At 42.2% G+C, this 72,089-nt stretch overlaps 1 protein-coding gene across 1 annotated transcript; it reads left to right on the forward strand.

Moving 5' to 3' along the window:
- The first annotated feature begins 5,316 nt into the window (after positions 1-5,316).
- Positions 5,317-55,433, forward strand: LOC126336674 (farnesol dehydrogenase-like). The gene is made up of 7 exons (XM_050000621.1): positions 5,317-5,504; positions 21,646-21,808; positions 28,589-28,718; positions 30,722-30,727; positions 34,365-34,488; positions 52,253-52,399; positions 55,208-55,433. The coding sequence occupies exons 1-7, from the start codon at positions 5,373-5,375 to the stop codon at positions 55,244-55,246; spliced, it is 741 nt and encodes a 246-aa protein (XP_049856578.1). The 5' UTR covers positions 5,317-5,372; the 3' UTR covers positions 55,247-55,433.
- Positions 55,434-72,089: the final 16,656 nt, after the last annotated feature.

Below are 72,089 nucleotides of genomic sequence, written 5' to 3' on the forward strand. Positions count from 1 at the left end.
TTGCTTACTGAAATACTTAGTGAAAAAAGTTTTGCTTTCCCAGACCTTGAAAGGCCTAGTGAATTGAGATGGCTTGCCCTTCGAGAGCATCGAGTATCTGAATTACTAGTAAGATGGGCCAGACTGCTCAACCATGACCCAAAAAACCACATACTATTGGTAGGTTTTTCTGTTTCTTTAAAAGCACGTCAGAGATCTGTTCTCTCTTATCGCCTCTTCATCACAGTCATGGATATGGTCATAAGAGATGTGCAGCAAACCACATCCCAGACATTACTGTGTCTGATGATGTGCTATTGGCTTCTGAAGATAAGACTGACATGCAGTGTCAAGTCCAAGCCTGGAAGAACCGCCTTGCAGAAGGTACCACATATTTGCATGACTCAGATATACTCAGAACCAGTGGGACTTCCCAACAAAAGGACTTTGATGTACCTATAGTTGACAGTTGTAGTGGGCTGCGCGTAGCAGCTTCGCAGATCTGTCTCAATGTCGCTAAGGCAACGCCTCAGTGTTGTCGCAGCTTTGCAGATGGCTATTGTTTTCGTCTGCAGGCGTTAGCGACTCGCAGCTGGAAGTTGACAACAATGTTGCAAGATGTCAGGGATCTTCTTTCACCATCTTGGCTACAGACTCGACAGCAGTTCCTGTTGATGGAAGTCTGAGTGCAGAAGTCTCTAACCATCTGAGCAGCAAATGGCTGAAACTGCATTCTGTGACTGGTGTGCTCTGTGATCAGAAGATTGCAGACAGGTTCAAGTCGAAACTATACTGAACTGTAATCTGTTGAGTTGCTCCATATGGTGCTGAATTTTGGCCCTCGCCAAAAGAAGCAGAACAACCACTTGCTGTTATGGAAATAAAGATGCTCAAGTAATCATCTGTTTTACCAGAGCACGATCAAGCCACAACTGATAAAGTTCGTAAATTATATGGAGTAGCTTCATTGTTATACTAGATGAGAGAAAGCTGTCTACGATGGTACGAGCATGTTCTTAGGCCAGACACAACAAGTAGCAAAAGTTGGTTTTAGTTTGAGAGTAAATAGTAAACTGCAATTAAGACGACGTAGGCAGCGATGGTTTGACACCCTGCGAGACGATTTCGAAATTTCAGGCCTGTACCCTGATCAGGCAAAAAATCGAATGAAATGGCGACAGTGAAAACAGAGGGACAAACACTTAGAAAGAAGAAGGACCAAGGTATTTGAAGAGTAATAAATTGACTTACTATTAAGACTCCAAAGGGAAAGTACTCAATTAAGTGCAAACTAAAACAGGAATGTGGAAACAACGCAGACGAAACTCACCAAGTTTAGACGCATAAGGAAATATTACTGAGTATTATTACAAAGGCAAGAATATACATTGACCTCATCATAATAATCAATAAACATTTGGAGTCACTGTGAATGCACTTTTCTGGATTCGTATACGTGACATCTGTAAATATTCTATATTGTGTAGTTGTGCATCTTGTCAGAAACTGGAAACGGTTGGGAGAATATGCACTGACAGCCAAAGTTGTCGATACTAAAAATGAAAAGGACTGCGTTCTCTGTCCGTGATTGGCATAGCATGAGAATAATAACAACAAAAGAGACACTCCCTTAGTGATGTTTAATTTTTCACAAACCAGTTTTTGGTTTCTTGGCCATCATAACCACAGATAAAGTAACGAGCGACTTACAAAGATATTAATGAAAGGCCAATAGAGCTTTTACAAAGGAAAGCGTTACATTAAAAATGCAAACAAAATCTTTACATTTTAAAAATGAGTAATGAATCTGATTTTATAGTTGTAATCTTGTTCGATTATGTATAATTGGTTCAAATGGTTCAAATGGCACTGAGGACTATGGGACTTAACTTCTAAGGTCATCAGTCCCCTATAACTTAGAACTACTTACATCTAACTAACCTAAGGACATCACACACATCCATGCCCGAGGCAGGATTCGAATCTGCGACCGTAGCGGTCACGCGGTTCCAGACTGTAGCACCTAGAACCGCTCGGCCACTCCGGCCGACTGTATAATTGGAGCTTCTCTTCCATACCCCAGCTTCAGCGACATGGCTAGCTGGTCTACCCTAGGTGCAGCCGCAAAAGGAAGGGTCAGAGGTCAGACAAACATGTGGTTCCTGAAGAGGGGCAGCAGCGTTTTCAGTAGAGTCGGGGTCAAAGTCTGGATGACTGACTAATCTGGTCTTGTAACGTTAGCCACTGTGGCGGTGATATACTGTACTGCAAATAGCAAAACACCTTGACTAGAAGAAGGGATCGGTTGGTAGGACATGTTCTGAGACATGAAGGGATCACCAATTCAGTATTGGAGGGCGGCGTGGAGGGTAAAAATCGTAGAGGAAGAGAAAGAGATGAATACAGTAAGCTGATTCAGAAGGATGCAGGTTGCAATAGGTACTGAGAGATGAAGAAGCTTGCACAGGATAAAGTAGCATGGAGAGCTGCATCATTCCAGTCTCTGGACTGAAGACCACAACAACAACAACAACAACATCGTTAACGTTGATATGCAGCAGGATTTTGGAACATATATTGTGTTCGAACATTACGAATTACCTCGAAGAAAACGGTCTATTGAGACCAATAAAGTCATCAGAAGATCAAAACAAACTGAAAAACGATTTAGAAAAGATATCTGAATGGAGCGAAAAGTGGCAGTTGACCCTAAATAACGAAAAGTGTGAGGTCATCCATATGAGTGCTAAAAGGAACTCGTTCAACTTCGGTTACACGATAAATCAGTCTAAACTAAAAGCCGTAAATCAACTAATTACCTAGGTATTACAATTAAGAACAACTTAAATTGGAAGCAACACATATAAAATTGTGTGGGGAAGGCTGGGGAAGACTGCGTTTTATTGGCAGGACACTTAGAAAATGTAACAGACCTACTAAGGACACTGCCTAAACTACGCTTGTCCGTCCTCTTTTAGAATGCTTCTGCGCGATGTGGGATCCCTACCAGATAGGACTAACAGAGTACATCGAAAAAGTTCAAAGAAATGCAGCATGTTTTGTATTATCGCGAAATATGGGAGAGAGTGTCACTGAAATGATACAGAATTTGGACTGGACATCATTAAAAAAAAAAAAAAAGACGTTTTTCGTTGCGACGGAATCTTCTCACGAAATTCCAATCACCAACTTTCTTCTCCGAGTGCGAAAATATTTTGTTGACACCGACCTACATAGGGAGGAACGATCACCACGATAAAATAAGGGAAATCAGAGCTCGTTCGGAAAAATATAGGTGTTCATTCTTTCCGCGCTCTGTGCGAGATTGGAATAATAGAGAATTGTGAAGGTGGTTCGATGAACCCTCTGCCAGGCACTTAAAGTGATTTTCAGAGTATCCACGTAGATGTAGATGTAGATGCTAGTACTATTGAAGGCCAAAAGACCGACACATGAAAAATTTGTATTCCGTACTTCCGTTGACGTATATAGGTCAAGTGAAGAATGGGACAGAACACTAGCAAAGACGAAAAAAGTGACATACTTAACATTGAAATCCTGTAACACAGTTGAACTACGAAGGTAGTATCCTGTTCTTCATTTGACCGGTGTAGATCAACCGCAGTACAGGATACAAATCTTACGTGTCGCTAGCACTAGTATTCTATTCTTCAGTTGACCTATATACGTCAACGGACGTATAGGATACAAATTTTACTGTTGTAGGCTTTTTCACCGTCGCCAGTGCTGCTATGATAATTCTCAGGCGATACTACTAGTATCGAAGGCGAAAAACAAATTCGTATCCCATACTTCAGTTGACCTATATATGTCAACTGAAGTCTGGGATGCTTGTAGTAGCGGAGACGAAAGAAGCAACATCTGTAAATTTGTATCCCGTACTTCAGTTAACCTAGAAAGGTGAACTGAAGAATAGGATACTAACGCTAGCGAAAGCGGAAAAGTCGACATACGTTAAATTTGTATCCCATACTGCAGTTAACCTATTCAGAACAACTGAAGTTTGGGATAGAGCTCATATATGTCAACTGAGGTATTCCATGGTAACGTTGCCGCTGTGTCCGAGTGGTTCTAGGCGCTTCAGTCCAGAACCGCGCTGTTGCTACGGTCGCAGGGTCGAATCCTGCCTCGGGTTTGGAAGTGTGTGATGTCCTTAGGTTAGTTAGGTTTAAGTAGTTCTAAGCTTTAGGGGACTGATGGCCTCAGATGTTAAGTCCCATAGTGCTTAGAGCCATTTGAACCATGCTGACGTTACTTCTATCACTTTTTCCTTTCTTTTTTGCACGAGCATCCCAGTCTTCAGTTGAGCTGATAAATCCATACCTACAAACTAAAATCAAAAACAAAACGTGTCCCGAATTAAAAAATTCTTCCAAAATATCTCAAACTCACTAAAGATGGAAATAAGTACCGAATGAATTGGAACAAATGATTTAAATTAGTACAAGTGCCAAAAATCGTACGCCTTGTCTAGCCCTGTCTTTTAAAATCACTTTCATTTATCTCAATTTACAATGATGACGTCTTGCCACAGAAGACAACTGATTCATTACCTATGCCTCGGAAATAAAGACATTAGTGACCATAAGTAAACTATGACGTCGTTGCCGACTGTTGCGGCCGAGCGGTTCTAGGCGCTTCAGTCTGGAACCGCGCGACAGCTACGGTCGCAGGTTCGAATCCTGCTTCGGGCACGGATGTGTGTGGTGTCATCAGGTTAGTTAGGTTTAAGTAGTTCTAAGTTCTAGGGGACAGATGACCTCTGAAGTTAAGTCCCATAGTGTTCAGAGCAATTTGAACCATTTTTATGACGTCGTTGGTCAAAGCCGACGGGTTTTAGCCCCTTCTTCAGTTGACCCGGCTTTCCAGAAGTAAACAAAAACGATTACAAAATTTTTAGATACATGACTATTGAGGATCTACCCTGGACATGATCTATTCTTTCTAAAACTACTACAAAATTTTTAGATACATGACTATTGAGGATCTACCCTGGACATGATCTATTCTTTCTAAAACTACTTTTTCTTCATGTAACTGCTATTTTCAAAGGCAACTTCACAGCTCTTTTCATTTGTCGAGCACGGACTGGTCCGTTTTCTCGGAAATCATTACGTTCCAGCTATTATTTGTCCATGGCTGCGCAACCCAACTCACACAGACGAGGTAAGAAGGACACCGTTCCACACGGAGGCGCGGCTAATCAGCCGAGACGCTGACGGCTTCGTTTCACTGGAAGGTGAACGGAAAGCGGGCACACACACAGTGGGGGAGGCGGCGTCATTGGCACAGATACTCCACACGTAGCGCTTTACGGGAGCCACAGTGCGCTGTTGGGCACCTTGGGGTCTGGACGCCCAGTTTGCACTGCCATGGAGACGTCCGCGGGCCGCGTCGCACTGGTGACGGGCGCCAGCTCCGGCATAGGAGCCGCCGTCGTGCAGGCGTTGCTCAGGAAGGGGCTCACTGTCGTGGGCTTGGCCAGGAGGGTGGACAGAATCAAGGTAGGCTTCGCTTATTGCCATTCTGCAATCCACAGTCTACACATAGATTTCAACGCGCTTTTCTCGCCTGACCCCCTGAAAATAATCGATAAGGCAGCATTTCCTGGCTTCTAAAAAGCATTAAATCCAGTATATCAACTATGGTTATTATATAAATTACTGCCCTTTATGGTAACAAGCAAATTAGGGGTTAATTCTAGTGTCCGATACCACCCGTCGGCTTTGACCAATGACGTAATATGTGATGTTATTTTGTTTGTGCCGCAGATTACTGTCGATGAACGTTAAATGATTTCTCTGAATTTCCTCGTTACGCACATACATTACAAATTCGATGTAGATTGCTTTGTTTTCATCTCGCAATTTATTTTAGGCATCTTTTGCTAATGAAAGTAGTCGTGATTGATAAGGTCTTGATTTCTCACGCTGTTCGTTATGGATGAGTCAGCTGTTTTTACTGGGAAAATTCTGCTTCAGAAAATCAGTGAGCGTAAATCAACTATAAATTTTTTTCAGTCATTAGGCGTCATTGCTGACTTTTGTAAGTGCAGTGTCTGTGGAAATTATATGGTTTTGACGAAGGTTGCGTTATCACGAACCTCCGACGAATACATGTGGAGGTGCAGAAAAAATAACATATGGAAATCCATGCGTAGGGGGACGTGGTTCGAAAGATCGAGGCTCAATTTAGAAGTAATTGTCATGCTAACCTACTATTTTTGCTATAAATATTCTTGCAAAACTGTCATTCACGAAGCAGGGGTTTCGTGTGGCACTGTAGTCGACTGGTTCTCGTTTTGTAGAGAGGTCTGTGGGGAACGTATGAAGTATAGGGGGTCATTGAGGGAGCCAGGGGTTATAGTTGAAGTAGATGAGTCACATTTTGGAAAGAGAAATTACGAAAGGGGGCACGAGGTTGTTGGGCTTTGGGTTTTTGGAGTAGTAGTTTCTGGAGTGGATTATGCTAATGTTGTATTTAGGGTTGTACCAAATCGGACAAAGAAAGTCTTGACATCTTTAATAGAATAATATGTGGATGAAGGTTCTGTAGTCATGTCGGATGGGTTTGCTCCGTACAAGAGGTTATCATCATTTGGTCGTAAATCACAATATTCAGTTTAAAGATTATAAGATGGAGGCATGTACTAACACTATCGAGGGGTATTGAGGGACCGTGAAATCTGTTGTCGGGCGGGGAAAGAGAAGAATTTTAGTGTTGCAAGGCCATTAAGATGAATACCGTTGGAGGAAGAGTATTTCTAAAGGTCATTGTTTATTTCTTGCATTTATGAAACTAGTGAGCAAAATGTACAAGCCTCGTTTTGTTAGATAGGTGTTTGTGGGTCTGATACTTTTTTCTTGTTTTACGTTGCGTTTCTGTGTGTTACTGTATTGTGCGAGTGCCATGTTTTTGGTTACTCTGGAGGGAGGTTTTTCTGTCGTTCTAATATTTTCTGGTCACAATTGTGGGCCGAGGGGTATTGCTGTGTCTTTGCCGGAGGGTTTATGTGATTGACTCGTGGTTGCATTTTTTTTTATTATTTTAAAATTTTGCTTCTGATTGAGGGCGGGTGGTAAGGAAGAACTGATTTGGGTCGTACCTCATTCTTGCCTGGCAGTTTGTGTTTCTTATTATTTTTTTCATTAGTTATTCTGGATTTTGATTCTTTCGTTACAGTGTGACCTTCTAACATTATTAGTTCGTGTTATGTCCTTATTTCGTTCTTGTCAGCCTCGATCTTTGACTCCTTTGGAAGTTCATATGCGGTAAGTTTCTTTTTATGTAGGCATTTTTATGTTTTCCTTTTCGATGTTTCCGCTACAGTTCCCTTATTTTTACTGTCACTCCTGGTGTATTGATTTTACTGATTGTTACTTGGAGCTACTGTAGCTGGTGTGACTTTGGTGTTGTACAGTTATCAGTTGCAAGGTTTGATCGTTTTTGCGATTTATTTCTTTGCGTGTGCAGTAACGTGTGTAAAGATTTTCGTTTTTTGAAAGTCTAGACCTATTCTGCAATTCACTAACAAGATCATTTTTAAGCAAGTTTCTGATATGTTATAAGATTTTTGCGCAACAAACAGTAATATTGGAATCTCTAACTAGAAAATGACCGCCTACATAGGTTGCTTCTAGTTACCGATTCCAGTTATTTGGCGGTTCATTATTTAGATCGTTTTTGCAGTACATGTACAAAATATAATATAATATATGACTCGTAATTGCTCTCGTGTTCTTATTTATTTCAGTCATCTTCAACTCGTTTAAATGAAATTCGCGCGTAAATAATAGTCGTGCTAAATGTATTATTTTATGGCATGCTACATTCGTTTGTTTACGAGTATGATCCGATACATCGTCCATAGCAGCATCTTTGCCTCACGTATGACGTCATTGGTGAAAGCCGACGGTTGTATCGGACACTAGAATTTATCCAAGTTAAGGCTTCCTTGAGAGGGAGGACTCAAAATGTTATAGTGGATGTAGCGTGATCGACGGATGTAGAATTAACTTCAGGTGTGCGTAGGGAAATCTATTGGGACCCTTGACGTTCATGTTGCGCATTGCTTACCAAAGACTGTCTGAAAGAACAGACGCCACTTATGACACTGAAGTCGCTACTCTCATCCAGCTGCAGTCATAGACTCAGCATATCGTGCCGTATTGTCCGGCACTACGGACTGAGCGGCCGTGTGCGTCCTGTTGCCTTTGACAGAGCAGCAGCGACTGCTTCCTCTACAGGGCTCGACGCAACCGCCGGAATAGTGCCTTGTCGACCGTGTCTCATTTTTCCTACCGCCCCCTTAAACTTGTCAATGGGCCGTGCAGTACATCGACGACACAGGCTTTTCAATTTCGTCACCTGCTCAGTTCCTCTTTGTGCCCTTCACAGCCTCTGTATACTGTACACCGTCCATCCTTTAGAGCAACGGGTCCAAGCTGCCACTTGCTCACGCTTGTGGGAGCCACTGTGGTGTTTATGTGGGTTCCTGGTCTTGTCAGTCTGACAGAAGACGACGCTGGTGATGCTGCTGCCAACGCTGCAATCCTCGAACGTCAGCCCGCTTGTTGTTACATTCTCTCCGGTGATCTCCGTGTTTCCGTCAGTTGGTGTCACTTTGGCATCACCATTGATCCTCCCTTCGTGGGGACAAGCACCGGGTTACTAAGCCTCTCCCAGCGGCTTGGACGACGTCTTCTCGGCCCTCTCGCCGCGAGGAGATCAATTTAACCAGGTTTCGTATCAGGCACTGTCTTTTTAGACATCGCCATTTATTAAGTGGTGCTCCCCCACCACTTTGTGCACATTGCGCTCAAATTTTGACGGTCCGCCATTTCCTGACGGAATGCCCTTTATTTAACAGCTTACTGTTTCGTTTGTGGTAGCGGTCTGAGTTATCGGACGTTCTAGAGAACGATGCGCGGGCTGTTGAGCGCGTTTTACTTTTTATCCATCGTAGCAGTATGGCGCAGGCCATCTAATTTGTAGTTATGGACCTCCGTTTCGGTATGGCGTATTTCACAGACCTTTCTTCAAGTCTCTCTTTTTAACTGTCTTCTCATCCGTCGATTGGGAGTGACAAGTAGTTGTTTTAAACTCCAATCTTTGTCTTCGTGTTCTACAGTTTTGATATGGGCGCGTATGGTCCTAGTTGTTTTTGCGCCCTAAAACTAAACAAAACAACCGCAATGGGCAGGAGTTCCCTCGGGAGAACTCAAAAGTACACTCCTGGAAATTGAAATAAGAACACCGTGAATTCATTGTCCCAGGAAGGGGAAACTTTATTGACACATTCCTGGGGTCAGATACATCACATGATCACACTGATAGAACCACAGGCACATAGACACAGCCAACAGAGCATGCACAATGTCGGCACTAGTACAGTGTATATCCACCTTTCGCAGCAATGCAGGCTGCTATTCTCCCATGGAGACGATCGTAGAGATGCTGGATGTAGTCCTGTGGAACGGCTTGCCATGCCATTTCCACCTGGCGCCTCAGTTGGACCAGCGTTCGTGCTGGACGTGCAGTCCGCGTGAGACGACGCTTCATCCAGTCCCAAACATGCTCAATGGGGGACAGATCCGGAAATCTTGCTGGCCAGGGTAGTTGACTTACACCTTCTAGAGCACGTTGGGTGGCACGGGATACATGCGGACGTGCATTGTCCTGTTGGAACAGCAAGTTCCCTTGCCGGTCTAGGAATGGTAGAACGATGGGTTCGATGACGGTTTGGATGTACCGTGCACTATTCAGTGTCCCCTCGACGATCACCAGAGGTGTACGGCCAGTGTATGAGATCGCTCCCCACAGCATGATACCGGGTGTTGGCCCTGTGTGCCTCGGTCGTATGCAGTCCTTATTGTGGCGCTCACCTGCACGGCGCCAAACACGCATACGACCATCATTGGCACCAAGGCAGAAGCGACTCTCATCGCTGAAGACGATACGTCTCCATTCGTCCCTCCATTCACGCCTGTCGCGACACCACTGGAGGCGGGCTGCATGATGTTGGGGCGTGAGCGGAAGACGGCCTAACGGTGTGCGGGACCGTAGCCCAGCTTCATGGAGACGGTTGCGAATGGTCCTCGCCGATACCCCAGGAGCAACAGTGTCCCTAATTTGCTGGGAAGTGGCAGTGCGGTTCCCTACGGCACTGAGTAGGATCCTACGGTCTTGGCGTGCATCCGTGCGTCGCTGCGGTCCGGTCCCAGGTCGACGGGCACGTGCACCTTCCGCCGACCACTGGCGACAACATCGATGTATTGTGGAGACCTCACGCCCCACGTGTTGAGCAATTCGGCGGTACGTCCACCTGGCCTCCCGCATGCCCGCTATACGCCCTCGCTCAAAGTCCGTCAACTGCACATACAGTTCACGTCCACGCTGTCGCGGCATGCTACCAGTGTTAAAGACTGCGATGGAGCTCCGTATGCCACGGCAAACTGGCTGACACTGACGGCGGCGCTGCACAAATGCTGCGCAGCTAGCGCCATTCGACGGCCAACACCGCGGTTCGTGGTGTGTCCGTTGTGCCGTGCGTGTGATCATTGCTTGTACAGCCCTCTCGCAGTGTCCGGAGCAAGTATGGTGGGTCTGACACACCGGTGTCAATGTGTTCTTTTTTCCATTTCCAGGAGTGTATATTAGGTGCGCCACCTGACAATGAAGTTACAGTTACGACAAAGTAATCACTGATAAATGAGCAGTTCTTGTACGTATACTATTTAAGAACATTGCTGAGAGGCCAGGTTTTTTTTTTTTTCGAATCGTCTTAACTCAAAACATGTGGGGATGACGTTGAAAACACTTCAAAATGCACAACCTAGCATATGAAGTAGCAGCCAAGAGCCCCTTACTTTAATGAATTAATGTCATTCATATGATGTGAAGTGTGATGTTCTCCATAGAGGAACTAAACAAAGAAAACTAACATTACTTGACATTCAAAACCATTAACAAACTCCAAGAAAGGAATCCAGACCTGGTCCTTAACGAGTAAACACAGTTCCATAACTCACCCATGTTAGAGTCGCAGCAGCCAGTTATTGTTTTTCTCACCACTAGGTAATAACCTTGTTATAACTGTTCCACACCCACATTCCACAAACTTCTTTGTCGTCAATTCCACACCCCTCCCACCCCCTACCTCCCCTCCTCTCTGTTTCTGTCTGTTCATCACATTTACAAGTTTGTCCACATGACGTAGTAGCCTGTGTCCATTACTCACTTGTACAACATTTTTGGCTTGTACATTCACATAGTTTTAATATTTGAATATACTATAATATACGATTTATTTGTTCAGATTTTCTTTGGGTATTACATTATGCTTGTGTTTAGTATCTGTATAGTCATACAATGCTACATATCTTTGTACAACACTGTTTGGTCAGCTATGAATTTTAGTTAAAGTTGTGTGGACTTTAGTATTAAGTTATCTGACGATGGCCTACGAAGCCTAAAGCCGTTCATAAAACCGTTAAATAAATAACTGTGGAACAATAATACTGTGCATTAAAACTGTTAATAACAGTGTCCAACTGCATCAGAAAATACCATGTATTTTCTAAAGATAGTATGGGGAAAACTAGTTGCAACGTACATGTAGTACACCCCACAATTAAAAAGAAAAAAAACACGGGCAAACGGATTGTCACCTTGTTACTACAGGTCGAATACCAAATCTGCCAGTAGTTCGGTGCACAAGCTAGATAATACTTTACAAACATTATGAAACCAAACGATAGTATTAAAATGTATGTATCTGCATCAGTTCAACTAGCTTATCCATCATACAGAAACAACCAACGTCAAGGTTTGAATAAACCGTCTCTGTAGGGTACAGGGGATCCGTTTCAGTGGGTCTTACAATTTTTGTCAGATGCTTATCAGTAATCTATATATACCTTAATGAACAATGGTTCACCCTGAATGAAATCAGAACACAAGCGAGGCCACACAAAGTAATGCGTAGACGAGTCTATTTTCGTAGGAATATACATTCAACAAACCGTGCAGACATGAGCGTTATCCGAAACCCTTTTATCACTGCTGATATCCGAAAGCACGAAAAATATGATCGAACGGATACATTTCATAGGCATAGTTTACATACTTGGATTGTAACCATTCAGATTATCAAGAAACTAGTGTTTCTAAGCTATCATGATCAGGCTTACTGTCGAAATGGGATATTACAGCAAAAATAAAAAGCACAAAACTAATTTTGCTGGTCTATGAATGTTGGAACACACGTCTTTAGTAGCAACAATCGATTCTTTAGTTTTATGACCAGTTTATCTCTTCAGTGAAGGCATTTAGAACGAGAATTCACACAAATCTCTATGGTAAAATTTACAGTCTTTCACAAACTTATATAGCTTTAAAATTAATTGACATTTATACCACACACACTCTTTCACTCATAAGACTGAATAGTCCGATGCTTGGTTCTTGATAAATGGACACAAATTTCCCCTGGTCTGACTGTGCTTGACTAACGAGGTGACTGGAGTTAGGAATCTGATAATCTGGACTGACCCAACAAACCTGAGTAGCAACTTCCTCATTAGTTTGTGCCTCCCCGTTACTCACCCAGTACTAGTCATCCAGTTTGAAGCTTGTCGGCCGCCTCCCTCTGTTATATTTGCAGATTTCTCTATCGTGGTTTATCTTCAAATTACCTCTTGCTCAATTCCAATATTCGCGAATCTGCGCTGCATCGATTTTCCAGGGAAAAGTTGATTGAGAAACCATAAATTTGCTAACAATAAATTGGCTTACAGCAGCCATAAGGATAGCGGGAGTTTACTTGTGGGTAATGTATTGAGGTAGTAAAGGCGAAATCCAACCTATGAAGGGATTGGTTCCAAAGGAATGATCTTGGTCGTGGTAGGTATAAGGACGGAGCGGAAATTGCGCTTAATCCTCTCTGTGAACACAAAAGCAGTATGTGCAGTAGCACTTTCAACTCAGAAACCTCAAGATATGTGTCTTGTGCTATGACATCATCAGAGCCTATGCACTGACAGTGACCAAAGGTACCAAACAAGGACTGCAGAGTATGAATGGTCCCTTGCATGATAGCACTACCCGTCGGAAACAACCAACAAAAGCGGGCAAAGGCATATATACACACAAATATGATCGTATTTACTTCTCCCAACCGTGGAAGCTGGTCTCTGAAATCTACCTGCAGTCTCTCTATGTGTGATAACTTCTGAAGCTAATAGTCCCTTCTGGTACTCGTTGTTGGATTACTAACTGCACAGACGTTACAAGTCTGGACCCACTTCTTGGTCTCCTTAACAATTCCATCTTAGATAAAAGTCTCCCACACATTCAGATGGGTTTTAAATAAATAATTACCTACTGTTGACTGATAGTAATACTAATTTTGAGGTCAAAACTGCTTTATTCCAACTACTCCCTCTTGCTTGGCAAGGTCTTACTTTTTCTCCTGTCTTGGTGTTCTTTTTAATTCCCCTTAATTTGATATTAGAGTATGATATACAACAGTCTCTTTAAACAACACAAGAAGATCTGTGAGTATTGCAATAATGTATTCAGGATGCTGCTGATCATTTCTTTTATATGTCTATTCACCACTTTATTCACTATCATCATCCCCAAACATGCAACTAAGACTGTCAGCAATAAATTATCAGGTGGAGATCTTGATTGCTCATCTGGCAATGTACTCTGTTCACCTCCGTCTTCTCAACACCCAATTGAGGGTCTGTTTATCCGTTTCAAGATTAATGGGCGATGCTCCAAGTATATACGAAACTTCTGTAGGGTGGAAAGCACCGCCAAAGCTTTCAATCCGTGAACTACTTCTTACACCGACAGTGCATTGGAGAGATGCCCTACTAGGTGTCACTCATGGGTGTTTCTGTAAAGTAACAGCTACTACACCCTACATAGAGGAGCCGATTTGAGCTACAAATTCCTTTAAAAAGTTAAGAGTTACCAATAGCGGTGCTGTTGTTTAAACGGTCTTAAGGCCCTCAAACAGTGGCTTGCTGGGAAGGACAATAGTCAAATTTTCGTACTTAGTTTATTTATTCATTCAACGGACTTACAGTTTGTGCAAAGCTGGGCATTAACTTCAGCCTTAGTGCCGCTCTGATCAACACTAATACTCTTGGGAGAGACTATATATCCCAAAAATGACATTTGCAACTGAGTACATTTTACCTTAGAGTATTAACTGAATCTTCCGTCGGTTCTTGTTAGAACAACATTATAAAACATGAAAAGCGCTAGTTTGGTTCTGTTCTACAGTATTAATTTAACTGTGTTAACCGGTTTTACAGTGCGTTTGTGCTTCATTCTGGATGTGTAACTTCTTTTCCAGTGTCGTTTACAAGCATTGAAACTTCTTTGGTCACAATAGTCAGTAAGTGTCTGAAGATGGCATTGTAAGCGGAAAATCGGCTAACACAATAAAATTGATATTGTAGAACAAAAGCAAACTTGCGCTTTCATTTATTATTTACCTTAGAAAGCTAAACTGTGAGCCCTTCCTGCACAAGACCTGCTCAACATGCCGAACATGCTCAGAGAAATTTTCGAAAAAGCTAACCAAGTCATCTAGATAGTGAGAGAACTTAAATTTGAAATCTGAGAAAATTGCTAACAAATAGGATAAGACCACCATTTCGGTTGAGAGCTCAAACGGAACCCAATTAAATTTATACAGATCCCAATTGGCAACAAATGCCATAATTCAAAAATGGTTTAAACGGCTCTGAGCACTATGGGACTTAACATCTGAGGTCATCAGTCCCCTAGAACTTAGAACTACTTAAACCTAACCAACCTAAAGACATCACATACATCCATGCCCGAGGCAGCATTCGAGCCTGCGACCGTAGCGGTCGCGCGGTTCGAGACTGATGTGCCTAGAACCGCTCGGCCACTCCGGCCGAAATTACGTAATTGCCTTGAAATCTTCAGACACGATAATCTGTCAATAGGCCTGGTTGAGATCCAGAGTGTTGACGTATTTAGCCTTGCAAAACCAAAGGATTGTAAACTTATTTTTAATGTTTCTTTGACAGGCCGAATTTATCCATTTTCTTTTGTAACCAAAAATATGAGTGGAGAATATGGAGAGCAGGAAAGCCTAACAGTTCTGTCCCGAAATATTTCACCAATGACCACCGTGAGTTATATCATGCTTGAAGGGAAAAGGTGGTATGGTTATTGTCTGAGCAGCTCAGTTCAGCTCAGCTCAGTCTTCTACTCACCAAATTTAGCAACTTCTAATTCATCAGTAAACAAATCCAGCAACTTCCAAGAGAGTCTCTGGCTCTACAAGTGAACCATGAATTCCCCCAACAAGTTCAATTTACCACTTGACCATCCTGTAAACCCTGAGTTTTTCGCACTAAGGAATGGTACCGATACGTTGCACAAATACTGATGGAATTTATTGAGAGACTATACTGTGTCATCATTTCTGTGGTAACATAGTGTATTAAATGACCGGTACATTGAGAGTATTGCAGGTCAATAGAACTGATGCCTTTCAAGCCACAGGTTTCAGCTTGCTTCTGTAAGTCCACTAAGAACCACGCAGGTGCTGTAACTATGCTACTAGTTTCTTGTAGCATGCCAAGTATAGGATTCTCTAGATTAACAAAAACACCTAAGCTGCCCATCAACAACTCCCCTATCAATCTGACTACAATATTCAGTTTCTCTTTGTGGGGTTAGCGTTGGTGTGTCTGTTTCGTCAGGAGAACAAATAAAGCGTCTGTCAGCTGTATCAACGTTTGCCTGAACCTCTCTCGTTACGACAATCAGATGCGAGCTTCCTCGTTTTGGGTGCTCAGAGCAGCAGTTGTTAGTCGTTCAGACTTGGTCTGTCGCTAAGACAAAGGTGCCGTATCCGGCCGCGTGCGCGATTAATGTTTAGCGTTAGTGTCAGTGTAGGGACTGTCGTCCCAGAATGACCCATTTCAGAATGCACGTTGTTATTAGACTCTCGTGGAATGATTTCATTATTCTGATTTCCTACCTCTCGTTTACAAAGGTTGTCGGATCTTAGGCCGTTGTACTTTCTCAACTTCATCCACCACTAATTAAGGGTTATTAATTAGTCAACAAATCATCGTCAAAACGGAGAGGTATTATTATCAATTAACTGCGACTAGGAAGGAGGAGGTGGTCTCACATTTTGCAACAGCTTCTGAGAACTTTGGTTCTAATTTCTCTCCTATATTTTGAGCAAACATTTAATCATTGCATTCAGAGAGAACAAAAGTTGTTCTTGTAACCTGTCTACTTGGTGACTCATTTGATTCCTCCCTTTGATGCACTGCAAATAATGCAAGCTATTCACAAAATTTAGGTCCACAAATGAATTACTTGTGCGAAAGAATTGAACAACAGACTTTATTTCACTTAATGGTTCTCACTCTTCTCATTGAGGTGCAATATTTTTTCCCAGGGCTCAAAGCCCTAATTCTAAGCTTGTATTCTACCTCATCCTTTCTCAAGTCAGTCGCTGCAGACACCTCTTGGTCAACCGCCTGAAATAACCTAATTTCAATCAGTATGTGTATTTCAAAATTAACTAGACACAATTTGATTACTAATTGATAATAACCCACATAGTCTGAAGTAACCACACTCTGCTACCGTTGTGTAGCAGAGTGACATGTGAATGGAAGGGCTGGGTTGATTATGTGTGTTATCCTTCACAATATTTATTTAAAAAAGCAGCTTTCTGCAATAATTATCAAGCGCCATGGCCCAATAAAAACATCGTAAATCAGGTGTCACTGTCAGTTACAAAAATTCAATAAATGCAGAAAGTCGAGATTCATAACCTGTTCATTCAGATATTTCTTCATATTACAATCTATTTATATTAGCATGCTTTTAACCAACTTACACTAACTTGCAGATTCACCTGATATTCTTTAATCGTTGCTGAAGTGCAGCCATGTTCAAAATATTCAAGCTACTGAATGTCAAGATATCTAAGACTATTTCTAAATATATGGACATCAAATTGAAAATAGTAAAAACAGGCTTCTTGCCCTTCTGAAGAAGACATTTAAATGTGTTGAAACCAACTGGTTAGCTGTCTTTTTCACCTGCCAACATACAGGCTCCAGTTGGCGAAAGAAGGTACAGCAATCAGCCACAGTTGGTGTTTATTGTAGCAAATTTAGATTTCAGTCAGTAAGTGACCGTCTTCAGTGCTGGATGTAATACAGTAACCAATTAGAATACAATCGCATACATGTTAATGCCAAAGTACAATGGTATAAATTTCAAGGGGATGGTACATACCAGCAAATAGAGGTAATACATTTCAACCATTATTTGGAATAGTCGTTTTAGAATTATCTAAGTCAATAGTTCAAATTCTACTCAGGTTGAAGCTGCTGTTTACAGTTATCTTACTGCTTGCCTCAGTGCATCTTGTATGTGACTATGCTGACCTCTACACATGCGTGATATTGCAGTACTGCTCTATATATATGTAGTTGGTTATTTATATTATCACAAGAATGATAGTTTTAAGGAAATACATTTTTATCGATATACAATAGAAGTGACTACAATGGTGCGTGATGTTAAAGCACTAAAAATTATTGGTAATCAAAGTGGCAGTGATGTGAGCTACTTCATGTAGGTGGCCATTGATAATTACTATTCCTAGTGTGTTAAAAAGGACATTGTGTATACACGTACCTAGAAACATTATACAGCCATTGGTTTCTGTTAAACTGAACAAATGCAGATAAAAGAGGATTATGCATATATTAAAAAGGCTATCTTACATATACTATCATGTATATCTAATGGTGCTAATGTGAACTAGTCATCCACTTAGTTATTGTAATTTCCATTAATTAGGCAACGCTACCACTGCTAAAACTAACACAAGATACAAACAGATCTTCATTTAAAGAACATTATTTCCAGTTTAATAAATAATGGAACAAAATTCAACTAAAATTGGTTAGTGATCATAGTGACAGCTAGTTGTTGGGTAATTCACGAGCTTATACGGTATAAGGTGTCCTCAAATCTGAGTTAATATAAGGGTGCAAGTCGTTATGATACTAACTGATGTTAAATATAGAAAATCATTAGATAAACCACTTAAATGAGTGTAAACTCAACTACAGAAGCTCGCAGAGCAAGTTTACTCTTAAACAGTGTTGGAGGCGGACAGCTACAAACATGTCGTTCATGCCGACTCCGTGTGTCTATGGCGTATGGGCCACATGTGTGAATATCTGAACACCACAAAGGACCTACAGCCGCCGCTTGCCACAGAAAGAGCATGTAAAATTTCTTGCAGATACGGAAGCGTTAACACCCGACTTAAGGAACACAAGATCAATTGTCGTTTAGGTAACACAGATAAATCGGTAGCAGGAGATCATACACAGTCTCAAGGGAACCGCAAATTTTTTTTCCGAAAGTGTGATTTTATCCGGATTCTATCATTACTCTACAAAATCATAAAAACAGCTTTGACAGGAAAAGGCTGGAATTAGACCAGTTGTAGGCTTTAGCGCTAAATAAAGCAAAGAGCGCAAACTATCCTACCCCCCTCCCCCCCCCCCCCCCTACAAACTCCATAACATACATTGGCGCGACTCCGCTATCTTAGGCAGCGGTCTGATAACGTCGCGAAACAACCGTTGCATGGATATGTATAAACAATTCAGCTTTCTGAAATTATGTTAAGTGTGAAACTGCTATCTGAGTCGTTGACGATGTCTCGATACGTGGGAGACGAAACATCAGGGAGAGCAATATGCCTTGGAGCACGGGTTAGTGCTCATAAAACAAAATTCTCCAAGGACACAAAGGAAGTCATACTGCTGTTTGTCCCATCACTAGCAGTTAAGAATGATTGTTTTTGCAGATTGTTGTTTGTTTGTTTTTGTTTTATTTGGCCTCCAGAGCTTGTAATCCATTCAGCTATCGAAAACCGTGGAGGTATAACAAGAGGAGATGGCGCTAGAGGCTTACGTTGGACATTTCTTTGAAGCTGGTGCCGCCAAGTTAGATGTCCCAAATTATTAGCAGCCTACTATTCACGATTGTCTATTGTTCTTAATTTGAGCCATGTACATGCAACAGTTGTTTTAAGTAGTAAATGTTATACTACTTTCGTGAATAACACAGCGTCAGGACGCTTGTCTGGTCTTAAATGCATATACAGGGTATTTCAAAAATGACCGGTATATTTGAAACGGCAATACAAACTAAACGAGCAGCGATAGAAATACACCGTTTGTTGCAATATGCTTGGGACAACAGTACATTTTCAGGCAGACAAACTTTCGAAATTACAGTAGTTACAATTGTCAACAACAGATGGCGCTGCGGTCTGGGAAACTCTATAGTACGATATTTTCCACATATCCACCATGCGGAGCAATAATATGGCGTAGTCTCTGAATGAAATTACCCGAAACCTTTGACAACGTGTCTGGCGGAATGGCTTCACATGCAGATGAGATGTACTGCTTCAGCTGTTCAATTGTTTCTGGATTCTGGCGGTACACCTGGTCTTTCAAGTGTCCCCACAGAAAGAAGTCACAGGGGTTCACGTCTGGCGAATAGGGAGGCCAATCCACGCCGCCTCCTGTATGTTTCGGATAGCCCAAAGCAATCACACGATCATCGAAATATTCATTCAGGAAATTAAAGACGTCGGCCGTGCGATGTGACCGGGCACCATCTTGCATAAACCACGAGGTGTTCGCAGTGTCGTCTAAGGCAGTTTGTACCGCCACAAATTCACGAAGAATGTCCAGATAGCGTGATGCAGTAATCGTTTCGGATCTGAAAAATGGGCCAATGATTCCTTTGGAAGAAATGGCGGCCCAGACCAGTACATTTTGAGGATTCAGGGACGATGGGACTGCAACATGGGGCTTTTCGGTTCCCCATATGCGCCAGTTCTGTTTATTGACGAAGCCGTCCAGGTAAAAATAAGCTTCATCAGTAAACCAAATGCTGCCCACATGCATATCGCCGTCATCAATCCTGTGCACTATATCGTTAGCGAATGCCTAACGTGCAGCAATGGTAGCGGCGCTGAGGGGTTGCCGCGTTTGAATTTTGTATGGATAGAGGTGTAAACTCTGGTGCATGAGACGATACGTGGACGTTGGCGTCATTTGGACCGCAGCTGCAACACGGCGAACGGAAACCCGAGGCCGCTGTTGGATCACCTGCTCCACTAGCTGCACGTTGCCGTCTGTGGTTGCCGTACGCGGTCGCCCTACCTTTCCAGCACGTTCATCCGTCACGTTCCCAGTCCGTTGAAATTTTTCAAACAGATCCTTTATTGTATCGCTTTTCGGTCCTTTGGTTACATTAAACCTCCGTTGAAAACTTCGTCTTGTTGCAACAACACTGTGTTCTAGGCGGTGGAATTCCAACACCAGAAAAATCCTCTGTTCTAAGGAATAAACCATGTTGTCCACAGCACACTTGCACGTTGTGAACAGCACACGCTTACAGCAGAAAGACGACGTACAGAATGGCGCACCCACAGACTGCGTTGTCTTCTATATCTTTCACATCACTTGCAGCGCCATCTGTTGTTGAAAATTGTAACTACTGTAATTTCGAAAGTTTGTCCGCCTGAAAATGTACTGTTGTCCCAAGCATATTGCAACAAACGGTGTATTTCTATCGCTGCTCGTTTAATTTTTATTGCCGTTTCAAATATACCGGTCATTTTTGAAACATCCTGTATGATCCAGTAATACGACACGTTCGGCCTCGTTAATGTAACTTTCGTTTTGTTATAATTTTCGAATAAGCAAGAAGATAAATACGCGATTTGAAAGCGCTGCTTTCATAATCCAGTGTCTTCCTTAATATGGACTGATGAAGCTGATGTTCGGTCTCTGACCTCTTCCCGAAAATCCTGAGAACATATTTTGCTATGTTTGGTTGGTTTCCCATCTCTCCTTCTTAAAGCGTTCATCCAGAGAACTTAACGAGCTGGGCTGTTAGGAAAGCTAAAGTACAATATGAGAAATGAAACCATTGCAGTAAAAGTAAGCAGTGCAACCAAAACTCATGTACATAAGCAATATAGATAAATGAAAATATGAGTGCTATTAAAATCTACAGACTTTTCCCTGTATTCTTAATTAAATTATTAATCACTTTATAAAGGTTAACGTCTTTAGTAACCAAAAGGGAAGCCCACAGATTTCTCTGCTGGATTGTGTTATGACCTCAACACAGTACATGCAAAACAAACATAAACTGGAAAGTCATTGTCATACCGAAACATATTTACTGATCAGGATGAATACTGAAAAATACACATGTAAATTAGTGTAGCTTTGTAAGTGTAAACAATTGGTAACACATGTTCATTTTCTTGTTATTAGGTAATTTTCATTGTGCAAGATACGTAACTAACATAAAAGAGTTTCTATTTGAAACATTTTTCATCTCATGATCCACAGTGAAAAGAAAAATACTTAAGAATCTATCAAAGTGGTGTAGCGGGCTGAAAGCTGTGCTATAACTTATGTGGGCACAGATTAGTTGCAAAACAATAGCCGTCGAGATGGCTGAAGGTCAGAGAGTATCGCAAACATTCTTTTTATTTCAAACCAGGCACTGGAATTGGAGGATGCTCCTGGCAAACTGTACGCAGTCGAAGGAGACGTGACGAAGGAGGAGAGCATTACGTCCGCCTTCAAGTGGATCAGCGACAACCTCGGCGGGGTCGACGTCCTCGTCAACAACGCAGGAGTCTATCACGATGGTGACTTAACCTGTAAGTTGACGTTTGTTTCAATTCCAGTCGCCATTCTTACGGTAGTTTAGACAAATCTTCAGTACCTTTTAGCGCCAGTTGGTCTAAGAAAAATGTTTTGGTGACAGTATCATATTAAATGAGTTGGAGAAATCACAATCGTGATCATGTTTTAATTTATCTGAACGTAACTGGTTTCGAATTTGCAGACATCATCGAATCTGTAAGAGGAAAATAAACACAGAGGTATTTCAAAATCTGTAAAGTACAAACAGGAAGCTGTTACATCTACATATTACGAAGTAAGCTAATTACCCTTCAAAAAGAAGCTACACAGAGCAATCATAGATTCAAGTGATGTGTGATACCTAAATAGCGGGTAAGAGGCACTGGTGGAAGAACAGTAACAGACGTTTAATAAGCAATTATTTAGTAACAGCCACCTCTATTAACTTCACTGACTGTAGATCAGTACCTACTTCACAAACTCGCTATCTTGTGTATCAGAGAAATTGGACAAAATGAATGAGGTTCAAAATAATGGTGGAAATGGCTCTGAGCACTATGGGACTTAACATCTGAGGTCATCAGTCCCCTAGAACTTAGAACTATTTAAGCCTAACTAACCTAAGGACATCACACACATCCATGCCCGAGGCAGGATTCGAACCTGCGACCGTAGCGGTCGCCCGGTTCCAGACCGAAGCGCCTAGAACCGCTCGGCCACACTGGCCGGCGAATGAGGTTCATTGCTCATCTAAATCAGTACGGTACACACTTGAGAACACTGTTAAAAACATGGTGACACGATTGTCACACTTCGAGCATTGCTTTAATCATACGTAATAGGTACACATGATTTATTATTGACAGTTTCGTGTTGTAAACATAGAAGAAAATAAGCAGAATAAAGAGATATCTAAAAACTTTAATCTTGCAGAAAAAAATATTTATTACTGTAAATCGTCTTGGGGTAACATAAATAAATAATTGAAGGAAAGAAAAGACTCATGTGGTAAGTATGGCTAACAATGAGAAAACATGGAAAGAAGTCGTCGTTGACTGTAATTAACGAAATGTGGGAACAAATTGTGACTAGAAACGTTTAAAAATACATAGAATTCGTCCTTCAGCAGCTGACACATATGGGCACCTCACATGATGCAGTACATGGTGCAGTCAATTTGACTTCAACAACCTCGATTAAAAGTTAGTCGTAGTAAATTCGTCATTTGATCCGGTTCAACGCAAAATTATGGTGCATTGACCTCTATCAAAGTTATACGAGGGAGTTAACTGCAGTTAAATTTGACCGTGGCTCACGCCTGATTTTCTCGAGATGAGACAGACTCTGGGCATTGCGTATCTTACCCTACACTTGAGACGAACCTAGAAGGTTTATTAATTCGTGAATCAGACTTACCGGAAGTAGAATTAAATTCTGTCTTCAGATGTTACCCATTGCCTGTTTTTCTCTAACAAGAGGATCACACCACAATCAGATTTTTGTATTTTTTGTGTTTATAGTATGTGAAGTTCAAATCTCAAATATACCTCTCCCAAAGTATTTCAAAGCAGTCCACAAAAATTCGTGGAAAAATAAGCTTCTAAGTTTTCCGACGATATTTAATATGCTAAAATAAGAGTGATTTACTTTTGACAAGCAGAGTGGCTCTATGGTAGCATCATTGCTCACTGTGTGGCGTTCTGACTTTGACTCCTGGTAGACTCAAGTTTTTGAGCAAAGGTGCATGTTCTAGGAGCATTTAAGTGGAGTGTAAAGAACAAAAAGATAGAAAAAATTTAATTTGTAGTTCTTTTGGTTATACAGTTTTTATTAACAATCTTTTATGAAAGATTGGTGATTAAGATTTTTTTTCCAGGTAAAACTGCATTTTTGTGTACAGTAGGTAGTTAGCTATATAAATAATAATGTGCAATAAAAGACTATTATATGTGTTAATTAGCATATATTTGATGAATTTTATATTTAAATGACTTAGGTAGCCAAACTGAATGGAAAACAGGAAAAAAATATTGACTGAAAGACTATACATTTTTTTCTCTTATATGCAGCTGTCAGTTCTTTTATTTTGAAGAACTGATACAGCTGTACCGACCAACTCAAGAAGTATATTCATCTCGTACTTCGAAAACTTCGGCGCCCTTCTTTTGTTTTTCATTTCGCCAAACAAACAAACGGTCTAGTAGCAAGATAAAAGCACACTTCTTGTTGATGAGAGTCAGAGTATGTGACAATGAAGTCACTCACCAGCGATCGTCTAGAAGACTTATGTACATAGCCAGCTGTGTGCACATTCATCTCTCTATTAACATATTTCCATCTCCAGATCGCCTTCCATTGCAATCCACGGAGTTAACCACATTCATGTCCATGATAGGCTGACGACAGCTTGCGAAACGGCGATTAACGTTGTTGTACCACGAAGACATTTTAAAGACAGTTTACTTTTAACTGTGATCACGGGACCTTGCTTATCTTGCTTTTTGACCAAGGTTGGTGCGCTCGGCCAAAACTGTTGCTGGTTGTGGCATTTGCGTCAAGCTTGAAACTGTTTGCTCAGCATGATACATACCAGGTGCGGCTCCTCGGAGGCTTGGACTACCCCCAGAAATAATTTTCTTCAACCGTGTTTGCTTTTTGATCTATCTATAGAAGTGGAGAAGTTACACACCATTAACCTCTTCTGAAATGGCCCGGCTCTTTCTCCAAGCGCTGATCGCAGCCGAAGGGGACGGAAATGTGCTAATAGCGAGTTGAGATTGCAGTGCACCTGCAAGTGCGGTCTTTGGCGTCTCAGGGGAGGTGTGGGGTGGGGTGGCGATGCTTGGCAACTTTGTTTTCGTGTACGGGCCTTGTGTGTGTAGGCAAACTTTGAGCCGCAGAGACAGGATCCGAATTCTCCCAATTACAAGCGTAATGTCAGATCTTCGAAAAAATCAGGATTCTGGCACTTCCTTACCTGTTCAAGAGTAGCTGCAAACGAAGTAAATATTATCTGTGCACTGGGTTCGTTATTTCGGCATGTGCTGTAGTGAATTTTGAGGCTCAAGTAATAAGTGGATAAGTGAAATAAAGAATTAAGTACTTGTTTAGCAAATCAAACTGCCTTTTCCTGCTGATAGAATTAAATAATTTCCTTGCTCTGAAAGCTTAGTTATAGTAAGTAGGTTCATCATTAATGGAAGACCAGTTGAAAGATTTTGGGACTTCATAACACCAGAAAAGTATAATACCTAGTCTTTGGCAACTTACGTCATAGAACAGATGAATCGCCATTTGGAGAATTGCCCACACAAACTGGTAGCACAAATATATGATGGTGCAGCGGTCATGAGTGGCTGATCAAGTGGGGTGTAGGCTATCGTTAAGGAAAAAATTTCCAGTACTTCATACATTCATCGCTATGCACACCAGCTGCACCTCATTACGCTTAAAGTCGGTTCGATTAATAAAAATGTGCGAATATTTTTCACTAAACCTCAGTGATTTTGCAGATGCTTTTCAATATATCCACAACGAACAGCTATTCTCGACGAAATGGTACGAAAACAACTGCCATGTTCAATGCCTAGTCAATAGAATTTCCAGTCAAGGACTGTCAATACTGTTTTCGAATATAGGAAAGATATTATCAAGTGCACGAGTAATATGAGCAAAGGGGAAACATTGTGTAATGAAACCATCCTACAGCTTGTGCTTTAGTAACGATTCTAAAGGATGATAGATACATTTTCTGGCTCCGGTTTTTTCATAAAATTATGATCTATGTGGATATTTTGTACAACCAATTGAAAAAAGGTATATTAACTCTATTTATGCACGAGATCAGCTGACAGCTTTTGAGCGTGACATTACAAAAATTAGAGGATTGACTGAAAACTCAACAGATTTCCGCGAGTATCACAAAAGAGGATGAACTGCAGATGGAAGAGTGGTGTGCAACCTACTGGGAAAGGCAGAAGAATTATGTGATGTTATAAGTTATGAGGTGAAAGGAAGATCTACACTCACTGAGCATCTAGTTGCAACCTCTCTTTTTCTACCAGAGAAATCCACCCCTCATTCTTCCAGTTTTCCACAAACTTCTTTCAGAGCTACAATTGAATGCTATTCTTTTTTGGAAGCAAAGAAACTTCGAACAGAACACTCTATTATTTATGGCAGAGAGGAGTTTAAAAGTTTGAATGGAGCTTTGAGCTTGCTGTATTACGTAACACGTTACAATCTTAGTCATACATTGAACGAATTCGTGAAACTCCCGAATGCGATAATTACGATTCCAGTGACCACATCAGAAGCAGAACGTTGTTTGTCATCACTGAAAAGCGTCGGAACCTCCATACAGGGTACTATGGACCAAGAAAGACTATTAGCTCTCTCAATGCTCTCTACTGAACGAGACCTAATTTTAGGGATTCCTGACTTCCGTCAAAGAGTGACTGAAAAATTTGTAAACATGAAGAAAAGAATAATGGAGTTCCTGTACAAGTGATCACCACTACATCGAAATGCAGAGTTACAATCGAACAGTTTTAACATCGGTTCTGCTGGAGAAAAAAAGAAAAAAAACAGTAAGACAGGAGTTCTACTTTTTGCAATTCGTCTTAATTTCTTTTATTATACAAAGTAATACTTTAATCTATGTACACTTTTCGCTGTTATTACAACTATGTTCTGCAGTGACATAAATGAGCGATCTGTTTATATCATGCATTACAAAAACTTGAGCAGTGAGCTAATTCAGTCTCCTTTTTCCACCACCTTCATTTTTGGTCGCAAGCCGCTGCTGATATATACCTATATACGAGGGTTGTAACTTTAATAGTGGTAACTATTTATTTACAGTTCGTACGAAATAGATACGTGTTTCAAAGATTTACTGACCCTCAAAGTAGTCACCAGCATTGTGTTGCCAGCAATGTGGAAGTCGTAGGTTACTCTTAGCAGTGCCAGTTATGTTGACATTTCGAGCGGCGCGGAGTATTGCCCGACGAATTTGTAGCAGTATCAGTTACATACAATGAATCTCCAGCTTCCAGAACTTTTCAGTTGTACACCAATATTGATATAAAACTTTTTATGATTTATTTATTTTGTTAAAGAATCTTCAAGATCAAGCAACTTTTCCCGCTTTTATCGGGTTCAAAATGGTTCAAATGGCTCTGAGCGCTATGGGACTTAACATCTGAGATCATCAGTCCCTAGAACTTAGAACTACTTAAGCCTAACTAACCTAAGGACATCACGCACATCCATTCCCGAGGCAGGATTCGAACCTACGACCGTAGCGGTTGCGTGGTTCCAGACTGAAGCCCCTAGAACCGCTCGGTCACAGCGGCTGGCCTTTTATCGGCTTTTCTTCCATGTCATCTTTGATTCGTTCATGCTGTGGAATCATAGTTACCTAGGTTCTAATATTGTTTGACCTTTTTCTGTATATTTCCCAATTTTAATCGTTCCCTCTGTGGTATCCTTATTTGTTCCTCTCCTTAGTATTTTTTTCGTTTTCATTTCAGCAACACGAAATCTTACAGAAATAATTTATACAGTCTAAGTAATAGTTCATTTGATACTAGTTCTAATTTTTTTTTAATTTTTTGACATGAAGACACTTCCTTTCTATGGACGAATGCTAGAATGGTTTTAGACAATGGAACTCTTGCGTAAACAGTGGTAAGGAGAGGTGGGTTACAGAGAGGTGTGGCAAGCTTTCTTAGGAAAGCTGTACCGGAGCAGAAATGATTAGCGAATAAGCTACCACACAGCCTGCATCTCGTGGTCGGGCGGTAGCGTTCTCGCTTCCCGCGCCCGGGTTCGATTCCCGGCGGGGTCAGGGATTTTCTCTGCCTCGTGATGGCTGGGTGTTGTGTGATGTCCTTAGGTTAGTTAGGTTTAAATAGTTCTAAGTTCTAGGGGTCTGATGACCATAGATGTTAAGTCCCATAGTGCTCAGAGCCATTTTTTTAAGTTACCACAGTAAACAGGAGATCTACCTAACTTGCATTTTTCCAAGGGTAGAAGCCTCATTACAAGCATTACAGCTAGATACAGAGTTCAGCTATCAATGTTAAGAAGAAAGAGGCTCTCTGAACTTAAGCACCAGTGAAGATGTCTGAGGGGCGACTAGGCAGAGTCTGTGTAGCGAAGTGGTCCCAGGCACGAGTGGGTTGGGTAGTTGTTGCCAGCCATCGTATATTGAGGTGGCAGAGGGTTCCCATAGTCCAGAGCCTCTGCAGGCATGGCTCAGTAGGCACACACCATTGGGTACTCCAGATCCTGTGCGAATCAGTGTCAGTTGGAAACTTGCAATTCCGTTGCCAACCGTGACGCCCATGGGATAATATTGATACTTGAGACCACAGCAACAGCGATTATTTCATGCATATGTGTACATAAACACTAATGCTCTCTTTCAATTACAATATTTTTTCCATTTAGGTGAAACACATCTTTTTTGTCTGATGCCACTTCCAACTTTTAAAACTTCCATTTTTTTGCCTTGTACGCCTCTCATCCAAATTTGGTAGTTTGTTTCTGTTTTCCTTGGAACTGAGAATTTCTTAATTACCGGTACCTGTTTTTTTCATTGTGCACTATAAACGCATGCTCTAGTACCTCTTATGTTGTTATTTATATTTTTATTTTTATTTATATGAATCACTTCAAATTGTTTAAGAGTCTGAGTGATTAAATCAAGCTGTAGCTTTGTGGCTAAAGTTGCAGAATAATACACGGTACAGTTTCTGGAGAAACTCCAGAGTGTTTTTTATGTGTAGTATCCGATACGGAAGCCTGGAGACGTACCCTGGAAGTGAACGTGCTGGGTCTGTGCATCTGCACAAGAGAGGCGGTGCAGGACATGCTACGCAGAGGCGTCGACGATGGATTCATCATTCATATTGGCAGGTGTGAATGTGTATCAATCTGAGATGTGTGTATCGAAGTGTCATGAATGTTTTTTTTTTCTAACAGCGCAAAGAAATGTAAGAATGCAGAGTTTCACAACAGTAATATTGAATAACACGTAGGGCTTCCAGCCACGTCAAGTGGTTGCAATGCCAAATACTCCTTGGCCATAGTCATGTGAAATGACTGCTGAGGGCCGGCCGCAGTGGCCGAGCGGTTCTAGGTGCTTCAGACCGGAACAGCGCTGCCGCTACGGTCGCAGGTTCGAATCCTGACTCGGACATGGGGTGTGTGAAATCCTTAGGTTAGTTAGGTTTAAGTCTAGGGAACTGATGACCTCAGATGTTAAGCCCCACAGTGCTTAGAGGCATTTGAGCCATTTTAGACTGCTGAGGCTGCTGGTACGTTATTATATACTCTATCTGCTAAATCTGATGTCACTAGCGCTCGCAGCATCGCCATATGCGTGCGTATATGGACTCCACTTTCGATTCGCTCCCCTTCAACCTCGCCATCGCTGGATCCCATGGCAGACCGAGCTTTAGACGGCCTTCTCTACTCTGGTTGAAACTTACCAAGACACAACTGACATTTACTAAGGAAAAATTGCCAGTCGTTATGGAACAATCGACAATTGCTACGCAACACCGACCAATGATAGTAAAAGGAAAGATAGAGGGGGCGGGACGTCTTAACAGCAGCGAAGCCTGGTAACGAACTTTCTGTAGGCTTTCGGCAGTTCATGCAGTACAGTATTTGACGAGGGTTGTTGTGGAACCGATTTCACATTCCGTGTGGCGTGCCAACTTGTCTGCAATGCATTATTTGAGTGCTTATGGCCATGGATGAGCAGCTAGACGTTTCGAAGCCAGTCAACGTGTCACTCCTGTGGCCACAGTAATGGATGTTTCCAAATGTGTCATCCCGAGATTTAAAGAAGACCCCTGGAGGTGGAAATGCTATGCGAAACCATGACGATGGTCATAGACCGGCCATCACGCTACAAGAAGACCGATACGTAGCCTTAGTGGCGATAGGCAAATCGTTGCTGAACCTGCAACCGCAACCGGCTCACGTGACTCTGTCAGAACCATTTCGAGGCTATTAAACTAGCTCGGAACCCTGTGAAATTAATTCCACTTCAACCACGCCATCATCAAGAAAGAGTTCGAGACACAAGGGTTTTACAAATATTGTCTGCGAGTGGGCATTGGTTTAATGCATTGAAACAAGTGTTCAGTTCATAGTGCTGTGGAATGTGGGCAAAAAAAACACAAATTGGCATTCATAAGAAGAAGAACAACACCAAAAATGCAACAGGAGCGTAATATGTAAGAAATTGTCCACGCAATCTGCCAATGGTGATGCCTTGCAGAGAATAAAGGCGAAACGCGTATGGCACTAAAATTGTGTTTTATTCAGTTGCTGTCAAACGGTCCATAAGTAAAAATTATCAATATACCGTAATATTACACGTAACTGCGGAAGACTGGACTACAAAAGTTGAAGATGTCATTGGGGGAAAGTTGAAAATTTGCGCCTTGATTCATAGTGTCTGCTAAACTCACCGAAACCATAAACTGCCCGTTTATGTCCGTTACTCGTGATACACTCTTACGAATAAAGCAATGCTTTTCTTCTAAAACCTCATTACTTGGTAGTGGCTCTATGGCTCTACGAAGAATAACCCCTGCTGTGGCACATCGACTTCTGTCGGGTGTCTCCGAAAGTAGAGACACCATACATACACTCCTGGAAATTGAAATAAGAACACCGTGAATTCATTGTCCCAGGAAGGGGAAACTTTATTGACACCCTGTGCTGTTAAGCTACAGGTTGCCCATGGGTTGTTGACTGAAATTATTTTAGTTTCCAGAGTTATTTTTATGACATGATTAATGGCCGATTGCAGATAGGACCAATTTTCGTTTAGGTTCTGTAAAAATATTCTTATTTTGTCAGCACGATGAGCTGCCAGTAACTTCCATCCCACAGAAAGGAAGCGTGTGGTCCTTTTCCAGTTGCTAGAGTTGCTATTCTCTGGACTTAGGTTTGCAGTTACTTAGATAATTTAGGTAATTCTAGTAGTAATTGGGAAAAACATGTCTACTAATTAAGGGAAGCTTTCCCCTAGAATAAGGAAAGCGTATTTAACGGTGAAGCCGGATAGGGTTACTTGTCCATAAATGTCGTTTTTGCGTCGTACTGTGTCAACATAGGAGGTTAGAGAAGACCCAGATCGTACCTTGAGCATAAGGGAGTGTCCACTTCCGAGGAACCCTGCAGAATTAGCTACGATTATCGGCATGGTAAATTACACTCCTGGAAATTGAAATAAGAACACCGTGAATTCATTGTCCCAGGAAGGGGAAACTTTATTGACACATTCCTGGGGTCAGATACATCACATGATCACACTGACAGAACCACAGGCACATAGACACAGCCAACAGAGCATGCACAATGTCGACACTAGTACAGTGTATATCCACCTTTCGCAGCCTTGCAGGCTGCTATTCTCCCATGGAGACGATCGTAGAGATGCTGGATGTAGTCCTGTGGAACGGCTTGCCATGCCATTTCCACCTGGCGCCTCAGTTGGACCAGCGTTCGTGCTGGACGTGCAGACCGCGTGAGACGACGCTTCATCCAGTCCCAAACATGCTCAATGGGGGACAGATCCAGAGATCTTGCTGGCCAGGGTAGTTGACTTACACCTTCTAGAGCACGTTGGGTGGCACGAGATACATGCGGACGTGCATTGTCCTGTTGGAACAGCAAGTTCCCTTGCCGGTCTAGGAACGGTAGAACGATGGGTTCGATGACGGTTTGGATGTACCGTGCACTATTCAGTGTCCCCTCGACGATCACCAGAGGTGTACGGCACAGTGTAGGAGATGGCTCCCCACAACATGATGCCGGGTGTTGGCCCTGTGTGCCTCGGTCGTATGCAGTCCTGATGGTGGCGGTCACCTGCACGGCGCCAAACACGCATACGACCATCATTGGCACCAAGGCAGAAGCGACTCTCATCGCTGAAGACTACACGTCTCCATTCATCCCTCCATTCACGCCTGTCGCAACACCACTGGAGGCGGGCTGCACGATGTTGGGGCGTGAGCGGAAGACGGCCTAACGGTGTGCGGGACCGTAACCCAGCTTCATGGAGACGGTTGCGAGTGGTCCTCGCCGATACCCCAGGAGCAACAGTGTCCCTAATTTGCTGGGAAGTGGCGGTGCGGTCCCCTACGGCACTGCGTAGGATCCTACGGTCTTGGCGTGCATCCGTGCGTCGCTGCGGTCCGGTCCCAGGTCGACGGGCACGTGCACCTTCCGCCGATCACTGGCGACAACATCGATGTACTGTGGAGACCTCACGCCCCACGTGTTGAGCAATTCGGCGGTACGTCCACCCGGCCTCCCGCATGCCCACTATACGCCCTCGCTCAAAGTCCGTCAACTGCACATACGGTTCACGTCCACGCTGTGGCGGCATGCTACCAGTGTTAAAGACTGCGATGGAGCTCCGTATGGCACGGCAAACTGGCAGACACTGACGGCGGCGGTGCACAAATGCTGCGCAGCTAGCACCATTCGACGGCTGACAGCGCGGTTCGTGGTGTGTCCGCTGTGCCGTGCGTGTGATCATTGCTTGCACAGCCCTCTCGCAGTGTCCAGAGCAAGTATGGTGGGTCTGACACACCGGTGTCAATGTGTTCTTTTTTCCATTTCAGCAAAAGTGGTCCAGAGTCATGTTCGCCGACAAATCCCGCTTCATGTGAGAAGAGATTCTGGCCGCCAGTTAGTGTGGAGAGAGAGCAGAACACGTTACACACAACAGAACGTATGACCTAGGCGTTGAGGTGAAGGCAGGTTTTATGTGCAATGGCCGAACATCACTGTATATCTTTGCGTGAGTAGTGTTCCAGCACAGCGGTATTGCAGAAGATGATTCTGGACGATGTCTGCCCGATTAGGGGTGCAGTAGATTCCGACTCTCCTTCCATGGGCGACAGTGCCCGTCCACACGGGACGGCTGAAGTATCGGACACACTGGAAAGTGATGATACTGAACGTATTGAATGGCCTGAAACCTGATGAGCGTATCTGGAATGCTCTTGGCAGACAAGTCTATCAACGAACATCTCCTCCTCGATCCGTGCAAGAACTGAAAACAGCGTTGAGAGAGGAGTGCGAAAATATCCCACAAGGACACCTCAACAGTTTGGTAGTTATCATGAATAACAGGCGCAAAACGTACATTAGTGCCCGAGGAGGGCAGATTCCTTACTGAGAGTACAAGTCGACCTTTATGTGGGAGTCGGACCTTTGTTAAATTTGAACGTTATTTTGTCTGTTACCGTGCTTTTCCAAGTGGTGAATTCTGTACTACTTCTCGTTATAGATGTACCACTCCACTTCTAGTACGTATGTACTGTGTTTCATGGTGTCCATCATTGCTTGTGATTATTCCTGTCCAGCAATGTCTCTCTTCCATAGAAATTGTCAAGCAGTGTAATTGTGTTGTCAGTGATTTTTATTTCGTTGGGTTCTTCAATTACACAGTTCCTAGGTGTTTCTTCTGATACCCTCGCAGCATGTTCTTTTATTTGACCCATATACTTGATGTGCTCTCGGAACATCTCAGCACTATTAACAGTAACATCCCGTTCAGTATGGGAGTAGAAAAAGGCGATGTAATTCCCCTCCTCGACTTCTTATCCTCGCAGATGATTTGGACGCTTTGGTCACGGCGTCTACAGACAACCTACGCACAGCAATCTGCACTTGTGCGCTATGAGCCATCATCGCCCAGCTCAGAAGGGCACGGCGTTACAAACATTGGTACATCATTCAAGAATGATATCTTATCCCGATAACCTGCCCCATAATATGAGCCACCTACACGTGGTTTTCAGGAACCACGGCTACAACGATCACCAAATAAATGAGGTTATCTCATGCAAGAATCACAATAAGACCAGTGACAATGTGCAGGAAAAGTAATTTACTGTTTCCGTTCTGAGGCACGGGTAAGATAACCCTCCTACTGAAGAAATCAGATCGATCTTCAGGCCTTATCAAACATCCGACAGTTACTGAGACCAATTAAGCTTACGGCAGGTCTCGGAATACCTGAGGCCTACAAGATAACCTGAGGGTGCCGCCAGTCTTATGTCGGACAAACAGTTCGCACCGCAGAACAACGCAGGAAGAAACATCAGAGATTTTATAGTCAACGATACCGCGAAAAATACGTTTTAGCTGAGAATACACTAGAAAACGGTTAAGAAATAAAAATTGACAAAACCTCTGCCGCGGCGCGCACTAACAGCTTCTGTAAGTCTGTAATTACAGAAGTCATTGAAACAGAGACAGCAAACTTCTGCTCAACGTGGCGTGGGATACAGCGATCACGAATTTGAATCGAACGCCAAGTTAACTATGCCCTACAAGGCAATGTCTTGAGTACCAATAGCTTTGCAGCCGGCAGCTAGAGTGCAAGTACCATCAGCCCATTAGCAGCCATTTCACTTGATAATGATCAAGGGGAGCTTGTTCGAAAGGTCGTGGCCGGAAGCCCGAGATCATTTCATTCAACCCAAAGAAAGTACGTCTGATTGTGTGTCTGTGCTTCTAGTGTAGCGGGACATTGCCAACAGACGACGGCACCTCTGCGATGTACTCTGCCAGCAAGCATGCAGTCAGGGTGCTGCTGGAAGGACTGCGGAAGGACCTCGTTGCCAAGAAGAGCAAAATTCGAGTCGGGGTAAGTGTCACGTTATTTATAGTATTCTAAGGCAGCCACAAGAAAGGTCCCAACTTGAGGTAACTTTAAAACCACCTCTCGGACACGTCAGTTCTGATCGCTACATGTGAAACTTATAAGCAAAGCGACCAATTTATAAATGAGTAATTTAGAAAAGGACAATAATATTGACATTTGGTTACAAAGTCTTTGACGACAGAGTCCTTAGATAAAAAGTTATCAGTAAACTTGCCGTGTCAAATTCGAATAAAATACCAAGCTTCCGAAGTCGTCAGTGGCTATATACCACTGTCGTGAAACTGCAGAGGCTCCCACTATTCAGCCTTTCTTTCTTTTCTTTTATTACTGCCTTTATCCAGCGTTGTGCGCAGGGTCAGCAGGGTTAAGTATGGATTTGGCATGGTTAAGTTTAAAGGGTGGCCGGATGCCCTTCCTGCCGACACACCATACCCCCCGGGACGGATTTAGTGTACCCCAGCACTCTGCATCTAGTTTTAAATAGTGAAATAGTGTGAATGTGTTTCAAATGTCTGCGAGTCGCGTAACTGAGGCGGGACGTGGGGACCAGCCCGGTATTCACCTAGGAGGATGTGGAAAACCGCCTAAAAACCACATCCAGGCTGGCCAGCACAACGGCTGTCGTCGGTAATCCGCCGGGCGGACTCGATCCGGGGCCGGCGCGCCTACCCGAGTCTCGGCTATCCTGGCGGGTACTATTCAGCCTAAAGTACGGCATCTGATTGCTGGATTACATCATGATTACATCAGGGAAATGGTACTTGCTGAGATGGCGCCATCTACGTCCACAGATTATGTTTGTGCCCTCTATCCAGCTTTGCATCGTCTTTGTTATTAGTTGTTACACTGCAGAATAGATGGATAGATAGATAGATAGATAGAGTCTTAAACAAGCAAGGAATCAGACCGGTGTTTCACCCAGCCAGGAAAATTAACGAAATGTTACAACCTGCTAAACATAATTTCGGTCTGAGAGTTCCTTAGATTTATAAAATCCCATGCTAGTGTGACAGTAATTATGTGCGGCATTTGACACGGACCGGTTGCTATCACTGTGTTGAACGTCAGTCACCAGAAGTGGTTCTTTTCTTTTTCCTTTATTCAGTTTCGATTCCCCCTGAAGGGGACGGGCTGGCAGCAGCTTAGTACGCTGCTCTTCAGCCTACAGAATTTGTTTTAAAAAGATGAAGATAATAAATAATAAAAGCAGGCGATAAAATCGGTGACTTAGATGGTAAAATGACGGAAAATCGTGGAACTTAAGACATAAAACAAAGGGACGATGATGCTAATAAAATACTTATGATGCAGACAGCTAAAATAACAGACAGACAGTTAAAACACATGGCGACACTCTGGTTTCTGTTCGCAAGAGATATAAAATTCACACCCAGCAACAGCATGATTTCTGTTCACAACGCTTTGGAAAGACGAACAACACTGAACATTCACTTGAACACTGCACTAAGAAGTTGGCCCAAATATGACATACCACAGACAAGAGCAGATGGGAGGAACCTGGACAGATGATGGGAAAGAAAAAAGGGGGGAGAGGAGAGGATAAACGAAGTGGAGGGGAGGGGAGAAAGGAGCCAATGGAGGACGAGGACCCATAAGAGGGGGTCGAGTGCTGGGCAGACGTAAAAGGGAGTGGGGACAGGAAGAGGAGGGGAATACAAAAGGACTCGAGGGGTGGGGGGGGAAGGGAGGCAGAGAGAGGTTAGGACAGGGAGAAAACACGATGGAAGGGGGGGTGGGGAGCCCGGGGAAAGGACAGAGGAAGGGAGGGGGGTTAGGATCAGAGTTGATAGGAGGGATAAATTGAGGGAGAGAGGGCATCAGCTATCATCTGGGAGAGGGAGTTGACAGAAGCCACCTTGGGAAAGGAGATGAAGGGTGTAGAGATGGAGGGTAGGGGGGACACAACAGTGAAGGCATGGCAGAGGGTGGGGATTGAGAGGACCAACCAGGGGGTGAGGGAGATCAATGTGGCAGGAGTTGTAGTTTATGCAGATACGTTCGAGGAATAGGAGCAAATGGGGGAAAGGAATGAGGTAGTAGAGGATCTGTGTGGTGGACGGGAGGCGTATACAGAAGGCGAGGCGGAGTGCATGGTGCTCGAGGATCTGTAAGGACTTATAGAATTTGGGAGGAGGGGAGGCGGATATCCAGGCGGGACTGGCATAACAGAGGATGGGATGGATTAAAGATTTGTAGGTGTGGAGGATGGTAGAGGGGTGCAACCCCTATGTCCAGCCAGAGAGGAGTTGGAGGAGTTGGAGGCATTTGTGGGCTTTGGATTGGATGGAGTGGAGATGAGGGATCCAGGTGAGGTGACAGTCAATGGTGAGGCCAAGGTAGGTGAGGGTAGGGGGAGAGGCAGACAGGATGGGCGCAGATGGTAAGGGAGAAATCCAGGAGCCAGAAGGAGCGAGTGGTACGACCTATGGTGATTGCCTGGGTCTTGGAAGGATTGATTTTCAGGAGCCACTAGTTACACTATGCGGCAAAAAGGTCAAGGTGATTCTGGAGACCAGAAGTGGTGAGTACAGCTTGTTAAATAAACGCACGATTATGTTTGAACATACGGGAATCCTAGGCCACATCTCTAACTATTGGAACTCTATGTTTAGAGAAGCAATGGACAATAAATCAGTAATAAAATTGACGTAACCTAGTAATACAAAGTGACATTCAGTAGCACTATGAATGGCAAACAGCCGCAGCAAATGCTATAACTTATACCTAAACATGACAAAGCTCAATCAGAAAAAATGTTACACTAAAGACAACAATGCAGATAAGGACAATGTCTATTCACATCTTAATGTCTATGCAATTAAAGTGGTGCACCACAACTTATTCTATTAAATAAATTACCAAGTACTTGAAAAGAAAATTATGTATGCAGTTCCTGTTACTAGTCCCTTCTTATTGTTCTTTCCTTTCCAAGTGCTCCTTCTTTTTTTAAGAATGTGGATCATAAAATTATTATTTAACCGATCTGTTGACAGAAAGTTTTCACATTAGCAAATGCATTTACTTTTATTTTATAAAATCAATGATGCAACACAGCTGGAAAACAGATATCAAATGAAATAAGCAACTATGGACAAAGCATAAAAATATCATTCAATAGTCATGTGACATTTCATAAGTTAGTCGAATTCTCTCAACTCTCGTAGAAAGACGTTTGTTACAATCAGGTGTCAGATGTAAGTATCTTTCTCAGTAATGAGCGTGTCGTATTTGCGGTGCTTTCTACAAAGGAATGTCAATAGAGAGGATAATGGCCTTTTTTTTTTACCTGTGCCTCTGAAAGGCACACACTAATGGCTTTCTTTTGTCAGGTGGTTGTCGCGCAGCTGGGTGCCCACGACGCATTACGTGAAGGTGGTCACTAAACTGTCTTAACGAAATATTTACGACACCAGTTTCCGCTACAGTGGCAGTCTCATGTAAAAAATTTCACAGGTCAAGAATTTGCGTTACACATCTGTAGAAACAAAATTCTATTAATATAACAGTGTCCAAAAATTTTTTGGCGGCGTTGTGATACATTCACGCGTATACACACATTTCATAACTCTTAAAGTACGATTCTTGGTTTCCAACATCCTTTTTCACAAACCAGAGTCCCTAACCACTACTCATTATTCCTTACCTTATTACACATATGTATATTCGTCGACACTTCTTCAATATGTCATCATAACAGATACGTAGCATAACCAAATAACTCATATAGCATCAGCTTAAGCATACTTCAGCAGCATAATTCACATCGTCGACGTAATAATAACATCATAACACCACAGTCAAATTCTCAAAATCTCCGTAGCTTCCTCCAATAATTTCAAAACCTAAAAAAAATTCTCTGCTCATGTCAAAAGTGTCATCTGCCTCAAACGTACTTTAAAAATCGTGATCCCATACCAAATATGTTATTCAAAGCTCTCATAGTATCACAATGGTTCCGAAAAAATATGAACAGTTCACAAAATACAACTTCGTAAGTGTGAAGTTATCCAATGGTGTAATTACGTAAACATCTGTCACTGATGTAGTAAAGTAAATGTTTGTCTCTCTCAGTTAAATGATCAGATAGCTGTGTACTTTATGTGTTAGAGAAATATGGTACCGATGTGTAAAGTTGTATAAACAAATACCATATTAGCTAGGGCTCCTTGTGGTTGCCAAACACATGGTACACAAAGAAAGCGTGTACCCCCCTGAGGATTAATATAATAATACCCTCAGGTGTTACAGATTACAGCAATGGAATGAAATGTATCACGGAAAACTTTCTTTGTAATTCAAATATGTTGAAAAATAAATAGTTTAATGCGTGTCCTGTAGCGCTAAATGTGCGTCTTGCTGTAAGACAATCTCTGTGGAAGTGTCGTAGTTATTGTCCTCCAAAAGCTAAGTTCTGCAGAAGTCAATGTACTTACCTCATGATAAACAAAAGTGAAATGCTTTGCGTATAGATATCATAGTTACTACGCTTATTGCCGTGATGAAGTAAGTACTGTACTGTAACGTATTGTTGTGCTACAGAAAAGGCTGTCTCATTGTAGCTATACCACAAAAGTTACTAGTAAAACATGTTTTACTTTCCAGAATTATTCAGAAAAACTGCAGATATAAAACAGATACACCGCAAAAGCAACAATGTACATCGTGTCACATATTAGTAGCTTCGTGATATAATCGTGTAGCTATTAGAGAAACCAAATGCTAAGTCATCTTTAATCTCACAGAATGAACTTCAAATAAATAATGTTTTCAAGTAAACCAAAATGTTGCATTAAAATCTCATTAGTAGTACTGGTAAATGTTCTAAGTATGTCAGCCTTATGGTCGTTACATAATCGTGCCACTAACAAGCAAGAATGTACACACACACAATGACACTGTGTCATCTGTTCACTGTAACAATTCATTCGTAATTTCTGTTTAGATAAGTTCTCTTGGTTCTTGATTGGATATTTAACTTAAATATTGCTGCATGTTAAGAGATTATAAGTCTGACAAAGCATACTAGTAATGTGAAGTGAAAAGTTATATGGCAAATACCAAGTTAAAAAGCAGATTATCTTTCAATAAACGGTTTTACATGTGAAATGTGGTGTAAACCTTTACTCTTCCTAGTACGCAGAGTTTCAACTTCAACGCAATTATCATGTGGTATACGTCGGATTCTGTAAGGTCCATTGTAAACTAGAAAGAATTTGTGACTCAAGTGTTTCTTCTTATGTGACAATGGATGAGCTTTAATGAGAACTTTTTGACCAATATATAATTTCTTTGCATTTGCTTTGCCGTGTAATTTTTTCCTTTTGTCTGCAGCAGAATTTATATTTTTAATAGCCAAATCAATTATGTCTTTGTGTCGAAGTTTACATGTATTCGGAAAAGGTACAAGCTCTCTGATTCTGTTTGGTGGTTCTTTATTCTTCAGTACAAGAACAGGTGGTAAAGCAGTGGAGTCATGAGGCATTTCATTCAGCACGTGTTGAAATAAGTGTAAATATCTGTCCCAATGCTGATGTTTTCTGTGACAATAAAGTCTGCAAAGCTTATTGATTTCTTTCATAATCCGTTCAGACGGGTTACAATGTGGTGAGTACAATGAAATAAAAACAGATTTGATTTTATGGTTACGAAGCATGCGTGACCAAACAGCAGATCTGAATTGCGGTCCGTTATCTGAAATTACTTTACTAACGTGTCCAACTTCACGTAAGAAATTTCTAACAAAGGCGTTGGATACAGACCGTCCAGTGGCTTTACGTAACGGAGTGAAAGAAACAAATTTTGAAGTAAGTTCAACAGCGACTAGAACGTACGAAAATCCATTAGATGTTCTGACAAGCGGTCCCAAGAGATCAACAGCAGCAAATTCTTTTAATTTAGAAGGAATGATAGGAAACAATGGAGCACGATGAGAGACAGTAGATGGTTTCGCCTTTTGACAAAGTTTACAAATAGACAAGACTCTTCGAATTCTCTTTTCCATATTGTTAAAATAACAAGTCGTTCGAAGAATATGATAACATTTTCGTGGACCAAAATGTGCATAGCTGAAATGAATGTACCAAATGAGCTTATTAACAAAATCGGCTGGAATGCAAAGTACCCATAGCTTGTCATCAACAGTGCATCGTTTGAACAGTATGTTGTTTCTAACCAGATAATAATGCCGAATCTGTGTGTGTGTCTTTTCATGCCATTTACTTTTGATATCTTTCCAAATCGGATCTTTATCTTGTTCATGAGCAATGTCCTTTAAAGATGTGGTGATGAAGTTTTCAAAGGCGACTTTCTGGATGTAAAGAATACTGAAATTTCTCTCGAGGTTGCTTTCTGTGTTACTTTTCTCAAGCCCAGCCGGTGCGCGTGACAGTGCGTCCGCAACAATGTTCTCCTTGCCGGGAATGTAGACTATTGTGAAGTCGAATTCTTGCAGAAACAATGCCCAACGTTTTAACCTGTCATGATTTAATTTTGAAGACATAAGAAATTGTAATGCACGATGGTCACTGTATACTTTTACGTGCTTACCGTAAAGAAAGAAACGGAATTTGTTAAATGCCCAAACGATAGCTAAAACTTCTAATTCAGTAACGGAATAATTTTTTTCAGATTTTGTTAGCACTCGGCTAGCAAAAGCAATGGTTTTCTGAACAGTAATGTCATTTTCTGTGGCTTCTTGAAATAAATGGGCACCAGGACCGACTTTAGAAGAATCTGTGCTAAGGCAAAAATCTTGTGAGAGATCTGGATGAGCTAGTATTGGCGCGTTAAGTAACGATTCTTTCAAAGAATATAATTCCAACTGTGCTTGTTCGTCCCAGTTCCAAATAGTATTTTTTCCAGTGAGAGAACAAAGTTTTGGTGTAACTAGAATTTGCATATTCAGAAAACGACGTTAAAAATTCACGAGACCTAGAAAACTGCGGACTTGTTTTTTTGTGGATGGAACTGGAATGGCTCTGATTGCTTCTAACTTTTCAGGATCCGGCTGGATGCCTTCAGAAGAAATAATATGTCCCAAAAACTTCACCTTTGTCCTACCGAATTCAGACTTTTCCAAGTTAACTGTAATTCCAGATTCTGCAAAAATACGTAACACGCTGTTGAGGATGCGATTATGTTGTTCCCATGAGGCTTCTGCTATCAGAATATCGTCCACATATAAGGTGATGTGACGTTTTAAGAACTCAGGTAATATGGAATTTAGCCCGCAAATGAATGCCGCCGAAGAAATGTTCAAGCCAAAAGGAAGTTTCCGAAACTGATAACAAACGCCGAAACAAAGGAAAGCTGTGTATTTCCTACATTCTGGATGAAGTTCGATCTGATAAAAGCTGGATCTGAGATCAATGGAAGACAACACTTTTACACCATTAAAATTTTGAAGAAGTTCTTCCAACGTTTGCGGCCTGTCTGTTTCAGGAATAATGATAGTATTGATTTGTCTCGAATCTAAGACAAGCCTGATCGATCCATTTTTCTTCTCAACAACATGTAATGGATTGTTGTATGAGCTTACTGCAGGCTCAATAATGCCGTCGTCAAGCATAGATTGTATTTCTGTTCTAACACGGTCCCTATAATGTGCTGGAATTACGTATGGTCTAACACAAAATTTAGTATGCTCACGAACACGAAATTGGTATTGAAATCCCTTGATTGTTCCTGTTTTGTGAGTAAAAACTGTGGAATGTGCTTGTAAAATCTCAAAAACGTCCTGCCTATCAGTGTTATTACAATTCTCAATTTTTTGAATTTTATTCTGGATTAACTCATTAGTTTCAAATATGCCGTCGATATCATCCCTGTCAGTACTTGCAGAGTGATTGTTAGTGTCTAGTTCCGTAGAAAATTCCGAACTGTTGTCTAACAGAAGGTAAAGCCGATTAATTTCCTCGTCATGGTTTGAGAGCCAATCTTCAAATTTCAAAGCTATTGACTTACCTTCTTTCTCTAAACTTATTTCAGCATCGTGAAAGTTTAAGATTGCTTTGTATTCATTCAAAAAGTCTACTCCCAGTATAATTTCCGTCGACAACAATGGAACAATAAGAAAGTTCATAGAGAAGCTGTGGCTTTGACAAAAGAATTCTAAGTTGGTTTGTTGGCGTACATCTACACTTTTTCCAATGACTGCACCTTGTAATTTAATCTTGCGTAACGGAAGTGTGGGACAATCTTTCGATTTGTTGCATTTACTAAAAGCTGTTTCACTAATTACTGAAATGGGACTGCCTGAGTCAAGTACTGCCGTAAATTTTACGTCATTTACTGTAATGTGAATCACAGGATATGCAATGTTGTTATGTTTTACGTCCTGTTCCTGGAGTAAGATGTCCCTAATGTCTTCCATTTTTACGTAATTACTAGCTACGGCAGCTGCGTCGTCAGTTTCATGCGTACGTTTTGTGGCTGCCAGCGGTGTGAGTCATTGCCTATTGTGTCTTTGTTGGCGCGAGTCGTTAATGGGATTTGGAGACCTAACTTCTACAAATTCACGTTGTCGAGAGGGCCCTGCTCTGTTTGAATCCCGCCAGTTCTGCTGCAATTCAGGTCTGTCGTTACGATCATATCGTGTGTCGTCATGTCGGTAGATTCCATAGTTTCTTTCTTGTCGGTCACGTGGTGGAGAATTTCTCCCTGAATCGTAACTGCGCGCTGGACCGTTGCGTCTTAAGTTATTCCGTCTCCCTTGATAATAATTATTTTGGTTTCCATATTGTCTGTTTCTCTGATTGTCTCTGTGATAGTCATTACCGCGGAGAGGTGATCTTTCCCTGTAATAATTACTACTCTGCCAACGGTTGTCATATGGGTGGTGTCTGTTTTGGTCACGATTTACGTTGTACGAATAGCCTTGCCGTGTATTATTTCTGTCATCGCGGAATTGTGACAGGTGTGACCTGTAATTGTTGTGCTCCTGTTTTCGCGTTCCGCGATTGTCAGTGTCAATTTCCAGTTCTTGTAACAGTCCCTGAAAAGCTTCAATGTCGTCTTTGCATCGTCCTGCTAAAATAATCTGTCGTAAATGTTCAGGCAGTTTGATTAAGCAAATGCGGATGAGTTCTGACGGGCTGTATGGGTTTGACAGGTACTGATTCTTTTGCAACATGTCTTCAAAATATTTCACAAGACTGGAAAATTCAGATTGTTCGAAATGTTTCATCATCATGATGCCATGTTTTACTCGGTCTTGTGTGGCTTGGGACCAATATGCTGAGAGGAAGGCATGGTAAAATTCTCCTTCACTGTGGCAATCGTGAATGACCGATCGCATTCTTACAGCTGGTTCATTCTCTAAGTAGCCACACATAAATTCTAATCTGTGTTCTAATGACCAGTTGGGAGGAAAACAATGAGAGAATTGATGGAGCCACGCTTGTGGATGAATGTCGTTGCCAGAATTCTTAAATGTTTTGAATTTACGTGCAGTAATGAACAGCTTATAGTCAAAATCATCGTGTCGGCGGGTAGCATATCGGTCATTGTTACGTCGTGTCGGCGGCTCCATCTCAAAATTCGGTGTACCTTGCCAATTTCTTTCATAATTTCAAAAGTGCCCTGTGTTATTATTTTGTGGCTGTTCCGTATTTCTATGTCCCTCTTCCCGTATTGGAGCGCGAGTGTCCTCTGAAATACGTAATTGTTGTATTACCTGTGTCAGCTGATCTTGTACTTCCCGGATTTCTCTTTGGTGTTGCGTACTAATCTGATTCAGACTTTGTTTGAATTTCCTAATTTGTTCGCACTCTTCTGTGTCATTAAAGGCTACCTTTTTTGTGTCATTCAAATTATCATCTACCTTCGTAGATAAATTAGTGAACTGATCCGAAAGTTCGGCTACTTTCTCCGTCCTCAGTGTGTTTTTCTGAACCAAGTTTCAGAGTGTCCATTTGTGTTGAAATCGAATCTACTGTGACCTTTAAGTTTTCCTGAGTTCTTGCAAGTTGCGTAACCGAATCGGTGGATGCAACTGAGTCCATTTTAGCTTGCAAGGTGTCGTGATTTTCACGAACAACAGTTTGCAATTCTTTTATGGCTGCTTCGTGATTCTGTAATGCATTTTCATGCCGCGAAAACATAGGTTGAAAATGCTCACAAATTTGTGTTTTTACGTCATTACAGATTTTTTGGCATTTCGATTCAATGTTATGTAACTCAGTAGTTAAATCTTCACGTGTTTGTTCAAGTGTGGTGTCTAACTTCCGAAGATTTTGTTCCATTGTGTCTAACTTTTGAAGATTATGTTCCATTGTGTCTAACTTTTGAAGATTCTGTCCCATTTGTTTCTGATTTTGTTCAAGCGTTGTGTCTAACTTTTGAAGATTTTGTTCCATTGTGTATAACTTTTGAAGATTTTGTTCCATTGTGTCTAACTTTTGAAGTTTTTGTCCCATTTGTTGCATTAATTGTAATAACAATGCACTGGTGTCTGAAACATGTTCCTTAGTCCTATTCGGCAATGCATTTGCACCGGCAATATTCGCAGTTTGAAAAACAGAAAATGTTTCTTGACTTATTTGAGAAAACGGTGAGGATGCAAAACCTGAATCTACAGTATTTGCAATATTGTGTCCTGTCATTTCGGAATCCTGAGGCGAGCTGTTGCCAACCGATCGATCGATAATGCTTCCCTGTTCACTAATTGTTTCACTGCCTACACCATTATTTGCAACCCGCTCCATTTCCCTATGCACGATTACCAAATTACTACTTTGAACATTAGTTGATTCATTACATGGTGGCGCTAACACACTGCTTTCGTCTTCACTGTCATTTCTCAGTTTACTTTGGAGCCTAGTATTACGTTTTTCGCACGCCATTATTGTCACAATATTTCACACGACAACACAGAAAAAAACACAATTTGAAGAGCAAAAATAAGAGAATACATTAACATAGAAAATAATATCTAGTTAATTGCAAGCGCAGCTGCGAAATACTTGGTGCAACTCTACATGCATGCCACAACTGTTTTACTGTACAACAATGAAAGACTGCAACAACAATGGAAGACTGCAACTACAAAGGAAATTCTCTCTATGATAAGGCGCTAGCAATAAACAAAGGCTACACTAACTACACAAACTACAAGAAAAAATCAGAAGATTCCAGTGAGGTATCCTTGGCTAAGGGTCGACATATGAAACGTCTCCTTAGAAAAATTTTTACTAGACTGTGCTTAAACTGACACGCAATATCTTTAGCGCAACGCAATCTGACTTCCAAAAATCCCTACGAAAGAATGGCCCTGACTAGCATTAATCTATACCTTTCACAAATCACTTACCTCAGAAAAAATCTTCGTTACTCGAACTACTGCAATACAGCGAGCACCACTACTGCCAGCTAAATAAAAGATTCTAACTACGGAAGGCACTAACAACTGACAGGCATAGTTAGCAAATGAAAGATTTTAATACAGAACAGACAATGTATTTACCTTAATAGTCATAATATATAAATCAGTTCTTGACACCAATTCTTACAAATTTCAAAACTCCGCCATCTCTCTCCGCTCGTCCACCACTACTGGCGGCTCACCTCCAACTGCGCAACGCTACGCGCTGTTAGCATCCAGCTGCCGCTGCCCAACACTATAATGGCGAGTATTACAACAATGCCAACCAGCCACAGACTGCACACGGCACAGCCAGTGATTTTCATACAGAGCGCTACGTGGCGGCGGCGTTACCAATTAAAAAGAACCTAAACATCCTACTTACAGACTATGTGATAAAACATCGATAGAGACACCAGCTAAGCTCTTAGCAATGCGTGGCAGAGTGCACTTGATAAAAAAAAAGCATAGTGGAAGACCCCTTAGTTTACTGTCTGATGTGAGTGATGGCGCTACAAGTGACGCTGGATACAGGGCTATAATAGAAACAGTCTGTGGACGAAAAGAGCGCCACCTCAGGACGCACCTTTTCCGTGGTGGCATCGTGACTTAATCCAGCCAGTCAGATGCCGTCTCTTGCCCATAAAAGTGGGATCCTCACCAGTTCCACGACGTTCAGATACCGACTACTCAATGAGAAGCCCCATCTCTCCATAGAATCTTTCTTTCTTTCTTTCGCTATCGCCTTTATCCCGCATTGCGCGCAGGGTCGGCAGGTTTAAGCATGGACTTTGCATGGTTAATTGTAAGGGGTGGCTGGATGCCCTTCCTGCCGCCACCACATATCCACTGGGATGGAATTAGTGTACCCCAGCTGTCTGCGTCAAGTGTAAATCGTGAAATAGTGTGAATGTGTTTAAAATGTCTGCGAGTCGTGTAACTGAGGCGGGATGCGGCAACCAGCCCGGTGTTCACCTAGTAGGATGTGGAAAACCGCCTAAAAACCACATCCAGGCTGGCCAGCACACCGGCCGTTAATCTGTCGGGCGGATTCTACACAGGGCCGGCGCGCCTACCCGAGTCCAGGAAGCAGCGCATTAGCGCTCTCGGCTACCCTGGCGGGTCCCGTCTCTCCATAGAATATGGCCTGCATTTAGTCCACGCTTACATACGCCCACTAACGGACTATCCGTGCCCAGCGTGGGGAGCTGCAGCTAAGTCCCACATGGACAATATTCAGCGACAGCAAAACAAGGCACTTAGAAGAGTTTGCCATGTGCCTTGGTACTTCTTCTCCTACTATGTGCACGAGTCAGTGAAAGAGAAATTTGTGGTCACTAAATATCAAGGGCACGCCTAGGAAGGAACTCTACGACAAGGCACGAAGTGACGAAGGCTACGAAATATGGTTGCGTTGTATATACACTCCTGGAAATGGAAAAAAGAACACATTGACACTGGTGTGTCATACCCACCATACTTGCTCCGGACACTGCGAGAGGGCTGTACAAGCAATGATCACACGCACGGCACAGCGGACACACCAGGAACCGCGGTGTTGGCCGTCGAATGGCGCTAGCTGCGCAGCATTTGTGCACCGCCGCCGTCAGTGTCAGCCAGTTTGCCGTGGCATACGGAGCTTCATCGCAGTCTTTAACACTGGTAGCATGCCGCGACAGCGTGGACGTGAACCGTATGTGCAGTTGTCGGACTTAGAGCGACGGCGTATAGTGGGCATGCGGGAGGCCGGGTGGACGTACCGCCGAATTGCTCAAGACGTGGGGCGTGAGGTCTCCACAGTACATCGATGTTGTCGCCAGTGGTCGGCGGAAGGTGCACGTGCCCGTCGACCTGGGACCGGACCGCAGCGACGCACGGATGTACGCCAAGACCGTAGGATCCTACGCAGTGCCGTAGGGGACCGCACAGCCACTTCCCAGCAAATTAGGGACACTGTTGCTCCTGGGGTATCGGCGAGGACCATTCGCAAGCGTCTCCATGAAGCTGGGCTGCGGTCCCGCACACCGTTAGACCGTCTTCCGCTCACGCCCCAACATCGTGCAGCCCGCCTCCAGTGGTGTTGCGACAGGCGTGAATGGAGGGACGAAAGGAGACGTGTCGTCTTCAGCGATGAGAGTCGCTTCTGCCTTGGTGCCAACGATGGTCGTATGCGTGTTTGGCGCCATGCAGGTGAGCGCCACAATCAGGACTGCATACGACCGAGGCACACAGGGCCAACACCCGGCATCATGGTGTGGGGAGCGATCTCCTACACTGGCCGTGCACATCTGGTGATCGTCGAGGGGACACTGAATAGTGAACGGTACGTCCAAACTGTCATCGAACCCATCGTTCTACCATTCCTAGACCGGCAAGGGAACTTGCTGTTCCAACAGGACAATGCACGTCCGCATGTATCCCGTGCCACCCAACGTGCTCTAGAAGGTGTAAGTCAACTACCCTGGCCAGCAAGATCTCCGGATCTGTCCCTCATTGAGCATGTTTGGGACTGGATGAAGCGTCGTCTCACGCGGTCTGCACGTCCAGCACGAACGCTGGTCCAGCTGAGGCGCCAGGTGGAAATGGCATGGCAAGCCGTTCCACAGGACTACATCCAGCATCTCTACGATCGTCTCCATGGGAGAATAGCAGCCTGCATTGCTGCGAAAGGTGAATATACACTGTACTAGTGCCGACATTGTGCATGCTCTGTTGCCTGTGTCTATGTGCCTGTGGTTCTGTCAGTGTGATCATGTGATGTATCTGACCCCAGGAATGTGTCAATAAAGTTTCCCCTTCCTGGGACAATGAATTCACGGTGTTCTTATTTCAATTTCCAGGTATATATATATATGAAGTTCCACTGAGCTGTACCCGTCTGCCTTTAGATTGTGCTAGGGGTTTAGTGAAGATGAGGAACAGGGATTATGTGTGTGTGTGTTTCCAGTTAGTAAGCTTCTACTTGGTATTTTGTGCGTGTGATATTGATCCCTTAAGTGGCACGTAAGGGTTAATTTTGGGGGCTTGTGAGACGCTTCATGTGGTTATTGTCCTAAATTTTGAATGAGAACGTAGGACGAAGTTGGTGTTGTTTCGTAAAATTTTGTGGATTTAGCCTGAATAATTGTATAGATGGTGGTTTGGCCTAAAAGCTCACTTATATGTTTGTTGGGGATGAATCTGACAGTGCATGGGATGAAACGGAAAACTTTGTTTTGAAGACGCTGCAGTCTTGTTAGAGCGATGTCTAACGCTGTAGACCACACTTCCGAGCCATACAGGATGACCGGAAGTATGAACTGGCGCCAGAGGAGAAGTTTGCACTGAACGACTAGTCGGCATTCTTTCAGGAGGGGACGCAACCTACAGAAAAGAACACAACCTTTGTCTGCTGCAGTGGTGCGATGTTTGTTCCACGTTAGGCGCTTACCAATCTCAAGGCCCAGGCATGTGACATAGTTCCTCCAAATCAATTCCCTGCCATCAGTGGTGGGTTGACGATTAGGGAGCTTGATTTTGGGTGTAAAATAGATAGCCTGGCACTTTGTGGGGTTGATCTTGACATTCCATTGATTACACCAGTGCGTAACATTGTCCAGGTGTTGCTGAAGTTTGTGACATATTTGAAGGAGGCTGCGATTACTTTTGTAGATAGCCGTTTCATCGGCATGGAGAACGATCTCTCCGCCGATTGGCTTAGGAATGTCATTCACTCATTCGTGTGCATGGACGGGAGGCGCGGAGCTCGACCAGTGATTTAATTCACAGCCTTGGGCAGCGAAACAAGTACACTGGCCACTACAAGTGACCCCTCGAGCTACTATACAAATAGCCCTTCGCTTCTGTGACGTTAAGTCAAACAAAAATTTCCACCTCTGAGACGACACTAAAATAAACATTTCATTCAAAAAGGTAATACATACATTATAACAGCAGGCAGTACCATCCAGTAAAAGCCTGCACCATATCCACCAGATTAACTCTGGAGCGAGGATGCTGGGCTCTGCTTCACGACAGTCAGACATAGACCCTGACTACTATGGTGGAGGCAGTCATAAAGCTGCGAATCCGACGCAGCAACTTTACCAAGAACTTTGCACACTGAATTTAGCTATCTTTACTTTTGCCATTTATAGGCAATATATGATATCGATCTCAGTGAGCAGTCAACAATATGACTATTCAATCAATAGATAAGATGCTGTAGTATATCATGCAATCGCTGCTTATGTTAAAGACGGTGAAGAAGACATTAAAAATAGATATACTGGTGGCGAGATACATGCACCTGTTTGGCGGGCCGATAGTCTTTTGAATGATGTAAGTCAAGCAGTCACCACAGAAAACTATATTGTTATCGAGTTGCATACGCCTAACAGACTATCTAACGAACTATGTACACACTGTTTAAGATGACTTTATATAACTCTGAAGTCTGTGACATAGTGTACATGGAAACAGCGTAACTATAAACGGTTGACTGGGGCATGTCAATCATTTTACGACTGTTGAACTTGATTGGAACGTTATTGCATTATATTTAACTAATTACGATGTTCCTTCAGTTAGGTGACATTTGAGCATTTCTTTGTAAGAGGCTTAGGTTCTTTTTTGATCATTAAAGATTCTACTACTACACACTTGCTCGTTACACATTTCAGGTAATAACCGAAACGTCAAATGTGTTTTTTTTTAATTGTGTTTGGCAGCTGACAACTTGCACGCGAGTTTTGCTGTGTGCGATCAGCTGCAGTGCTCAGAAATCTTCAGGAGTTCCGTTCGTACTGTTATAAAGATTCGTGCTATAGCTGATACTGTTGTAAAGCTGATACTGTTATAAAGATTTGTGCTATAGCTGATAAATTATTATTTTCTTCGAAAAAGGAAAAGTTTCCTCTCTTAAATGTGTGGCGCTCTTTAATGGTAATTGAAAAATAAATTTTGATAGGAGGAAATTAAATGGAGTACCGTTAATTAGAAGAAGCAGCCAAGTAAAAAAAATGATGAAAAGTTTAAATTATCACACGCCACTGATAAATTTACGACTAAGAGGGAGAAAATTAATAATACAAGATTATGTTTAACCTGCTTTGATACAGCTGGAGTGGACTAACCACACACGTCGTTTTCTGGCTGTATGCCGACCATTAATATTACGTGCTATGCACGGAAGTGCTGCCTGGAAACTGCCTTTACAGATCGGCTAACAGATCTCAGGGACGCAAGAGTGGCTGCTACAAGTTCGAACATCAATGATGTTCGGCAGCGGCCAGCAAACGATGTGTCAGCAGTCTTACAGTCCTCCTAGCTGAAACATAGAAAGGTTGGTAGGAAAGGTTAGCGTTAAGAAACATTAATAAACAATAACAATTATTCAAATATTGACGATTCTTTTACATAGATGAGTACTTTACACACCTTGAAAATATCCTTCAAGTACAACTGCCTGTTAGAGAGCGACAAGAGCGGAGACATCAATAGAAAGCTGGCCTCAGGAGAGAGAAGAGAGCTTTCGAGGGAGAGAGAGCCAGACGCCGCTCGCGTTTATATACAAGTAAACAAATGAAGGCAAATTTACTGTCATCTTTCCTCAGTCTCTTGCTGTCCTGGAAACGTTTTGCGTGGAAAAATGTTCGAGAGACTTCGCTGCGCTGTTTTCGGTGTGACTGATCGCATAAAATTTGATTGTTGTCGCCGCTTGTGCTGCGTCTGATGCATTATTTGCCAATTAAAAAATACAATTGCTCTCTTTTGCTAGCTTTAATATGTGTATACTCTGTCACGCTTAAGAAAAATTAATTACAATTTTACATTATAAGACAACTTAAAGACCATACAAGGAGTTAATACAAAAATACATTGTTTCTTACGTGCGTTTACACACATTATTTAGTTTTTAGGGCTTAAATTACACATAAAAGGAAACATTTCACAGCTCACGAAAAACAAATGTTACATTCAAGTCGTTAAACGTAATAATAAAATGAAGAGTAAAAGGTAAAATATAGTAGTGTCAACAGGGGGAATTAATTACCCGAAAAGCGTCCCGGGCAAGATAAATTTGAGAAAAAAATCATGACTGGCAGCAACACATGTTCTAATAAGCAACAATAAACTATGGTTTCACAATCGCAGGTTACCATAGCCATCTTATGTGTGAAATTAAACCCAAATAATTTGTAGAGAAGGTCAGAAATAAACTAAATTTCCTTATTGATTGTTGTCTTTTCTTTAAATAACAAATACCAAATATTACACTTTAAGATTAAATAATTTTTGTACGTGGACTTGTTTGTATGAAATGGTAGCAAACAGGAGGTGATGAAGCCAACGTTTGTATATATCAGTCTATACATTAATTTTCAGGAAATATCGCCAGGACTAGTCAACACTGAAATAATCACAAACTCTACAAGTTGGACACCAGATATTTTAGAGGAGCTGCCGCATATGGAACCAGAAGATGTAGCAGACGCTCTCGTGTTCATGCTATCCCGACATCCACGTGTGCAGGTGAGTTGCATCTCAATTTGTTATGTGTGTAAGATGGTCTCTTACCTGGCGAGGTAGGAGAGAGGGTGCTTTATAGACTGGAAAAGCTATTCGACGCAGTCCCACTGCTTTCGACATTCCTATTATTTGTCTTTCAGAGAAACTACAAGTTTCTTCTACGTTATAAGTAAAAAAGTATGTTAGCAATTTTACTGGACATTTAATTGCTTTTGCATCCAATTATTAAAAATGAAACATTTCTTCTATCAAAAATCAATAAGAAGGATGGAATTCGCAACTTCTATTGATTCTCATATGTGTGGCCACGGTTATAATACTGGATCTGAAAATGAATTAAAAGCAGCATAAGTGAGAATGACAGCCTTGGACGACAATAGCAACATATTGTCACTGTGCCATGTTTGACCAGAAGACATAGTTTCTAATAAAAAGAATTTCAGTGGAAAATAATGGATTCGATAAACAACTATAGCAGTGAATGACGTAAGGAACAGTAAAACTTTCGCGTTTGTTATATCAGTATGGTAGACGTAGGGAAGAGTTCGCAGGGTTTCTCACACTGTTTTGGTGGTTCCTGTCATATGAGTTACGGTCACGCAGAGGCTACACAGTTATTAGCTACCCTAAAGTAATTGTAAGAGTGTGCAACTCAAAAGCGAAATGTGGTCTATAATTTCGAGTAAACGATTTCTTGGACACAGAATGAAACAAAAATTGCAATTTCTGCGACTCTGAAAATACGAATTACTAGGTTAGAGGAAATGGTAGTTAATTTTATGGAAGAGAATCAACAAAATATGAAGCAAAACCAATGGCAGAAGAATAGCCCAGAGGAACGTCCCAAGCGATAGAAAAAGCGTAGGTGACTCCTGATTTAATAACAAGCCCTCAAAATTACAGACCAGCATCTTAATTGTTTCCTGCCTAATTCTTAAGCTTATTTTAAGTTCTATCCGCAAATCTAGACCCACGTTGTCTTTTGCTAACACGTTATCCCGTAAACAAAGGATAAAGCACAATAGGCAGATTGCATATTCCTAGATTTTCCGAGACTGTTTTACGTAGTGCCACACTGCAGACTGTTAACAAATGACGCAGTATAGGAAATAAGTTCCCAGATACGTATATTTCTCGAAGAACTTTAAGTAATAAAACCAGTACGCTGTCCTGGAGTGTTTCAGAGAAGTGTGATAGAACCGCTCTTCTTCTGTAAGAACATAAACGACTTTACGGATAGGGTGAGCAGGAATCTGCGATGATTTGCTGATGATGCTATAGTGTATTGCAAACTGCCATCTTTTGGTGACTGCAGGATGATACTTGACGATTTGAATAGAATTTATATGTGGTGTGTTGAATGGCAGCTTGTCTAAATGTGGGAAAATTAAGTAAATTCAGATGAGTAGGGAAAACAACCTTGTAAGATTCTAACAGTATTATTGGTGTGCTACTTGACTCAACCACTATGATTAATATTCTCCAAGATGTAGGCGTAATGCTGCAAAGAGACATGATATAGAGTTAGCTCGTAAGGTTGGTTGCAGGGGGAAAAGGAAGGAAGATTAAGATTTTAAGTCCCGTCGGCAACCAGGTCATTACAGACGAAGCTCACATTCAGACTGTTTCAAGGATGGGGGGGGGGGGGGGGGGGGGAGGGAGGAATCTACAGTGCCCTGTTCAAAGATACCAGCCCGGCATGTGTCTGGAGCGATTTAGGGAAACCACCGAAAACCTAAATCTGGAAGATCAGTCTGGGATTTGAGCCGTTGTGCTCCTGAATGCGAGTCCAGTGTGCTGACCACCGTGCCAGCTCGGTCTATGAGATCGTAGGGAAGGCGAAAGGTCAACATTGAGCTATTGGGAAAATTCCAGAAAAGTGTAGCTCATTTATAAAAGAGACTGCATACAGAACAGTTAAGTGCTGTTTGAGTCTTTGGGAGTCCCACCAGATCGGATTAAAGAAAGATATCGAAGTAATTCAGAAGCGTGCTGCTAGATTTGTTACAGGTAAGTTCGATCAACACCAGTATTACGGAAATGCTTCGTAAACTCGGAAGGACATCCTGCAGGGACGAGAAGTTCTTTTCGCGAAAGAGTACTGAGAAAATTTAGAGAACATTCATGTGTGGCAGATACCCTTCGCCATACACCGTACGGTGGCTTGCAGGGTATGTATGTAGATGTAGATAACGAAAATACTTACATTAAAGTAATTTTTCTATTCATTTTTGGAGAATAAACCAAATACTCGGCGACTATACGATAACGGAGATTAATGGTTAATGTTTTTTCTATCGTAAATTACTATCACATAGATGCAAATGGCACGAGAAGCTGAAAATTCCTTGTGTAGTCTCTTGCTAAGTAGTTGCTTGAGAACACAAATGACTATTAACAAATCGATACTAAGTAAAATTACATTAAAACGATTTAGCTCTCTATTTAGAGTTACTACTTAAAGATATGTATTTATGGGAAAGATTCAGTGCACGTCAAGAGTTCAGGCAAACAACTGGAGGTTCCAAGAACGTGGAATATATTTAATTTAAAAGCAAAGTAGACACTGACAAATCTCGTATGTTATAAAAATGTATTATTGCCGCGCGGGGTAGCCGCGCGGTTTGAGGGGTCATGTCACGGACTGCAAGGCCCCTACCGCCAGAGGTTCGAGTCCTCTCTCGCCATGGGTGTTTGTGTTGTTCTTAGCGTTAGTTAGTTTAAGTAATGTGTAAATCTAGGGATCAATGACATCAGCAGTTCGGTCCCTTAGGAATTCACATACACAAAAATGTATTATTATGTTTTCAGGTGTATGATATCGTGATGTACCCCACGGGTTCTGAATAGCTGCCACTTTTGCTGTAGTGATTGATTTCCAGTACTGAAATGGCAACTTGGATCACACCTTGCTCGGGACTTACATGTATTTCTACACGAAAATGGTGCTTGTTTGATTGATTATACAGTATAAAGTGTTCCAGGAATGTAAAACTTTGTATTAAATGAGCAATAAATAATCCAATTAACTTAAAACATCGAAATGAGTAACGTGAAAAATGACATAACATACCCAGTTTTTAATTTTACAACGATCTGTGATCTACAGCCACGTTCTCGGTCACGTTCATGTACTGTATGAAAATGCACACAATTTATGTGCAGATGGTTGTAAATCACAGACGAAACCGATCCTTGTACAAATAAAACTTTTAAAAAGTCAGTAGTGTGTTTTTATGTGTTTATTTACATGCCATTTACATCTTCACATCTCTGTCAGTATATTTCGTATATTGAAACTGTAAAGTGTCAGGCAAATCCAACACCTTCCATGAAAACCCTGACATGATAAGTAAATCCAGTAGTATGTCACATAGCTCCGAATAAATCGTCACATTAAATTAACCAAAGTAATACGAGTAACGAGTGAGTAAATGGAATACCACAGACTAACACAAGAATGCCTAAATGCATGTCGTACCTTCCCACCGTGAGACCGACGCAGTTCCGAGGGGAGAAACGAGAACAGAAACCGAGAGCAGAACCGTGTTAAGCTAGCAGGCCTTACGATAAGGGACGGACTGGACACCCACGTCGCCAGCTAACCACTAGGGCCACACAACCCGCACGTTTTAGCATGAGACTGTTTCGTGTCTCTGTCAAGGACCAACCGCCAGTCCACGTTAAAAGCTAGAGCCCTCCAGAAAAACAGTATAGATCTTACGATAACACAAAAAGGGCCACTACCACCCGCAAGTTTTAGCGTGAGACTTTTTCGCGTGTCTGTTACATTAGGACCACCCCCCAGCCCATGTTAAAAGATAGAGCCCTCCAGCAGAACAGTATAGATCTCACGATAACGCTAAAAGGACCACACTAGCTGCAGGTTTTAGCGTGAGACTTTTTCGCGTCTCTGTTACGTTGCAAACTTTAAAAACATTGCCCCACCACGAAAAGTATAACGTTTCTCATTGGATAGACAGAAGTTTTGTAGGCGGAGCTTAAGGTTAACATTGAGACCCTGATTGGTCAGATGAAAACACAGCCAGATAGTTTTTTTGAAACTAACTTCGGTAAATGGTGGTAAGGAGAAGTTAGAGGAGAGTTAGTTCCGAGACAGCGAGGTGGATGGCTGCTGCGTCGGCCGCCGCCCTGACGCTGCCTAACACCGACAAGGTAATGAACGCACTCGATGCCGCATTTTTGAGCGCATAAGGCTTCACTCAGAACTGCAGAAGTCTCATCTGTTACACCCCCTTTTTGCGTAATACTAGTGTCGATCGTAAATTAAAGCTCATGGTGTTCACATTTGCCACTTGAAGTAAAAACCTGAAACGCAATGATTATTCTGTTATATAGTTATTGAGAAGCCACATCAGCCACTGTAATTTACGACAAGTTAGATAAGTTATTAAAGATAATTAGGGTCACTGTAGACCATTTGGATAGTTTTTCTCTTTTGTGAAACTTCATTTAAACGTAGATTATAGATGTGATATGGCATAGGTCATCCTTCGATCCATTGTAGAACTTGGAAACCCATTCAGGGAATATTCGTTCACATTTTTGTTGAACGCACTTGGTTTTTACCATCCTGTATTAAAACACTTCTTTTATCAATAGTGCAATTTATAAACAATGTTTTGAGAGTAGAATAAAATTTCCAGTGGTAAACTTAACTGCTTTTTCGACGTTATTTTACCAGCTAACTAAAAATAAGAAAGCCTTCCACTAAATTTAGTTAGTATTAAGATTCTTTTACAGGGAGTGCACTGGAGCTGACGCTGAGATCATTAAGTATTTGGTTATACCATCGCCAGTCTCACTGAACTCTTCTGAATTCTACATGTCATGTGTAGTCTGGCGTTTCCTTACCAGCAACAGGTCCCAGGTTCAAACTAGTTAATTCCCAAAAAAACACGCTCAGAGCGTCGTTGCGCGAAAGTGGTAGGGAGACACGATATAGAACAAACAGATACCACCATGAATGTTTAGAAAACACATAATATAAATGTCTTCAAGGTTAAAAAGAATGGAGATCCTAAATGGGCAAATGTGTTGTTTTGTCCATTCTCATGTTCCCAAGAACAGTGGCTCACTGTCCTGTTCACAGGCGAGAGCGTCTTTCTTGCTAACACATCCGAGAGGCTCGTTACAAACCCGTCAATATTACGGAAAAGGAGTAATATGGCAGGCCAGTGTTATCGTTAGGGGCTCGTAAGTCACAGCATAATTCATCTAGGTGTAAACTGGAATCGAAGAGCTTGAGATGTGGTGCAATAGAAGCATGTTGAAAAATAGGTAGACTGATAAACCTTCACCTGATGGATGACTACAAACAGCGGCGATTACCCGCAACACGAGGCTATTTATTGTGCGTCTCAAGCAGTGCTTACCAACCTAGGTGTGATTACCCGTAAGTTGGTAAAAGACAGTTTTCTGAGGGGTACAAGCGAAAGAAAAGTATGTCATGAAGAAAGCATCTTTACCATCACCATTTCGTTAGACTATTTCTTTTGCCAGATAACCAACGAAAAATTATCCTTAATTTGCTCCATATATTTGTCCAACCCCTTGTGATATTCGCTATTTTTGACTTCATTAAACAGCAAATAGTTAACACTTTCAGCCAGAAGGCAAATACTTGTTTATAAAGAATGATTAATGTATAATAAGATGTCGCATAGCGACACTGGAATTTCCTAAATAATGTAATTCGTCGTCTTTGGGCGGCTACATAAACAGAAGTATACGGATCGATATGCGATACTTCACTATTTTGTTCGCTGGAGAACAAATGAAGCCTTGAGAGCTAAACACCTGTACTGTTTTTCTTAAGTAAGACGGCCGCAGATTTGTGGCGGTCTGATCTAATTTTTTACTAAATGTATAAAAACGTGTTGAGTGAAGTGTAAAAAGAAGAACTGTTATAACTTGTCTCGACGGCACACGGGCGAATCAAGAGGACAGTGGCTATATAAAAGAGCGCTCAATGGACATGAAACGGACATAAAAATCTACCGTTATTGTAGTACTAAGCATAAGGTACGATATATGTTTTAGTTATAATAAATATTTGTTCTGGAAATATTGAATCAGTTAGCAGTGCTCATTCCTATCATCTCCTCAGTATTATTTTCATTTTCATTATGCATTTTTCTATGATTAGACACCAAGATCAGCAGTCCAATGTGTGTGTTACATTGACAAAAAGAAAACTGTTTTATCGTCTCCTTGCATCAGCTTTAATATGGAATTTCCCTTTTGTGTTATGTTACAGTTGTTTTTGCGCCCTTAAGAACCTCCTGGTCCCTTAGAAAACTGTTTTGTCATAACAATAACTTCACAACCGGTTATGATCGTATCTACGATCATGAAGTAATTAGAAAGACGATAATGCAATTTCTTAATCAATAGCACCCTAGCTGTGACTGCTTCAAACCACGCGAAACTGCAAGTAAAGACTATTCACATTTCATAATGCAATATTTTATGAGAATGGTCAATCCATGATTCTTATGCCAATTGGGATTGATAAAACAGCAAGCGAAATCTCAGTTTCCAACTTTTCCATTGAACAACAACATCACTTTTATTTTGTTACATCACACCCTATACGATTGTTTTTATTAACTGTGTCAGTATCCCGAGTGCATACTGTTGAACTGCTACGAAAAATTTTCCAATCTGTCACAATGTTGCACCACGATGACACAATATTCATAATTGCAGCAAGGGCTATATACTCGCCAACACACGGTGACTTGCAGCATTTGCTTATCCTTTCACGTTTCTTGTCAAGAGAAACGTTCCTGGAATCAATGGAGAGTATCGCGAAATAGCGACATAATGAGATGTTATTTGTTACACAGGCAAAAACGCAACATTTTCTAGATAAGGAGGGCGCTCCAGCTTTACTTATCAACTCTGAGTAAGTAGGCAGCAGACATGTCACAGACCAGCGGAAACGGCAAGATGGCGTGACTCAGCGCCGTTGCTGGCCAATAAAGGCTGATTGTCGCTTCCTAGGCTTCGCAGATGCTGACTTGCTGCTGGCTACTAACGGAGGTCCTCACTGCCAGAGTCGTATAAAACATTTGAATTATACAGGGAGCACCAAATGTAAGGCCACAATATATGTGTGCATGTGATTAACCTCGGATGCAATGTTGACAAAGCTCGCAGGCCAACGATGAAAGACCTGTTAAGTAACAGTCGCTTTTTATTGTGTATTTTAGTGAGATAAAGCCTAATATGATAACAAACAAGTCGTATCATCCACGACATTTTTACAGTTATCAATCGATATTTAAAATGTCTATTTTAACAACTTATAGATGTACGTTTCATAATCTGTTTCAATAATGTGAAGCTGAAATATCTGTGGAAAAAAATATGTACTGGTTAATACGTAAGTAACTACCGCGACAAGATCTTTGACGATTCGATATTCATTTTGTAATAATGTCGTCTCAGGCTTCCTCTTCGAATATCTTTGATGAAATATTCTCAAGTTATCAGTCGCGTCATGATGTAGTGTCGTCACAACGCTTAGACAATTTTCCTACTCGTCATCTTCAGCCAGCATTTCACTTGACGATTACGAGCAGAAAACTCATCGAAACGTTGCGACAACGCGGCTCCACGAATCAACTGATAACTCGAGAAGATTTAATCAAAGTAATTTGACTTTCCACCTTTTAGTGCTTTTGATTAGGACAATAGTTAGGCGTGGTTATAAGAACAACTGTAACAGTTTTTGTTCCATCCTTTGTTGAGCATGTGATTATGAAGCGAAGGAAGACCATCGCATAGTAAAGAAAGTATACTTTTCATACTTTGGAAATAAATTTGGTGATCAGAACAAAAACGATGTTATGTTTCACCTTTGAAGCAAACGTGATTGTGAGTGAGTGGACGCTCAGGTATCATTAAATCAGGTTGTTATTGAGTTCTTAGGCTAGAAAGAGGACCCACTTTATATATCTGTTGTAGGTAACGTGCTGGTAAAGTTCAGCAAGAATAGCTATTTAATGAGCCTCAGAATAGAGTTTTTGAACAGTCACTTTTATTTTGTTCCTGAAAATGTGGGTGATTTCAGTGAGGAACGAGATGAGCGCTTTAATCAAGACATCTTCATAGGAAGATGACATTCAGTGTTTTGAGCACTGTACAGTCGGGCAGGTTCTGGAGACTCGGTTTGAATCTTGCACAATAGTATGTCCTACAAGATTCGTGATTGGCTGGGGCCACCGCTGAGGGGGCAGTGTGCCTTGATTTATATGTAAAGCCTAGACAGTTGGTGGATTTGGCAACTGACTTGTATTATGAATAATCTAGAAGTACCAGCCCCTCGAATAAATAATTTGTTTTCACTTTTATCTCACCGTTAAGACTTCTTACTTCTTCTGTACTAGACATTGGTGCTGGTAATGGACGAATAGTTTATCCCCCCAGCAGGTGCTATTGCTCCCGGAGAGTGTTAGATTTAGCTATTTTCTCATTACATACCAAGCATATCATCAGTTCTAGATGTAGTATATTTTTTGCAACAGCAATTAAAATATTATTAAGCTGCAAGTTCTAAATGTGTTTGGCTGAAATACGTTTCAGTTGGTGAAGCTTTACGATAAGTAGACCCAGGGTTGTGCTCTTGTAATGCTCTTGTGTTTCAACGGCTGATTTTCTTATATACGGTTGGACTAGTGTTTAATCTTTACTGGACATGTCTATGTTGTCTATATTCCAATATGATGCTTTTGTGTGTTGTCTAAGTTGTCTATTTCGTACTGCCTTTAGTTGACTGGCAGAATTAATATTAGTTTTAGGTGTTATGGTATAAGTTCTAATTCGTATTCAATTTGTGAATTGTATCAGGAACTTGCGCGCAGAAACTTTATGCCATTATTGCTCCTTCAAAATTGTATGGTTAATTAGTTAGTTACATTTATTTAAGGACAAGGAATTTTGTCATGTTGTCATTTTACGAGTATGTTAGATATTGAGTTCATGTATATTTGTTGGATTTCGGTGCATATTGCCTGGCCTTTTTTATTATGCTCATTCATTCTGATTTGCTGGATTGGAAAAAGTGATAAGTAATTATGCTCCCATTACCCCAGCCACTTACATCTCCCAAAGTTCCCTGCACTACAGTTGGAGCAGAGTGTGGTTACATATTCTGAGGGCGTGTTTTTATTTAGTATGAAAGATAAGTGTGATATTTCTGTGGTTTTGGGCTCTGTTGCAGTTGCTGTTGCAGGGATGGCTATTAGAGATGTGCCAGGAGTGGCATGACATCAGAAGGGCTAGTTAACCTGTGAGGTCACCATTCGCTCACAGACCACTATAGACAGTGTTTCCGAGTTGATCCAGCAGCTTCAGGGAGAACCACTCTGGTTAGTATCATGCGAGCAGCATGACGTATGTAGCGCGAGTGCTACAATACAGCATTGGCTGCAGTCGATTAGTTTGAGTTCTTGGAATGTGTGCTGTCCCCTCAGTCTTAGTTGAAGAGGTTACAGGTCAGGGTAGAACATTATTTAAATCGATCACATGACAAAATTCGTGTGTAGGGAAGGGGTAAACAGTGATGTGTTCGAGGGGTTCCGGGTAAAGGTGATGCAAATAGAACTGATGGTAAATGACATGCCACAGGCAAAGTCAATAGAAGGGAGTGGGGGACTAATATAAAAACGATGCAGGATGATGAAGTTTGTCAAGGCCAATAGCTAGTGGGTCCTAGTGTAGAGGCAGTACAATGAAGATAACAGTTTTCTAGGTCACGTCATCCTCTTTTATGGATGACAAAGTAGCAGCTGTTTTTGGTGGACTCTATCCCAGATACAGTGCAACTTGTATACTGTATGGTGTCGCTCAAAGAGCAGCTGGAAGTGTTTAAATTATGGGATGTGGATTTCTTACAGATGTTGTATTCACACACAAGACAAAGTTTGGTTCAACGGTTTTCTAGGGCAGTAATAGAACGCAAACAGTAAAAGATTTCCATCAACAGTTCGTCAATAAGTGGCCTTCGACAGAGCAATGAGGCCATTGATACACATTCATTATGGTCGTGAACAAGGCGTCAGAGGAACCTTCATGGAATTTGTAAATAGGGTAAATGTGTGCTCGAGATGATATCAAATGTTGTGTAAGGAACCAGTACATTGGACCAGTTACACGTCATGTTTTCCCAGGCATCCCAAACATTCACATTTAAAGATTTAGAAGTGTTGACCTATAAGATCGAGGCCTTTAGAAATATGTACCAAGGTCACGGGGTGTGGCGTGAAATGAGTGGTGCACATAGGAGTCGAGAGGTCAGATCTCTCACTGCCCTATGTGGGGGTAAGGCATGGCAGCACAACATGGAACCTGGCCTCATCTGTGTGTTGTGGTTCAAATGGCTCTGAGCACTATGGGACTCAACGTCTGAGATCATTAGTCCCCTATAACTTAGAACTAGTTGAACCTAACTAACCTAAGGACATCCATGCCCAGGGCAGGATTCGAACCTGCGACCGTAGCGGTCTCGCGGTTCCAGACTGCATCTCCTAGAACCGCACGGACACTTCCGCCGGCTGTGTGTTGTGAAATTAATAACGAGCCACCTTGCGCCCTGTTGGACAATGGCAGTTTAGCGAGCGTTTTAGGTGAGGTACGATTACGTTCCCAATAATATGTGTGTGGATGAACTAGTGTTGGAAATAAATTTGGTGATCAGAATAAAAACGATGTTTTGTTTCATCTCTGAAGCAAACGTTATTGTGAGTGAGTAGATGCCCAGGTATCATTAAATCAGGTTTTTATTGAGTTCTTAAGCAAGAAAGAGGACCCATGTAAATATGTAAATAGGGTAAATATGTGCTACAGATGATATCAAATGTTGTGTAATGAACTAGTCCGTTGGATCAATCACACATCATGTTTTCCTAACCATCTTAATCCTCCTGAGGACTTCCTACACCACAGCAAACTCCATTGCCTGTTTGAGGATTCGTGACTTTACCTGGGCTGTTAAGCTACAGGTTGCCCATGGGTTGTTGACTGAAATTATTTTAGTTTCCAGAGTTATTTTTATGACATGATTAATGGCCGATTGGAAATAGGACCAATTTTCGTTTAGGTTCTGTAAAAATCTTCTAATTTTGTTAGCACGATGAGCTGCCAGTAACTTCCATCCCACAGAAAGGAAGCGTGTGGTCCTTTTCCAGTTGCTAGAGTTGTTATTCTCTGGACTTAGGTTTGCAGTTACTTAGATAATTTAGGTAATTCTAGTAGTAATTGGGAAAAACATGTCTACTAATTAAGGGAAGCTTTCCCTAGAATAAGGAAAGCGGATTTAACGGTGAAGCCGGATAGGGTTACTTGTCCATAAATGTCGTTTTTGCGTCGTACTGTGTCAACATAGGAGGTTAGAGAAGACCCAGATCGTACCTAGAGCATAAGAGAGTGTCCACTTCCGAGGAACCCTGCAGAATTAGCTACGATTATCGGCATGGTAAATTACACTCCTGGAAATTGAAATAAGAACACCGTGAATTCATTGTCCCAGGAAGGGGAAACTTTATTGACTCATACCTGGGGTCAGATACATCACATGATCACACTGACAGAACCACAGGCACATAGACACAGCCAACAGAGCATGCACAATGTCGACACTAGTACAGTGTATATCCACCTTTCGCAGCAATGCAGGCTGCTATTCTCCCATGGAGACGATCGTAGAGATGCTGGATGTAGTCCTGTGGAACGGCTTGCCATGCCATTTCCACCTGGCGCCTCAGTTGGACCAGCGTTCGTGCTGGACGTGCAGACCGCGTGAGACGACGCTTCATCCAGTCCCAAACATGCTCAATGGGGGACAGATCCGGAGATCTTGCTGGCCAGGGTAGTTGACTTACACCTTCTAGAGCACGTTGGGTGGCACGGGATACATGCGGACGTGCATTGTCCTCTTGGAACAGCAAGTTCCCTTGCCGGTCTAGGAACGGTAGAACGATGGGTTCGATGACGGTTTGGATGTACCGTGCACTATTCAGTGTCCCCTCGACGATCACCAGAGGTGTACGGCCAGTGTAGGAGATCGCTCCCCACACCATGATGCCTGGTGTTGGCCCTGTGTGCCTCGGTCGTATGCAGTCCTGATTGTGGCGCTCACCTGCACGGCGCCAAACACGCATACGACCATCATTGGCACCAAGGCAGAAGCGACTCTCATCGCTGAAGACGACACGTCTCCATTCATCCCTCCATTCACGCCTGTCGCAACACCACTGGAGGCGGGCTGCACGATGTTGGGGCGTGAGTGGAAGACGGCCTAACGGTGTGCGGGACCGTAGCCCAGCTTCATGGACACGGTTGCGGATGGTCCTCGCCGATACCCCAGGAGCAACAGTGTCCCCAATTTGCTGGGAAGTGGCGGTGCAGTCCCCTACGGCACTGCGTAGGATCCTACGGTCTTGGCGTGCATCCGTGCGTCGCTGCGGTCCGGTCCCAGGTCGACGGGCACGTGCACCTTCCGCCGACCACTGGCGACAACATCGATGTACTGTGGAGACCTCACGCCCCACGTGTTGAGCAATTCGGCGGTCCGCCGACCCGGCCTCCCGCATGCCCACTATACGCCCTCGCTCAAAGTCCGTCAACTGCACATACTGTTCAACGGTTCACGTCCACGCTATCGTGGCATGCTACCAGTGTTAAAGACTGCGATGGAGCTCCGTATGCCACGGCAAACTGGCTGACACTGACGGCGGCGGTGCACAAATGCTGCGCAGCTAGCGCCATTCGACGGCCAACACCGCGGTTCCTGGTGTGCCCGCTGTGCCGTGCGTGTGATCATTGCTTGTACAGCCCTCTCGCAGTGTCCGGAGCAAGTATGGTGGGTCTGACACACCGGTGTCAATGTGTTCTTTTTTCCATTTCCACGAGCGTATTTGAGAAAATTATTCACTAATTTTACCCAGCAGGCCAACCCTTGAACTAACTGCAGAAGAAGGGGAGCAAGTTCGGGTGTGTGGGAGTCGCAACAAGACCTGTAGCATGCCCTAGTGTCCACTCCCTTGGCGGCAATTCCTCATTTCGATAAGCCATTCATTGCCCAGGCTGATTTTTCTTTGTCTGGCGTGACAGCTGTCCAGCTGCTGGAAGATCAGCATGGTATGCATTTTGCATACTTCAGCTTTGGATAAAAAGTACTTTGTTTATGAGCTGGAAGCTCTGGTTGAGTTGTTTGCGATAGACAGGTTTCGCTTTTATTTAGACTGTAGTCATTCCAGACTGAAACTGACAACCAGGCGTTAAACTGTGTGTTGGCACGACTTAGGCATATGTGGACAATAGTAAGATGGACTAACCATATTTCCGAATTTCATGTTCGAAGCAATATGTTAGCGTTAGTGATAATGTGACAGGTAGTGGGTTAAGTAGAATGTTTCAAGGTTTTTTTGTTGGTTGGTTGATATGGGGGAGGAGACCAAACAGCGAGGTCATAGGTCCCATTGATTTAGGGAAGGATGGCAAAGGAAGCTGGCCGTGCTTTTTCAAAGGAACCATCCCGGCATTTGCCTGAAGCGATTTAGGGAAATCACTAAAACCTAAATCAGGATGACCGGACGAGGGTTTGAACCGTCGTCCTCCCGAATGCGAGTTCAGTGTGCTAATCACTGCGTCACTTCGACCAATATGTTTCGAGGCGATTCTGAGGAAGATGGAGGGGAGAAGCTAGAGGATGATGTCACTGATTCTTAGGTTGTCAGTTTGATTTTAGGGGATTTTTTTGTGCTGTTTGAAGGAGTTAATAAGTATCAGGAGAAGTTGAGACATTGACACAAATAAGAAACAGGCTAGCATAGAGTGAAGAGTTTGGCTGTACAACTTAACAGATGGTATGAGGAATGATCACCGCCCTAAGCTACTTGCTCTCACGAAGGCGGCCCTGCGTTTTTAGTGTATTATGACCTATGGGTGGCCAACTGGGGGTATACAAGACTCTTGTTGAGATTCGGGAGGACTTCATTTTGAGGGGAATGGACTCTATCATTAGGACTATGATATGAACATGTAGGAATTGCCAAATATTGCCCCTGTTTGCAATTACATAATTTTCTCTGGTTTATGTGCTTGGGGACATGCTTCGACAATGCTTTTATAAATACGGTGACTTCTCTCCTATCTGCTACAATAAAATGTTCTATGGACAATTTTTACATCTGGCTGGGTCCGCTGACGTACTCGTCCCTCCTCCACTGGGACCAAAGTGAAGGGTAATCCTCCCCACCACCACCACCACCTCTTCACCCCAAGAACTGCGTCTTAACATTAATGTTTTCTCTCTTCTCTGCATCCCTATGCATGCTCCTACCCCTTCCAATCCCTGCTGGCTGTGCTCGCCATGTTGACTGGTGATACTTAGTGGCCACCAGCTACGCCTTCCACCGAATTTACTTTCCGACCTCCCATACTCCAGCTACTCTGGGTCAATTCTGATAGATGTTCTTAATTAAAACTTAAATATCTCCACTTTCTGCACTCCTATTGTTATGCTACTTTTAGAGTTCTTATTGTAACAACATCTTGCATCATTCCCCAGGTTTTATAAATAGTTACATTTCTGAATTAGTATTCTTAATTGTTTGAACTGTTACTTATCAACTTGAGTGTGCACAGTGTTATGAGTACATTACTATATCTCAGACTCACACGCCGACCTAAAGAAACTGGAATTCACGCAATCTTTTATCTTTATTGAGTCAAGAATCTGAGCAGCTTTGAAGACAAGAGAAGAAAACGGATCGCACTAGGGCAAGCGCCTAAGAAGAAGCTTACCAAGATCTGACAGAACAGAGTGATAGGGAACACCACAAAAGACCGGCTTGTTGAAATGTGTTTTCGTTTTATTTTATGGTTGTGAAATATGGACGCTTAAAACTGAAGACAAGTAGTGTGTTGGTACCTGAGTTTCTCCTGGCGTATACAGCTTTCAAATAACTTCCGGGAATTCAGCCAGGTAACACTTTCAGCGCTCACCGATATTTCGACGGGAGAACACCCCGCCATTTTCAAGGCAAACTGCAACGGACAGGCGGCGCCCTTGCAAATTTAAAACCTCGGTTCTCGGACTGAAGCAGGAAAGATAACACAAACACTGAACACTAGTGCCACCAAAGAGGACCAAAGTCAGAGCTATCGATAGTGAGATAGTCTCACTGTCTCACTATCTCACTATCGATAGCTCTGACTTTGGTCCTCTTTGGTGGCACTAGTATTCAGTGTGTGTGTTATCTTTCCTACTTCAGTCCGAGAACCGAGGTTTTAAATTTGCATGGACGCCGCCTGTCCGTTGCAGTTTACCTTGAAAATGGCGGGGTGTTCTCCCGCCGAAATATCGGCGGTAGCTGAAAGTGTTACCTGGCTGAATTCCCGGAATTTATTTGAAAGTAGTGTGTTGATGCGTTCAGCTTTGGTTCTGGCACAGGATGCTGCGCATGAAATGGAGAGAAAGTAGGCCATATTTGTACATTATTGAGCAACTCATAATCTCCAGTCACCTTTCTTCTTATTTCAGCAAAAAAGTCATCCAATTCTTTAGCCATGGTGTGAGAAGTGGTGCAGAAAATCTAGAGAAAATAATCATGGAAGGTAAGATCGAAGGTAAAAGACTGAGGTGAAGGGCCGCGAACAGGTGGATAGATCGAATCAAGATCTCCGGTCTACCTCTTCAGCAGGCTCTAAGAGACATCCTACATGCTTGGTTCATGAAGGTCACAACACTCATCAAAGAGCATAACGACTTGTGATTGTGAGTTTTGTAGTTATTAGCTATGCGAATATGATGGTGTTTTGGCACAAAAGAAAGTTCGACTGACGAACATTTAGACATTTTCACATTTAAAAAGTAAAAACGAGGGTTGTGTGGTCGTAATGGAGCACCATGACATCCTCTGCACACCACTATTCCGGCCGTTGTTAGCTACATCTCTTCCAAGTAGCTCATCAATGAGCCTCATGAGCTCTAGTGTCCTTGGTCCAGTGAGCTCTAGTGTCCTTGCTCCAGTCCTACCATAGGGTAATATGGACTAGAAAGAGAACTTGATAGCTCTGCATGACAGGCGTATTGACAACTCAGTTGTGGAAGCACTGGAAATCCGGGGGTGTCTATCGACTGTAAACAGAGCTGTATATTTGTATAATAATTTATTATATCAGCGATCTCTATGTTACATAAATAGAGCTGTATACTTGTATAATAATTTATTATGTCGGAATCAATTAGCTGTGTAAAATATTCACACTGCCGGTTTTGCAAATAGCCGCCATCTTGAGATGTGCTTAATCTATAAAATGCTTAGTACAGACAAAAACTATAGTTAGGTGCTTTGAACACTTAACACTTCAGTGAATGTACATCACATCGTCACGTGATAAAAGACTTGAAGCACACTTCAACATGGCAATATGCTAACTTTTCCTTAAAATAAAAAAAAAATAGAGCACTACATATCATCCTCTTGTCTGTACTGTTGGTTTTCATGATTAATTAAATTAAAATGTGCAAATAATTAACGCTGTAAGTGAGAGGAAAGTTCGGTGCTCCTTGCTTACTTACTGCAGGCAGATCAGTTGTCTATCCACCACTAATCCAAGGAAAATGGGTGATATACTGTGTGTACCTTCAAACGTTTATTAACGATTCTGTCAGTAGGTGCAGTATTTATGTTAGGCGGCTAGTTTCGAATCTTACAGGTTCACTTTCAGGCTCGGCCTACTGAGGCTGCACTGACAGTACCTGATCTTAAATATTAAACATCAAAGGGGCAACATACGCTTTATAAATGTTTACTGAATGAATGTCACAATCCACATATGTTTCTTACTAAGTCAAAATCAAACTGGAGGTCAACATAACCAACAGGAACATTTCGATGGTGCTAGTGTCGCACCTCACATACAAGCGTTAGAGGCCCTTTTTTGTGCTGAAGCTTTATGGCTCTTTTAATCAACCAAGATGACTGTTTCAATAGTAAATATTGTAAAATAGAGACGAAGACGTAGTTTTTGTTGCTTTTCGATTGCTTTAGATTATATTTTATTACACAGCTTACATTGAGTAAGATGCCTCGTTCGCCCTGCAGACGTATAGTGTGCAGATGCTTGTGATCCTGGAAAACCAAAATATGGAATATATCTTTTTTTGTACGAACTGATCAATTTCAATCTAATATTTATTCCACTGTCGTGAAGTATGACGGTAAAAGTAGATGTGTTATGGGACAGTATTTCAGAAATTGCTTCATAACTGATTGCAGTTAACTGAAACAAACAATATGAATATAATCAGTACTTCTTCATTTCGTTTCCATACGGTGGTGAAAGATACGTGTAATTCTTCTGTTAGCTGATTCTGCTGGTTGACTGTGAGAATATTAAGACGACATCCGTAGAATGGCGAAACTGTTCTTTCGTTAGAAGGCGGAGACAGTGGAAGGTATGCACTGAGTGAAGGCCGCTCTTTGGGACAGGCACGGCGCCCCAATGTCGGCCCCATTAGGAGGGAGTAGGCCGAAGTCGACAAGTTGTAATGGCATTGCGAAACGCGTTGAAAACGAGGCTGTCTAAAAAGAAAGAGGTCTACAAGGGCGTGGGAAAACATGAGAGGCACATGATTAAAAAATCTAATGGAATCAAAGGAGGTAAGTTTCGTGAGGGAGTCCAGGATTGGCTCAACAAAATAATTTTTGCAGTGGGGATGAAACATTACGAGTGCTTAGTTGCAGCCCCTGTCATTGGCGCAAAAGTGAAGCCAAATTCGAAGAGGGAAAAATTTCTTATTTTACTCCCACTCTAAGAGTGAATTGTACATTAGTGCTTAGTGCTTAATCACAGTAGGCTCTCTGAGAAGAGGGAGACTGATAGGGTTTTTATGAATATTTCATTGGATGGAACTCAGAAGGGGCCGGCCGGAGTGGCCGAGCGGTTCTAGGCGCTACTGTCTGGACCGCACCACCGCTACGGTAGCAGGTTCGAATCCTGCCTCGGGCATGAATGTGTGTGATGTCCTTAGGTTAGTTAAGTTTAAGTAGTTCTAAGTTCTAGGGGACTGATGATCTCAGAAGTTAAGTCACATAGTGCTCAGAGCCATTTGAACCATTTTTTTGAACTCGGAAGGTCCACAGCGACTGTCTAACTAGCATCTGATGCTGGTAGTGCCAGCAGAATTTTTAGGAGGAGAGGATGTAAATACTTGGCTTTAGAGCTCCGGGAATGATGATTTTAACTTAGAGTTCCAGAGAGGGAACATTCGGTCTGCGTTGGCACTTCAGCAGACAACATTTTGGTTGATGGTTGTTTTGATACCCTGTCATAGATGCTGAGGTCAAACTTGGAACTTTCAGCTACCTCCGCAGCATTTCCTGCATCTGAGACTTAGAACAATGGTAAGCATGGGCAGCATTTGCGCATCACATGACGAGGCGGATACGATATTACTTGCTTCGAGTTACGTTCTTGCTTTTCTGAATGAAGTCATGCACTCGCCTAGTTGAATTCAACATGGCCTTGGCGAGGGTACTGTGCTCATACGTCCTTCCCTTGCTCTTTCCTTTAATCTGTTAATTAATTCAGGAATCATTAGTGGTTTACGTAGACATAGCAAATTGTACAACATTGCATTTCCTTTCCAGTTCCACCCTCCCCGCTCCCCCTGAGCCAAGGTATTATTATGTATGTTCGATAACCAATTTTACCGACTATGTACATAATAATTGCTTGTATTATCCAGTCAATGTTTGGAATAAAGTCCTGGCGTTTTGCAATAAACAGGCCTTAATGGTGACCTATAGTTTCATCCGATAGTTTTATGAAAACCTTTCTCATTATTTTTATTCGAGTTATGGTACCCATGTTTCATGTTTAATTGGGACAGATGTTCTATAGTATTCGTTGCGCGATCTAGTCTTAATATTCCACGAGATCTTGTGGAGAGCGGTCTGTTCACGGTAAAGGCCACTTGGTACAGACCTTGATAGCATCACAAGTGCATGCTTAAAGCTCAGCCATAGTTTCACATGAGAATTTGGAGACTCCTGGCAAGGTTTTTTGAGCACTGGCAATCTTCAGATATGCAGTTGTCCTACAGGTTACCAAATTAAGAATTTGGTAACACATTTTTCAGGATTTTTCGTTGACTTCGACTTTATGATGTACAGTCATTGACAGTTTAAAGAATTAACCGTTTTATTTTTACAGTCTAAGGCCATAAAACGACATGAGAGAATCGTAATAATAATAAATTTCATGCAACTACGGTAGTATTAAGTTACTGAGGCTGTGCTAATTGTACTTTCTTTCAGCACGAACAAGGTGATTAGGATAGTCAATTGTCCTGTGTCTCAGCATTGAACCTTCGCCGGTTTTATGTAACACGTTCGCACCGGCGCTGATTTTTGTGTTTCTCTGTGTGCTGCTGCGAGCGTATTCATGCTTTCTTTTATCTGGTGGTATTGCTTTTTCTGTTTCTCACATCGGGGCGGCTGTCGTATTCAAACAACATAGGCTCCTATTTTAATATAGTGATCTTGTATTTTGAAGCTGTCAAAAGCCCATTCTTTTAAAACAATGAGAGATCACATAAAATAATTATACGAACACTGAGTAATTTTTCATCTGACAAGATTGCTAAAATTAT

This window comes from Schistocerca gregaria, chromosome 2 (assembly GCF_023897955.1).
Source record: "Schistocerca gregaria isolate iqSchGreg1 chromosome 2, iqSchGreg1.2, whole genome shotgun sequence".
NCBI lineage: Eukaryota > Metazoa > Arthropoda > Insecta > Orthoptera > Acrididae > Schistocerca > Schistocerca gregaria.

Bases quoted from the DNA above. Each gene is read 5' to 3' on its own strand.
- LOC126336674 (XM_050000621.1), top strand. From the start codon at position 5,373: ATGGAGACGTCCGCGGGCCGCGTCGCACTGGTGACGGGCGCCAGCTCC. The intron at 5,505-21,645 runs GTAGGCTTCGCT...ATTTCAAACCAG, and splicing joins GGAGGGTGGACAGAATCAAG to GCACTGGAATTGGAGGATGC. The intron at 21,809-28,588 runs GTAAGTTGACGT...TTTTATGTGTAG, and splicing joins TCACGATGGTGACTTAACCT to TATCCGATACGGAAGCCTGG.